Source organism: Vicugna pacos, chromosome 29 (assembly GCF_048564905.1).
Source record: "Vicugna pacos chromosome 29, VicPac4, whole genome shotgun sequence".
In the NCBI taxonomy this organism is placed as follows: domain Eukaryota; kingdom Metazoa; phylum Chordata; class Mammalia; order Artiodactyla; family Camelidae; genus Vicugna; species Vicugna pacos.
The window spans coordinates 945493-1017581 of record NC_133015.1 but is presented as its reverse complement, the minus strand read 5'-3'; the positions used below and the strand labels follow the sequence as shown (position 1 = coordinate 1017581).

Below are 72089 nucleotides of genomic sequence, written 5' to 3'. Positions count from 1 at the left end.
ACAAATGAAATAAACTTTTCAAAGCCTCAGCTGTTACATCTATGAATTGAGAATAATGTATTCATCTCATGGGGTTATTCTGAGATTAAATGTGAAAGAGGATTGCAAATAATAAGTGCCCAGCGTGTGGAAATTTTTAAATAGCAAATTTATTGTAGGTTAGAAATGGACAGGGTTATGTGTTATTAACTGAATTAACAAACTAAGTAAAATATCTTTACAATTATAAATTCTGAGAGAGGAGATAGGAAATTCTCAGAGGAAGAAGGTGGCATCTTTCAAATCCCCAAGTGCTTCTTGAATCTATTTTTAATGTTTGCACAAATTGGGATGAGAAACAGTCTTCTGAAAACCTTTGTTGAAAGACGAACATTGAAGAAGGATCCTGCTATCTGGTAAGTTTTTACATGGGAGGTAATGTGCAGCCAAGATCAAGATCAAGACTTGAGGTTAGTCCTGAATTATATCTTCAGGTCTGCTCCTCATTGTCCTGAAGTACAAGGCTTCTCCTTGTCCCAATTTTCCTATCTTCCAATCACATAGAACTCTTTAAAAAAACATCAAATTAGATAAGTTATATAAATTTCTTTGCAGAATGACTAGCATATATGAGGCAGTCTATATTATGTTTTGATCATTATAGTAATAATTGCTAACCTTCATACCACTTTATAATTTATCAAATAACAACATCTCTCAAGATGAAAGTAGACTCTTTAGTCCTTGGTTATCACAGAATTTAATATTTCAGACACCACCAAAATGGAAACTGAGAGGAGCTACTGGTACATTTTATTTCAAAGCAAGTTTTAAAGGAGATTTTTCTAAATCAATGAACTTGAAATAAATCCCAAACAAAATAAAACAGCAAACCCATGATGAAATAAGACACAGGCAAGAATAACTAAATTTTTATGAGTGTTTTAGCTTATCTCTCTAAAATGGTCATTATTCCAATATCCAGAGGAAAAACACTTTTTAAAAAAGTAAAATCATGACTCTCATAAGATGAATATATGACAAAGTGTTTTTAATCTTATTGACTAATGAAGGAATTTTTAAGATATTTTAATCAGTAGAAAGGAAAATCCAGTGTATCACTCTTAACATCGCTCACTCAGGGATGTGTAATGAATTTACAAATAAATGCAAAGTTGGCTTTATGTGTAATGGTCAGGGAAATCAGTCATACTTCCACCAGACAACATGTCATTTCTATGGGCAAGAATTATTTGCATTATTGTCAGTTTTCTATAACTTCAAGAGTTGTAAAACAGCTTAAAGTCAATAAAAGGCATAAATCCCATAGAATTACGACACCAAATGAATGATATAGATAACACACATATTTTTAATGTTATATTTCTGTCTTTCACAATATTTTCTCCAGACACAAGTTACATTTATTTAGCAGCTATATGTCAAAAGAAGTACAGAAGCCTCATGAATGAAATAAATGCGCATAAAGAAAATACTTTCACATTTACATTTTTAAAAGGAAAAAAATTCTGAATCCATTGGAGTTTGAACAAGCAACAGCACACTTAATATGGGAAATTAAAAAGACTTTAATATGTTTACTTGTCAAGGTGGGTAGAGTTGAGGGAAACTAACTCATCCCAGGGTTAGTAACAGTAGGAAGCTGTTACCACAATAGAGCCTCACAGAGCAGGGAGAGAGATAACAGGAACCCAAAAGGTCCATCCAAGGAGAGACGCCTCAGTGAAAGGCACTCAGCCATTGACAGACTACAGTAGGGAACCGACAATATGCACCAGGACATTCCTTCTTTTCTTCCCAGCTGCCCAGGAATATTCAGCTGTTGCTACCTCTTGGCCAGAAGGCAAGGGAACTGGTTAAAGCTGACCAGGAAAGACAGATGCTCAAGGCAGAGTGAGAGATCTCAATGGGTGACAGAAGTATAATTTTTAAACTTCCAATGGTTTGTTCAGTTTTTGTTTTTGTTTTTGTTTTTTGAAGTAAGAGAGTAAATGTTATTTTGGGAGTTATCTTGAAAAAAGAAAGCATGGGGGAAATGAGTTTGCCAGTATATTTATTCACTTAGTTTTATTGAATGGCAATGTGAGTCAGACACTGAACCAAGTGCTGGTGAAGACAGATACAGACCTGTATATCTTAGGTTTACTTAGGTGGCTTTTAAATGAAATGGGGTGATTTAGACTTAATCTGTATATCAACAGTATGCAGAACCAGAACCAATAGTTGTACAACTTATTTTTTAATAATTAAGAATGAGGTTTCAGCCATTCTCAGTGGCTGAAAAGCAATCAGGTTTATTATATTGTGAGTTCCCTGTGCCTAGATGTCTTCCAGCAAATGCCTAGAGGCCAACTGTCAGAAGGCATTGAAGGATTTGGGCATCCTTGTAAAAGGCTAAATTAAACAGCCTCAAAATTTCACTCAATTTTATCATGTTTCTTCTCATGCACATTATGGAAAAAAGTACTTTATATTATCAAAAAGCTTTGGATTATCTGAAAACCCAAAACTTTAATTTCTCATTACTTTGCTACTGAAAATATTTTCTTTATATGTTAATGCCCCAATCCTAAATTCATCATCAGAATTGAAGTTAAAGATGGAATGAATGTGACTTAATTCATTCTAATGGGGCTTACACAGAATCCTCAGATGCAGAGAATTCTTTTTTTTTTTTTTGGTGTTACTTATCACCCACATTGTCACTGTCATGGGTAACCTGCTCATTGTGGTTACTATTATCTGCAGCCAAACTTTGAACTCCCCCATGTTTTTCTTCCTGACCTTCTTGTCTTTGATAGCTGCATGCTACTCCTCTTCCATAATCCCTAAAATGTTAGCTGACTTGCTCTCCAATTCAAAAATGGTCTCCTTCAGTGGCTGCATGACACAGCTCTGTACTGAACATTTATTGGGAGCTTCAGAGATTGTCCTCCTTGTGGTCATGACCTATGACCACTACGTGGCCATCTGTAGACCTCTGCACCATGTGACCATCATGAATCACCACACATGCTGCCTCCTGGTGGGAGTGTGTTGGGCAGTGGGTTTTCTCCACTCTATTGGACAGATCCTAGTCACTTTCTGGCTCCCGTTCTTTGGCCCCAACATCATGAATCACTTCATGTGTGACATTTTCCCCCAATACAACTTGCCTGCACTGACACTTTCCTTGCTGGTCTCTTGGTTGGTGTCAGTGGTGGGATAATCCCTGTGCTCAGTTTTGTAATGTTATTGGAATGGCATGTGGTCATCCTGTGCTCCTTGAGGACTCACATCTCTGCTGGGAGGAAACAAAGCCATGTCTACCTGCAGCTCCCACATCACAGTTGTCGTCTTGTTCTTTGCACCTTGTATTTTTATCTATGTGACCAGTAGCTACTTTTCCCATGGATAAATCCATAGCAGAGTTCTATACTCTCATTACTCCCATGTTAAACCCTGTCATCTACACAGTAAGGAATTCAGGGGTAAAAAATGCCGTTAGAATGTTATTAAACAGGAATGTATTTTAGATAATGAATGATCCAATATTAAGATTTTACTTCCAAGATGATCTTTACTTTTCATATTTTTTATTATAAAATGTTTTCCATACCTCTTACCTGATGCTGACAGCATCTCTGAAAGGTAGAAATTATTAGGATTATTCCTATTTTACATATGAAGAAAAATGAAGTTCAAAAATGTTAAATAATCTGTCCAGAATCAGAGACAGAGCTAGCATTCAGATCTTCTTTTATCTAAATCCAAATCTGATACTCTTCAATCATTTCAAAAGATATCAGAAAAAAAATTTCATCAGAACCTACCTTGCATTGTAGTGATTGAAAATTGTTCCTTTCAAATTAGAGAGTTGTGTAATGTGCTTTTGTATGTAAGCAGTTGGTATTCAGAAAGCTATATGGCCCGTTGGTGTCTAGGATAGCATGAAATATATTATAGAAAGAAATACTTGCCAGTACTTTATTGGCACACACTTGACATACCTAATATTTAAAATTGTATTGGATTTCCTGTTCTGTTGAGTAAAAGTTTTCAGTTATCATAGAAATACATTGCACAGTATTAAAACTGATGTGAAAATTGTAAAGTGCTCTCAAAAGGTCATAACAGCTTTCTGAAATTAAAATTTAATGTTATTATGTTACCGAAAAAAAGGAGGATAAGAAAGGTTAAATAACTAGATCATACAACATGAAAGTCAGCTCTGAGCCCAAATAATCTTACCCACACCCTGTGATCTTTTCATTACACAGAATTCCCTGGGGCTGGTATTTGACTATGGTTAGGTATAAAATTTTTTTTTTCTTATTATATGCCATAGGAAGTGACCATATATTATATTAGAAATTATTAGTAGTGATTAAATGCAGGTGTTTTTCAAAGTAAAATATATTTGTAAATATATAAATTTTATTGTAAAACACAGAAAAATATATTCATAACACAATTTCACTATTAGAATGTTGGCCTTACATTTAGTTCCTTGAATCTGGAATTGTCTTTGAAAACTGCTTTAGGAGAATATTTACAATAGGCATGAAAAAAAAAAACAAAGAATAATTAATCCTTAGTTGACAGAAGAAACTATTTCTCAGTTTAGCAACTTACCTGTTATTAGACCCTGTTGTGAACTAATTTTGGTTCTTTTCAAAAATGAAGTCCACTACCAAAATACATATGTGTACATATGTTGTAATAGTATTTAGTTTCCTCTTTTGATGGAAGATTCAGCCTTCTATTTCATAGATACCATACGTTTTATTGAAGAAATCAATGGACTCTATGATGTAACAATATTTAGCAAGCATATTAAGGTTATTTTCATGATAGAGAGTAAGAACACTAGCTTCAGAATCAGGAGATATGAGTTTTATTTCACATTATGCCATCATTTTTTCCCATAACCTTAAACAGCTTCCCCTATTTCTGTAAGTAGTTTAGTTAGGTAAGTTGGAAGATGTTTCCAAATTCTGTGATTTGCCCGAGTCAGTATGTTTATTGCTATAAACATTGTCATATTTGCTTCTACTTCAATTGGAGGTAAAATTAGAAGAGCTATGAGACCACAGTCCACCTCCTAAAACTTTTCTATTTTTGGTAAACAACTTCTGAGATGTTCTTCTGCAATAAAATTGTCTCTGGATTGGACTAAGACGACATGAACTCTGCTCTTGAGTGCTTTGTTATTTTGAGAACATGTTCCTTTACTTACTGAAATGCATGACACTGCCATCAGAACATTTTGACAGGTACCTTGTTTTTGTGAAATTAGTCCCTGAACCCCTTATGGTTAAACCATTTCTCATCTAATTTCTGATCAACTGTGATAAGATCCATACAAAATTTCCTATGCTTTCTTTCTGATTTACTCTTCAAGTTTGAGAATCTGTGTTGCTGTCTCTTCAGGGTTTACAACACTCTGACCTTGGATTTGTATTCTGGATACAACTTTCCTGGTAGAGCTCCAGGAACCCCTCTTTTGAAAAGTTGTTTTTGTGGACAGTCTTCACTGATTCACACCTAACTCTGCTCTCTTTCTATGTCATGCTTCTCTAGGGCTTGGGGAGCTAGACTAGACAGGGGATGGGGTTCTAAAGTAATCTCTCTGCCAAATACTGTAGCTATTTAAGTAAAGTCTGGATGGCTACTTAGTGGGCCATTGTGAATGGATGCCAAGCTTTTGTGAGGTTGGAATGATGACTTTTTCTGTACATGCTAATTCTCTGACCTGACTCTGATTTTCATTCCAGAGTTGAAAGACAAACTCAAGTTGAAAGACATTTTCATGATGACACTTCAGTAAAATCCATATTCCCCATAGTTCTTTAGATAGTTTCAAGTCCTCATTCATACAATCTTTGGCACCTAGCTTCACAAATACTATTTTGACAGTATAATATTAAAGTGTCTAGTCAAATCAGGTTTACTTATGTGGTTTCAGTTTTCTTAAACTCTTTCCCTTCACGACACATGCTGCTCAGAGTGACCACATTCTTTGCAGCTGATACAGAGTAATGTACATATTTTTTCTTATTTTTAATGCAAGCATATTTGAATGTGATGATTTAGTGTGGTTCTATATAGGAATGTTCATGGGTTGAATTGCACTGAATCTATTTTAAAAATAATTTCAAATTTAATTCTGTTTATTTTAGTAGATAATTGCAATAGGCCTTACAATTGGTGGCAGTATAAGAGTATCATGACACTTTAGTCATGAAACTGTAAATGCAACATAAGAATCCTGTCCCAGAATTTAGTGCCCTAGCTTCTTATTTCCCCATGGCAAATGGTGTTTGCATTTTCCTGTTGTAATATAAACTTGTTGAAAATTGTGCATATTGATGCTTTTTTTTCCTATTCCATAGGAATATTATGAGATTACATTTAAATAGTTCAAATAAACGCATTCTATCATCTCTGAATGCAATTGAAGAATGAAATTATTTTCATCATTATCATTATCATATCATCTCAATTCCAGAATGAGACAAGATCCAACTACTTTGAAAATTGCTGTAAACTTTACAAGGTGTAAAGTGCCAATATAATAAGATTCATAATTATCACTTAATGTACATCTGAAAACAATATCTAAAGTTATGATTAGCATTAATGATAGAGCAATTAATGTATAGAATACATTCATGAAATTTTAAATCAGATAGTTATCCACCAAAATTATTAATTCATACAATAGTCAATATTCAAATTCCATATTATACACATTTGTTATCAAATACTTAAACTCAGAAGTGGCAAAGTTATTTTTTTCTTTTATCTTAGTGTTTTGTCTTCACGTGGAGCTAATGAGAAGTTGAAAATTAAAGATGCATGCTATAAGAATTCTATTCTGAAGTTCTTGTGTTGCTAGCAAGATCTCCTAATGATGGTGAAATACTCCTGACGTCAGTCATCCTCAGCTAAGAAACTTCACCAAATTGGTCTACACACAGGAAATGTGGTAGCACTCTTAAGGCACAAGAGAAAGACTTCATCCAAAGGTAAATCAGCAAGGACACTGATTGTAGCTGAGCTAGTTGGCATTTTTCATCTTATCATTTTATTCTTTCTTGGTGAACTAAAAGCTGCCTGAGGCCTTGGCCATAAGACTATGTCAGAGAAGTTCATAGGTAAGATTTCTTTTTCCCCAGGAATTCATATAATCATAGATTCTCATTTAAATGAATCTAACAAATTATATAATCACCTGTCATCCTCACCAACCTGAGATTTCAATCCTCCAACATGCAAAATGTCAAGAAAGATCAACTCAACTGTAATATTACCAACTTAGAAGTAAAAATATTTGGGTTTCCTTCCTCAGTATTATATATTTAAATTAGTTATAGAAATAATATAGTTAGAATTAAATTAGTTATAACAGTTATATAATGCAAATTTACCTCAAACATTTTTCCTACTTAATAATTCAATGTAAGAATTTTCCTATGATATTGCACAATTTTTAAAAACACTTCTGTTACAAACTACAAATGAATCAAAGAGATGCACTGTATTTTAATTATCCATTTCTCCAATGTTGAACAGTCCATGTAGTTTCCAAATTTTCCATGACTCTTAAAAATTGTGTTGAATACATTTGTAAATAATTATTTTTTTGTTTTAAAAATATTTTTCTTTAGAGTTTGTTTCTAGAAAGAGGATTGTGGACCCAAAGGTAAAAGAAAAAAGCAATTTTTATTTTTTTAGTTATTTCTAGACCACTTCTATTAATTATGTCTAATTCTTACTATATGTATAGTATACGCTTTTCTGACCTGTTGGGTAAGTCAACTTGAGACTAAGGGAATGCAGTGAAGCTGCTGCCCTTTGTTTTCACATATGGATACATTTTTCATCTTGGGAAATCAAAAGATAAACTCTATCCATTTATCTTTGAAATGGAAAGACATATTTTTGGCAAAATACACCTTATTGTGCTTATGTTTTCTCTTTTCTTTGGGAAATTTACGTCCCCAAATTTCCTCATTTATTAGTAATGCAGTGTTCAGTAACTGGGAATGATGGATGATGGATGCTGTGGGAAGATGGGAGAAGGAGACATGAGAATGCCTGTAGCAGAAGCATAAAGGGATGGGCAGGTCATTCACATCATGGAGGGATGGGTTGCTGCTGTTTGGTAACAAAATTTCAGTCCTTAAGGACATTTAACAAGGACACATTTCATGATTGTGTAAACAAACATACATTAATATACATAGTAAGTCTCCAATAAATATTTGTTTAATGAGTGAACTTGAGGTAGGTGTTAATAGATTTTACATGTGTCTGGGTTATGTGTGTATATGTGTAGATATATAGTACAATATCTCCTTCCCTGTCTTATCTAGAAGACTTTTTTTGTTCTCCACATTATATTTTTATTTTTAGAACATTGGAAAAGGATTTTTTTCTTGATAGATCCTTGCATATTGAACACCCATGAAAGACTATTTTTATTCAAGTCTATGAAATCTGTAAATTTACTGAATATGACTATGTTAAATTATATGTGGAACAGATTTTGAAGAAAAAAACTATTGTTTAGAAAACACTATAATTATCTTGATAGTAAAATGACCCACCAATATATTCTTTTTTAGAGGGTATTAATATTTCATATTTACCCTATAAGTGTATTTGAAAATATTAAGCTGGAATACAGCTTACTTTCAAATATTTGTGTTTCTCATAAACTGCAGAGCAGTGATAAACAGAGTAGGAGGATAAGCACATTTGAGTTCCTTATGTTCATGATCTGGGGAAGCAAGTGTATTCTTATCCACGGAGAATGGAAATTCAACAAGAATTCACTCATTATCCAGTGGGTTTCAGGCACTGCAGACATTATGCCAGGCACTGATAGGTGCAGTGAAGAAACACATGAGTAGCTTATGTGTTCTGTTAGGTACCAAGGAGACTGATTTGCCAATATTTATATACATTTGCCTAAGATGCCTGCATATGGGAGATATTTATTGATGATGTCTTTCTCTCCACAGTTAGAGTGAGGCTTCAGATATAAATTCTCAAGGAAGAGGAAATACCTCTTACCTGTGTGCAGCAGCTCTCAGCTTACAATATACATCTGAGAATTACAATCTGTAAGCCCACAGACCCAGAGGAGGGATCAAAATCATGGGACACAGATGATTCAGCAGAGTCACATGGAGTTGGAACCAAAAAAATAATCAAGATCTCATGTAGACAGCCCAGGGTTTTCTCAGGAAATTACCCTTCTGATGTCCTATAGATGTTTTACAGGTGACAAGTACTAGGTGTCTGAACAGAAGGAAACATCATGGAGGAAGTAAGAGATAATTGAAATAAGCACTGAGCAGGAGTGTCAAGGACGTGCTCCACAGGTACAGTGACTGCTCTGTTTTTGCACCAAGATATTCAGACCCTGATCTTTTTATGATTAATGAGTAACAGTCCTTATTCTTGTAGGTAATTCAGGCCCCAGGAAGGTATTACTTCTTGAATGGACCTCCTCATGCCTCCCAACAATGTGACTGAGTTTTTTCTCTTGGGACTCACACAGCATCCACACCTGCAGAAAATACTCTTCATTGTCTTTTTGCTCATTTTCCTATTTACCCTGCTGGCCAGTTTGCTCATGGTCATTACCATCTCCCTCAGCCCCACACATTCAGCTCCCGTGTACTTCTTTCTCACTTGCTTGTCCTTCTTAGATGTCTCACCTTTGTCACCACCCCCAGAGGAAATAGATGTACATAAAGAAAATACTTTCACCAGAGGAAAACCATCTCCTGGGGTGGCTGCCTGACTCAGCTCTTTTTGGAACACTTCCTGGGAGCATCAGAGATCATCCTCTTTGTCATGGCCTGTGACCGCTATGTGGCCATCTGCAAGCCTCTGCACTACACGACCATCATGCAATGGGGGCTCTGCCAGCTCCTGGTGGTGGTGGCCTGGACTAGGGGGATTCTACATGCCACCCTGCAGATTCTTTTCATCAGCTTGTGCTTCTGTGGTCCTAATGTCATTGACCACTTCAGTGTGATTTATTCTCACTTTTAAAACTGTCCTGTAGTGACATTTACAGGTTTGGGACTGTGGTGGCTGCTAACATGGTGGCATGTGCTTACTGATTTTTTTCATGCTACTCATCTGCTATATAGTCATCTTGAGCTCCCTGAAATCCCGTGGTGCTGAAGGATGATGCAAAGCTCTGTCTACATGTGGCTCCCTCTTTATAGCAGCAGTGCACTCTTTTGCCTCATGTATATTCATCTACATATGTCCTGTGAACACCTACCCATGGACAAGTTGGTGACTCTGTTTTTTGCAATCCTCACTCCCATGTTTAATCCTATCATTTACACAGTGAGAAACACAGAGGTGAAAAATGCCATGAGGAGTCTGTTGAAGAGGAGAGTAACTTAGGTTGTTCATGATGCCAAAAATGTGATGATTTATACACATAGGGAAGTTTATACCTGTTGTAAATTGTGAAAAAAAGAATTCAGAAGTTTTGTGGATCACTGACAGGAAAACAAGGCCTAGAAGCTAACATTTGTTGGGTATTTATTATTGGCTAAGCATTTACCAGGCATTTTGATGACTTGTAATGTACTGTACCAAAGCTTTAATGAATGTTCATGGTCATATCTTCAGAATAGCCAATGGAGAAAACAACTAGAAACCCCCAGTTTGATGATTGTAGAGTATGTTTTTCTCCAGAGTCTTCCTGCTACTTCACCACATTTTTCATACATGTTACTTGGATGAAATTAGTTTTTCTATCGGACCTTCATCTCAGAACTCTTGTTTTTGCTTAGTCTTGGCAAAGCCATTAAGGGATAGAAATTCTCAGATGGGCACATGTGGAAGGGACAGTTGTTTGAAGAAATCACAGCTGATCATTTTTACCCTGCACTCTGTATTTACCAAAAGCAAAAAGAGAGACTCCACAAAAGGAGGAAAGAATAATTTAAAATCTATCTCTCCTTTCTACCTTTTCATGGCACAACAAATAAATGAGAAATTAGAAATTTATTATTAATTTGGTCTTAAATTCTTAAGCATCCTTATGGGTCATATATATATATATATATATATATATATATATATATATATATTTTAATATTAAAAAATGTTTATACCAAGACTTAAGGAGTCACTTGTAACAAAAAGTGTAAACTTACACATTTAAACAAAAAGTATATATTTAAGTTCTAAAACTATTACTCTATAGGTCTGATACTTATTTTTACATTAAATGAACACCTTACCAGGCAGAGTCACTTCAGTTGATTCATCCATATACTAAACTGGTGATTCCATTATTAGTGTCCCCATTTTACAAAGAAGCAAATTGAAGCCAAGAGAAATTTATTAATTACTTGTCTCACATCACACTCTCTTATCCCATAAAGTGTGTCAGGAACTATTACACTGTCATGCACCTTCCCTTCAAATGTTTCAGCCACAAACTTCCAATCCAGGTCTTTAAAACTCAGTCTTACTTTCAATGAATCACAGTTGTCTCTGGTATGTTTCTGTTTATAGATAAGAAAAATTATATGCAAACTTAACGATTCACTTTGACCTCCAAGAAGATGTCGTCTAATTTGTTGTAGCCTTGTCTCACCTGTAGTTATGCTTTTCAGCACTACAAGTTTTTCCTCTTTTTGAAATTTTGAGTTACATCACTTCACTTTTACGAAAGACCAACATTAATAAGGTAACAAAATTTTTTTAAAGCAAACATCCCCTTCTGATTTCTGTTTAATTTGAAATTTAATTTAGTGAAAATATTAGTCATTAGTTGAGGGGAATGAGCTAATTATTGTTGAATTCCAACCATGAGGCATACATTTTGATAGGTTCTTTAATACTTTCATTTTCTTAATATAGCAAAGGTACCATTAGTGAGGTTTTTACTCCACTTCATACAAGAGGAAAATAAGACTCAGTGAAGTTAAGCAACAATACCAAGTCTTTCAGACTATTTTCTGTACTCTTCCTGCTTCCCACTATTCCTTGATACTGAAGTGGAAGGAAAGGCTGCAGAGCACAGCCACTGAAGGAATGACACAGCAATTGAGGACAAGACAAACTGGTTAGAACAAAGATGGTGGAAAATTCAACTTCCAGCAGACTTGAGCCTCATGGCACAACCACAGGTGCCATGACAATTCCTAGGCTGACCATAAAAGTCCAAAAAGTGGGTTGGGGGCATTTTCTGGACATCCTTGCCCCTTCCCCAAAGTAGTTGGAATAATCCTCCTACTCATTAGCATATGAAATTACCAAGCCTATGAAACCTAACAAATCTGCACCTTGTGGTTGCTGTCCCGCTCGCCTTCTGAGTTGGCCTGCATTCTGTCTATGGAGTGTGTATCTACTTTTGCTTTAAACACCCCCCATCCCTCATCTTCTCTCCCTCTCACCTTTCTGAGGTGGCCTACGTTCTGCCTAGGGAGTGTGCATCTCCTAAGCCATTTTCCCTTCTGAGTGGAATGGACCCCACTCTCTGCTGAGGACGTATTTCTCTAAATAAACTTGCTTTACTTTACCATGCCTTGCTCTTGAATTCTTTCCCATGTGAGGCAAGAACCTATTCTCCCATAACAATATCATGATATAAAAAATACCAAAACATTGATCTGATCGTTGGCTACATTGTGGAGATTGTCATCATGTTCTTCCTATAGTTATTTATTTATTTTTGTAGGGGTTGGGTGAGGGGCATTTCTTCTCTTTAGCTGTGTGTGACTTCCATTTAACAGGCTGCTTATACTCTTTTGATTTCTCTCATGTCAGGGAAAAGCCATGTAATGATCTTATTTGTGCAGATAAACTACCCTTCATGGGCATCATGAAAAGTGGGATGTAACAGGCTCAAGAAATGAAATTCAAATGATTGAATTTCAAAGGAAGTGACCCTTGTGTGAAAGAGATATTTGGAGGAAAGGTGAGCCACTCAATCATTGAGGAGATTGATCCTCTATTTGGGATTGGGGGCAGCACCTTCAAGAGCTAAACAGGTGCTCCTTCCATTGGGCTTTCCCCCTTGTTGTCCCATTCTGTTAACAGTTATTACTGGGAAAATGGCTCCATGATCAATTCAGTTTAGGAAATTTTGACTTATTTAACCAAAAAATACTGTTCAGTGGGTTTGATGAAAAACATTTCATCAAGTTTTGGGTATAGATTTGTGCAGTTGAAGCACAGCAAGAATTTCAGTTTGGTCAAAATTTAAATAAGCACATTAAACTTATTTTTTAAAATAAGTTTGTTATTAAAAACATGCATTTGATGGGAGCACTATCTCTCCCAAGTAGGTAAAAATGGTTTGGGCGGCATGAACATTTTTTATTGTAGATATACTTATATACAAGGCACAGATACAAATAAATCTCAGAAATAAATAGTACTTTTGTCACATTACTATTTTAGAGGGTGAAGTGTCTAAGGGTCTAAATGTCTAATAAAGCACCTTAGTGGGGCAATAGTGAAAAACTGATTGAGGAATTCTGCCCTGAACCATGTCTAAATAATTAAGTTAGCATATGGGGTAACTTTAGGGTGTTAGTAAGGGTACTCTAAACACAGAGGTTGGCCAGTCACCTGTGAGGATCATATTCAGTGCAACTGGAAGAGTCTTCCTTCTCAAGAGACTTCCCAGAGTAATGACCCAGTTGTAATCTATGAAGTGTGCTATAAATGTTGGGTATTGATAATTTTTACTTTTAAAGGTAGAAATAGAATGAAGGCTATAACCCTAAATATTTCTAACTTGAAAACAAATCACTTAAGAATACTAATTCTTGTGCAGTGAGAAAAAAATTAATTCTTATTTTTTCTGGCTAAGAAACATTTTAAAATCCTTTATCACGGCAACTATCCTGCAGTTAGATGTGTCACAATTTTAATAATAGTCTTGAAAGATGCAGACAGCCAGATTGGGTGACAGAAAAATTCAGTTCTGGTAGCAGCAAGGTAGCCAAAACAAGTCCTGCTGACAGTTTTCCATTTGTTAATAGAGGGAGATGGATCATTGTGTGGCCATTCTTCTATTGAAAAAGAGAGTTTAGTTGTGGAAAAAATAAGCAAACTGTTAATACCGTGATCTGGCTTTGTGCTGGTGAAGCATCAGCTTGGCATGGCTCCAGGGAAGCTCTGCCCCTGAGAGAACTGGATCATTGCAGGGATGGATGGACATTCACTGGTAAGGTGATTAGCGCCTCAGTCAGGAGAGACCCAGCCTCAAAGAGATGCAGTTGAAATGATGCAAGTCTGCACATGTTGAAATCTTGTGTCATTTGAAAATTCTTCAAAAACATTAGGAATCCTGGTTCTGTCAAAATGATTTCCCTTGAAGTATTTGGGTGATTTGTTCCCAGTGTATGTCCTGATTTACTCACCTCCATGCTTGGATTTGCTAAGTTGAAACTCTAATGTGTCATAAGTCTCAGCTTTTTTATACATAAAAGTTTGTGTGAGTACATCCTCGATGAGTTGAGGCCCTTGGTTACCCTGACTTGATCCCAGAAAGTTCATTGGTACAATCTCTGCCTCATATTTATGGGGACCATCAGGCAGCTGATTTTAGAGGTCACAGAGACCACATCAGACTGAGTTGTAGAGGCGATTTTAAAAACTTTTTGAGTATTAAACATGATATTAATTTTAAAAGATTTTGAAATAATTGAATCACTTATATGCATGTACAATTATATTTAAAATGAGTCAGTTCACCTGCTTTGTCTGTATAAACAAATTTTGCCTCAGAATGGAGAGCTTTGAGCTATCAATAATCTTTAGCTTAATTTACTTTCATCTTATTTGGCATTATGGAAACTTAAGGGTCCACCTTTCAGACTCTTTCCAGATTATGAGATTAGTAAATAAAAGTGTTTGTTTCATAGATGGTGTCTTAGGAAAAGGAAGAACAGGAGCTGCTGGAAAGTAGAATATACTTTAAGACAGATCTTATGTTTCCCATTTTTAAAGCAATTTTCTCTGTGTGTGTATGTACTATATAAGTTATACATATGTATATAATATGTTATATATGTATATATATATTTATGTGTTTCTTTGGTACCAACTTCCTTAAACTTTATTCTTCTACTAATCAGTTTTGGAAAGACTTTATGTGGTATTTTTCTTTCTGTTTTGGTCAGTTTATATTTATTATAATTATTTAATGAAAATACATTGAAATAGATGTATGTATATATATACATATATATGCATGTATATATGAATATACATGTATGTCAGTGCCATGGGTGATGCATTAGGTTGTTCAGGAATTAAGCTTCTTCCTTTTGGAAGCATTCTAAGACAGAATTAAATTTTCTATCTATCGAAGTATATTAATGTTTTGTCCATGGGAAGTTCTGCTGCAGATAATTCCATGTCCACTTATCTTTCAAGAAAAGCACAGTGAGTTAGAAATACTTCCTGACAGGAATAAGTCTTGTAAAGCCTTGCACTAGAAACAATCTTGGTGATGCACATGCTTAGGGCACAGGGCTTTTGAGGAGCACAGGGCACTGCTGCATCTTAAAAATGACAACCCAGTGCCACTTCCTAAATACATTGCTCTCACCTTCCTGCTATCCAGGATTTTACTGAATAAGTCATTTAGCTCTATAAGCAACAATAAACAAATGGGACCTAAGTAAACTTACAAGCTTCTGCACAGCAAAGGAAACCATAACTAAAACAAAAAGACAACCTATGGAATGGGAGAAAATTTTTGCAAATGGACCTGACAAAGGCTTGATCTCCAGAATATATAAGCAGCTCATACAACTTAATAAGAAACAAACAAATGACCCAGTCCAAAAATGGGCAAAAGACCTAAACAAGTAATTCTCCAAGGAAGACATACAAATGATCAGTATACACATGAAAAAATGCTCAATATCACTAATTATCAGAGAAATGCAATTCAAAACTACAATGAGGTATCACCTCACATCAGACATAATGGCCATCATATAGAAGTCCACAAGTGACAAATGCTGGAGAGGCTGTGGAGAAAAGGAAACCCTCCCACATTGCTGGTAGGAATGCAGTTTGGTGCAGCCACTGTGGAAAACAGTATGGAGATTCCTCAAAAGACTAGGAATAGACTTACCATACGACCCAGGAATCCCACTCCTGGACATATATCCAGAAGGAGCCCTACTTCAGGATGACACCTGCACCCCAGTGTTCATAGCAGCACTATTTACAATAGCCAAGACATGGAAAGAGCCTAAAAGTCCATCAACAGATGACTGTATAAAGAAGTGGTGCATTTATACAATAGAAGACTATTCAGCCATAAAAATTACAACATAATTCCATTTGCAGCAATATGGATGTTCTTGGAGAATGTCATCCTAAGTGAACTAAGCCAGAAGGAGAAAGAAAAATACCATATGAGATTTCTTATATGTGAAGTCTAAAGAAAAAAAGAACATAAATGCAAAACAGAAACAGACTCATAGACATAGAATACAAACTTGTGGTTGCCGGGGGAAGGGGGTTGTAAGGGACAGACTGGGAGTTTGAAATTTGAAGATACTGACAGCTATATATTGAATAGATACACAAGATTGTACTGTATATACAGGGAAATGTATACAAGATATTGTGGTAGTGCACGGTGACAAAATATGCAACAATGAATATATATATGTTCATGTATGACTGAAAAATTGTGTTCTACACTGGAAACTGACACAACATTGTAAATCGACAATAACTCAATAAAAATAATAATTACAATAAAAAAGATTATCAGAAACCTGTATATCTCAAAAAAGCCCTTTCTATGGATCTTCCTGAAGTTGAAGCAATTCTTTAAAGCATCAGCTCCTCTTTCATGAATGACAAAAGACATAAAAAATCAAGGTTAATGATCTGATTACAATGTTTTTGACAAAGAAATAATCAAGATGCTATGACACAACATTTTAAGATAACAACTGGATTATGACCAATAATATTACACCAGGACATATTTAAGTTCAGAAACTTTACATAATTTCTAGACATTTTACATAATTATATAATCCATACAGTATAATCTATGAAGGTTTATCATTCATTGAAAATCCTTCCCATGTAATTTAGGATACCAAGCAATTCTAGTTAGAGGAATATTCCCCTCTGAGATGCCTCAGGGGCCCTCTGAAGCATCTCAAAGTCAGCTGGAAAATTTAATTAGAATGTGATAGAAAGTCTGTCAACAACATCCAAAAGTTTCAAAACACTCGGTCAAATAGGATCATAGGTCACTGTGAACATGTATTTCTTTAACCAAAGTGACAAAAGATTTCAAAGGCAAATATAGATTACTTAAAAGCAAGGAAGTTCACATGGTCTGTTATCCATAAGTAACGTTCTAAGCATCTTAATCTGTTAGCAGAGAGGAACCAAATCTAGTTCTACACCAGCCCACTTTTAATAACAAAATCCATCTTCCGAATTATATTCAATCTAATTTCAGAAAGACCATGCACAAAATTTCTTTTACAGGGCTCCTGTTTTACAAGCCTTCCATAAATTTCTATAGACATATTAGTCCATCCCATTTTTTCTATCCAGAAAAAAAACCAGTTTTTCTACTAGAGTAACTTTTTATGACAAAAATGAATATAATGTTATCATTACCCATTCATCTATCAATGGACATTTTGGTTCTTTCCATGTCTTAGTTACTGTAAATAATGCTGCAATAAACATGAGAGCACAGATATCTCTGCAGATTCCTGCTTTCATATTCTTGGATGTATACACAAATGTGAGATGGCTGAATCATATGGTAGTTTTATTTTTAATAGTTTTAGAAACCTTCATAATATTCACACCAAGATATAATAGAGTTCTATTTTCACTACATCCTCACCAAAATGTGTTGTCTGCTATATATCTCATAGCCATCTAACAAGTGTAAAGTGATTCCTCATTTTAGTTTTTAAACATTTTTTATTGATTTATAATCATTTTACAATGTTGTGTCAAATTCCAGTGTAGAGCACAATTTTTCAGTTATGCATGAACATGTACATACATATTTATTGTCACATTCTTTTCTCTGTGAGCTACCATAAGATCTTGTATATATTTCCCTGTGCTATACAGTATAATCTTGTTTATCTACTGTACAATTTTGAAATCCCATCTATCCCTTCCTACCCCCCGCCCCCTTGGCAACCACAAGTTTATATTCTATGTCTATGAGTCTATTTCTGTTTTGTATATATGCTTTTTGTTTGTTTGTATTAGATTCCACATATTAGCGATCTCATATGGTATTTTTCTTTCTCTTTCTGGCTTACTTCACTTAGAATGACATTCTCCAGGACCACACTTGCTGCTGCAAACGGCGTTATATTGTCAGTTTTTATGACTGAGTAGTATTCCATTGTATAAATATACCACATCTTCTTGTTCCAGTCTCTGTTGATACATATTTAGGCTGTTTCCATGTCTTGGCTATTGTAAATAGTGTTGCTATGAACATTGGGGTGCAGGTGTCATCCTGAAGTAGGGCTCCTTCTGGATATATGTCCAGGAGCGGGATTCCTGGGTCATATGGTAAGTCTATTCCTAGTCTTTTGAGGAATCTCCATACTGTTTTCCACAGTGGCAGCACCAATCTGCACTCCCACCAGCAGTGTGGGAGGGTTTCCTTTTCTCCACAGCCTTTCCAGCATTTGTCATTTGTAGATTTTTGAATGACAGCCATTCTGACTGGTATGAGGTGATACTTCATTGTAGTTTTGAATTGCATTTCTCTGATAATTAGTGATATTGAGCATTTTTTCATGTGCCTATTGATCATTTGTATGTCTTCCTTGGGGAATTGCTTGTTTAGGTCTTCTGCCCATTTTTGGATTCAGTTGCTTGTTTTTTTCTTATTAAGTCATGTGAGCTGCTTATATATTCTGGAGAGGAAGCATTTGTCGGTTTCATTTGCAAAAATTTCTCCCACTCCATAGGTTGTCTTTTTGTTTTAGTTATGGTTTCTTTTGCTGTGCAGAAGCTTGTAAGTTTACTTAGGTCCCATTTGTTTATTCTTGCTTTTATTTCTATTGCTTGAGTAGACAGTTCTAGGAGAACATTTTTGAGATGTATGTGAGATAATGTTTTGCCTATGTTTTCTTCTAGGAGGTTTATTGTATCTTGTCTTATGTTTAAGTCTTTGATCCATTTTGAGTTTATTTTTGTGTGTGGTGTAAGGGACAGACAAATTTTCTTTATTGCCATTGTGTTCTTTGTTGCTTGCACAATAGAAGGGACCCAAAATTCACATTATAGACTTTGTCAATTAGTTGAATTCTTGATCTTTTGGAGTGAGTATTTTTTTCTGATAAATTTTGATTAACACTTTCTACATTCTCTATATATAGATGCATAAAATTGTTACAAATATTTATTTTTCTTTGTTGTATACTACAAATATTTATTATGTCATTTATAATTCTGAATATTTTCATATGAACATATTATTTTAACATTCTTTTACTTTTTTATTTGTTCTATCATATCACTCTTGGAAAATTCTATATCCTCATAAAGATTTTGTAAATTTTAACCTTTTTAGAAAAACTAATTTTGAAAAAAATTTTTAACCCATCTATAATTTATTTTTTGTTTATGATGAGGAAATATCTAATTCCAAAAGGTAAAATAATGTGCCAACATAATTAATAATTTCTTTAACAATTTGAAAAATTTCTATTTAGACATCAAGTTTTACACTGTTGAGAGGTTTTAATTTGGGGGCACTTCCCATCCTTCTCCCTTCCTCCCTCAAAATTTTAGGGTCATTTTGGAAAGTTTGAAAACTTCCCATAAAATATGTTTAGGATATCACAACACTACCTGTTTATTTTGAAGAAAATTATGTTTTCAATATCTTGTGTTCTCATCCAGAAAAATACATATATTGTGAATAATTGATCGATGTCTCAGTAAACATTTGTAATCATCTCCATAGAGTATACATAAATCTTTGCCTTGTCATTTTCTTATTTAAAAAGAGGATCCTCTTATTTACATTTGATTCACATTTTCAAGGATGAAGTCAGAAAGGACTTAGTGTCTTTTCCCTATGTGACTTACAGCACAATCCTAAAGTCTTGGGCATGTAACTACTACCAAACAATCATAAGATTGTATCCAAAAATATACAATAGCAAAGACATGGAAAGAGACTAAATGTCCATCAACAGAGACTGGATAAAGAAGAAGTGGTATATTTATACAATGGAATACTACTCAGCCATAAAAACTGACAACATAATGCCATTTGCAGCAGCAAGTGTGGTCCTGGAGAATGTCATTCTAAGTGAAGTAAGCCAGAAAGAGAAAGAAAAATACCATATGAGATTGCTCATATGTGGAATCTAAAAAAAACCAAAAAGCATAAATACAAAACAGAAATAGACTCACAGACATAGAATATAAACTTGTGGTTGCCAAGGGGGCAGGGGGTGGGAAGGGATAGATGGGATTTCAAAACTGTAGAATAGATAAACAAGATTATACTGTATAGCACAGAGAAATATACACAAGATCTTATGGTAGCTCACAGGGAAAAAAATGTGACAATGAATATATATATGTTCATGTATAACTGAAAAATTGTGCTCTACACTGGAATTTGACACAACATTGTAAAATGATTATAAATCAATAAAAATGTTTAAAAATAGTTTTAAAAAAAAGAGAAAATTTGCCTGACTTCAGGGAAATTATAGACAAATGAACACAGACTAAGTAACAAAGATTTTTATCTCATCAAGTGAAATAACTACACAAATTTGAAAATTAACTAATACCTGACTTGGGCCATTTGGACACATAAAGAATACTCTAGACCATGTGGTTTAAGCAATAAACATTTATTTTTCACAGGTTCAGAGGCTCAGAAGTCCAAGATTAAGGTGCAAGCAGGTGGCATGTCCGGTACAGTCCTCTCCCAGTTGATAGGGAGCTACCGTTTTGCTGCGTCTTCTCATGGCAGAGGGTCAAGTGCACTCATGGGGTCTCTTCAAAAGAAAATGAACCCCAATCATGAGGACTACACCTTCATGACCTAATCATCTTCCAAATGGCCCACCTTCAAAAGCCACCATATTATAAAGGATTTAACTTCTGATTTTGAAGAAGAACACAATTCTCACTCTATAGCAACAATGAAAAGTGGAGGAATAAATTACATATAATCTGATAAACTCAAATACTTAGTATTTTTGGTGAATAATAATGTAGTTGAGAAGACTGTGAGATCATATAGGAATTTTCCACTTAACAGGAATAAAAGTCAGGACATGAGGTTTCTCATACATTGTGTTTTACTAGTGACAAGCACCCATTACCCCAAAGATTTTAACCCCCAAGAATACAGACCAAATAATGGAGGCAGAGCAGTAAATTTTTTTGACCACATGCTTCTGCCATTTAGAGGCAGATAATATTTTATTTTAACACTGATTCAGAGATAGAAATTTTTTTGTGAATAAATGCCTGTCAAATAAAACAATATATTCTGGTCTCTTCATTACCTATAATCAGTATTTCATTAAAAATAGAGATAAGATGGCATATATAGTCATCATCTTCCTTAACTATCTTACCCATAATATCTAGTGTCAAGTTCTGTAGTTCATATTTGAAACTGGTAGATTATGGTTTATGCAATATTTGCAGATGAAAGACAGAGCCTGTTTTTCTATAGAAGACTATGAAATATTAAAAGCAAAAAAGGAGTCAGGGATATTGCAAAAGAACAGAGAGGTATTACCAAATATTTTAAAGTATCTGGGAAGATTAATGATTGACCTTTATGAAAATATACTTCCAAACAATGCTGGTCCACTTGAGGAGATAATACGATTACCCAATTGGGAAAAGAAGTAAGATTTGGTTATTTTTCTACATAAACACCTTCTCCATTTAGATGTTTTTCATAAACTTAGCCACCTTATGATCAGTATTACAACTGAAACTTCGCTTTTCTTTAATGTGAACATGTTAAGCAATATACACAAAATAATATATGCAAAGTGTCTTACAGATACAAAAATAAGATACCAACTTCAATATTAATATGGGCTACCTTTGTGTGGAATGGAGTGAATAAACTGTTTATTTCATGTCTCTATTATTTTCTGAAACCTGTAATGAGTTCTATTAATTATGAGAAAGTCTACATTAATTGAGAGTAACAAGAGAAAACCTTCCACTAACTAAAATAAATCTGCAGTATTAACTATAGCTTAAATCATCATATGGAACATAAATCTATATTCTTAATGGAGCTACTTTACACCTCAAAACCATATGTTTTGCCTCAGGAAATTGTGAAAATCTTAAAAACACATTTCAAACTAGTAAATTATGAAAATCTTAGAAATATATTTTGCATTGGAAGTATTTGCATAATAAATACTTTTCCTCATGCCCAAATTATAAAACCTGAGGAGAAATTTACTACAGCTAAATAATCACACATGACTTCTACTGGAAAGAACAATTCTTCATTGAAAATAGGGGATATATATATCCCTTCAGCCTCAATTTCTTTTTCTGGTCTAGAAACTTTTCATGGCATTTTTCATCTCTCCATTTCTCAGAGTAAAGATTAGAAGGTTCAACATAGGGGTTATAATGGTAAAAATACACAGCAAAGAATTTATCATAAAATGAGGTCTCACATACATAAAAATACAAGGGACAAAGAACAGGACCACCACAGTAATGTGGGAGCCACAGGTGGATAAGGCTTTGTGCCTCCCTTCCTAAGATTCTTCAGGGAGTGCAGAATGACCCCATAGGAGATGAGTAACAGCATAAAAATGACCACACAGATTGCCCCGTCATTGGCACCCACAGCGTGGCCAATAGTGTAGGTGTCAGAGCAGGAAAGTTTTAACAAGGGGTACATGTCACAGATGAAGTGGTTAATGACCTTGGGGCCACAGAAGGGAAGGTTGTAAACAAAAACAGGATGAGCTACAGTATGTAAAAACCCACCAACCCAGGCCAACAGCAGCAGCAGTACACACATTCGCTGATTCATGATGATTGAATAATTCAAAGGTTTGCAGATGGCCACGTAATGGTCATAAGCCATGACCACCAGGAGACAAACCTCAGCACCACCCAATAAGTGCCCTATAAAAGGCTGAGTCATGCAAGCTTGGAAGGAAATGGTTTTGTTCTCACAGAGTAAATCCACAATCATATTTGGGGTGACTGTATTAGAATAAACAGCATCCATAAATGATAAGCAGCCAGGAAAGAAGTACATAGGGAAATCCAGGGTTGGGCTGACCACCACCACACATGACAATGAGGAGGTTGCCCACCATTGCCACCATGTAGATGAGCAAGAACACAAGAAATAATATTTTCTGACCCTGGGGGCTCTGAGTGAGCGCCAGGAGGACAAACCCAGTCACATTCCTCCTTTGTTCCATAGAGTTTTCTGGATGCTTTATTTTAGAGTACAGGACAAAATTATCTGTAAATGTAATTAATACTAGTGACTTTCTGAAGTCTTAAGATAATTTGTTTATTCTTTCAGCAAATAAGCAATATGGTTTATGTTCCAGTATTCTCAGATATCATCATACAAGGCTGATTAAATCCTCACCCCTATCCTCAAAAATCTTTCAGAGTAATGGAGATGCAAGTAATTAAGAGACATATGTGGGGAAATAGAACATTATTCAATAAATTAGTTGCCATAACTAGTTTTCCATATGGAAAGTAATAAAACTGTACATATATCTAATACCTTACACAAAAATAAAAATGGATTAATGTTGTAATAAAATAGCAAAGCAAGATTTCCTTTATTCTACTTCAAATTTATTAAGAACGTAACTTTCTTTATTCTAGGGGTGGGAAAAGTCTTCTTAAATAATAATTGAAATTTAAAATAGATGTATTTAACAAGTTCAAAAAATTTAAAGTATTTAGGGAAAGATACCACAATGTCAATAGACAAAAGTAGTTTGGAGAAAGATTTACATTGTAGAGGATTTACACAAGAGTTAACATCAAAATAGATGAAGATCTCAAACCAATTAACAAAAATATAAACAACATTTGAAATAAAAAATAAAAATATACAAATAAAAATAAAAGAAATTTAAAATATGATTAAAATTAGGAAAAAATACATTTCTATGGCCTTGAAACATGTACACTGAAGTTTATCTAAGAACACAAAAGTGAGAATTGAAGTATCAGCTTGCTTTCTATAGTATTACCTTAGGTTCGTGAAAACCACTCAATCAATGTCTACAGGTAGCTACATCATCTTTTAATTTTTAACAAACTAACAATATTTACAGAACATATTAATTGAGACTATCATCAGATTTACAAATATCTACCCATGAAAATATCCCCAATTATTTACATTTGAAATTAGTTTCTAAGAATTCTTTATGTTAGATAAAGATCATTCAGATCATTGTAATATAATAATATCCAAAAAGAGCATGACAGAATAAAATCAATCTTCACATATTTTAGTAATCACAAAGGATTCCTAACAAAAGAGAACTTCTAAAAGACTGAATTCTCACACTACCAATGTACTCTTGAATAATGTAAAGCTTAGTTCAGAATCTTGTGTATAAGTACCCTTCCTGGTTTACCTGCATAAGAAGACAACCATTTAATCCATGTTCTGATCTCTTCTGTCTTCTCCTTTGCTCTTCACACACTGATGTCATCTCTGAGAACACAGAGGACAAGATACATGCAGCATCATTGGACCTTGAACTGTTCCCATGTGACCAACTCTTATCACGTTTGCAGGAAATCTATTTCATTTCAGTCATTCAGAAAAATATTCCTTTTCAAAAAGTTGGAACTTTCAAAGTGCATATGAGTGGCCTGTTACTAAAGAACTCTGAATCTTGGTTGTGAATAGAGAACCAAAATATTCATTTTTTTTGCAGGATTTGTTTGTATAATGAGCAAATATTAATTCAACCTTTCGATTATAAAGAAAACAGAAAACTGTGAAAAAATTGTTTGCATACAGATTTTGCTCTTTGTCTTTTATACCAATGAAAGTGAAGTAGTTAGTCTTCAATATTTTGATTCTCAATCAGTTATACTCTCCTGCATTGTTGAGCTTTGAGTTTCCTGAAAGATAGAGAATAATTTCATATACATACTTTATTATATTTTGAGTCTATCATTTCAGTTCATGAACGTTTGTCCTGTGAGGTAAGGGCAAAGATCTGTAAACACTTTATCTGCATTTGAACTACTGTACATGTTATGGAGCCTTTCAGTTGGTGCATCTCCAAGTGTGATTCTTGTCTAATTAAATTCAATGGGACATTAAATATAATTTTTATGGTAGACTGCTTCCAAAGATGTCAATAGGATAATCACTGTGTAGAACAGGACTTATAGAACCATGTCCTCTTGGGGAAGATTACAGCAAAAAGCTTGAGGTCATGTCACCAAAGGGAAAATTCCAGGGTATGCAGAAATGAAATATGTAAAACTTTTCTTGTTTAAACCATGGTTTTCAAAGTAGGCATGTCTGTTTAAATTTAAGCTTTGCCTTTGAAGATGATATCTGAACTAATTTCCAAAATGTTATGAATGCTAATTTCAGAATAAGATATTTGAAGTCTGTTTCAAATGCAGATAAAGTTTGTCACATAATTTGTCACATATTTTCAGACAGGTAAGTTGATAGAATCTGTGTTAGTGTGGAATTAGGAAAAGAAAACATTTGTGGGAGTATTCCATTCATCTCAAATACCTCATGGAGCATTCACCACAGTAGACAATACACTATGTCATGACATAATTGCAATACATTTCAAAGGACATAAATTATAGAGCCCAAATGTGTATGGGTATATAAACATATGTTATGTATATATTTTACAATAATATAATTCAACTAGAAATTGACAACAAAATATAAAATTTCCAACTGATTACAAATTAAGCAACATAAACCTAAATTAACTGTGAACAATTTAAAAGGTATATTTTCAACACAAAGATAATGATACAAATGAATGTAAAAGACATATGAAAGGTATCTATGAAATATACATATATATAGAAGCTGTATGTAATATAGTACATATTTTTATATATAAATCAACTGGATGCAGTTAAAGGAATGCTTAGAGAGAAATTTATAGCTTAAATGTGAGTATTAGAAAACAGAAAATAAATGAAGTAAGAAATTAAAGGAAATGAACTAAGCTTCTGTTTCAAGAAGCTAGAAAAAAATAAATGCAGAGAACACTGTAGAAAGGAAATAGCAAATAGAAGACAAGTCATTGAAATAGAAATGAATTCAAAATAGAGAAAGTATCTAAAGCCAGGAATGAGTTCTTTGAGAGTTTGGTAAGATTCTAGCAAAACTGATTAAGAAAAAAAGAAGACAAAAAACAAATTATTAGGATAAACAATGAAGACAGGGTCATCACTACAGGTTCTACATAGTTTTAAAAGATGATAAAATGATATGATAAATGACTTAGGACTGTATACTTGCCAATTAAAGAAAATGGACCACTGCTATGAAAAATACAACTTTCTAAATGCACTAGGAAAAATAACTAAGTTGGAATAATTTAAGACCTAAATAAGTTAATTCTTTGGAATCCTACCATTCCAAAAAAAATTTTTCATTCCCATATAGCTTTAATCAGTGAATACTGTATAAACAACTAATTGACAAACAGTACCAATCTTACATAAATACTTTTACTGCTGGGAGGAATTAATATACTTCCTAACACATTTCATGAACCTAGCATAACCCTTATACTAGAATGAAAAAAAAGGATATCACAAAGAAAATAATCAGATTAATATCTTATATTTACAAAGACACAAAATTCTGAACATAATATTTAATTTGATTCTTTTGGATGTTTTCTTTTTGGATTTTTTAATTCTTGCTAATTTGTTTTTGAGCAGGTCTTGAGAAGTGCTCAGTCTAGGGCTAATTATTATCCCTTTACTTATGCAAAATCTTCCTAAGCATTCACCCTCATGAACTATAAGGTTTCCCAGCTGCACTATTCCTGATTCAGTGTGAGGAACCAGCACCCTTCTCTCTAATCTACCTGGGCAGATCATTCCCCAGCCTCAGGTAGCTTTTTCAAATGCATGCACTGATCAGTACTTTTATGAATAGCTGAGAGGGATTTCTCTAGTTCTCCAGCATTCCCTCTCTCAGTGTTTGCCTGTCTGTCTGTCTGTCTGTCTGTCTTTCTTTCCCACCATTGATGCAGGTCTATAGGTCTATGCTCTGTGATATTCCATTCTCACAATTTCAGATGCTTCATCTCCACAGAAACTCAACTTCATCTCCTCAACTGAAGCAATATACCAGGACCTTCTGAGGTACCCTTCTCTGTACCACAGCAAGAAAACTTAAAGGTAATAAACTGGAAAATCCTAGAGCCAACTTGCTTCCCATCTCTTGGTGATCAATGTCAATTTTTCTGACATGCAGTGTCTTGAAAATAATTATTTCATGTATTTCTGCTTTCTTTACTTCTTTTTTCAATAACCATCCAAAGATATTTTTAGCAGTTTTATTCATAATTTCTTAGAATTGGAACCAACCAACTAATGTGTATCATTGCATAGTTCACTAGCTTTGGAACCTAACCATAGACTTCTTTGTTGAAACTTGATAAAATAATGTTTACTTATGTTTCAAATGGCTACTCAATTCTTGGTATGTAAAAATTATGCATGTCCATTAAATTAAAGAAAAACTGTGAGCCACAAGGATATTAAGAAATTAAGTCCAAATTAAGAGTAATTTCAAAATTTCTGGCTTGTTTTTCTGCCAATAAAAGAATTAGAAATAGTTTGTGAATTATATTTCCTCCTGTTGTGGCATCTTTCTTTTTGCTTTTGGTAAATTAATAGTGCAGGAAAAAAAATCAGCCATGCTTCCATCATACAACTGTCCATTTTCTATCTAAGAATTTTTATGCCTTATTTGCTATGCAACAGGATAAGCAAACATAGAAGTTCTGATATCAAGGTCCTATGGAAAAACCAATTTTATCCAAGTAACATATATGAAGTATTTAGTAAAGTAGCAGTAAGAATCTGAAGAAAAATGTACTCTTCAATCACCAACTAAGGGTTTATAGTTGTTCTCTCCATTACCTATTCTGAAGTTATGATCACAAACACTGAAGACTTGGTAAAGTCTAAGTAACCATAATGCCTAATAAATGCCTAACCAATATTAAATTATCAACAAATGCTGGTTTATGAGTCTTTTTCTTCTGCTAATGATCTGCAAAATTTACAACATTATAATTTTTCCTATGTATATAAATCATCACATTCTTGGCATCATGAACAACTTAAGTTACTCTCCTCTTCAACAAACTCCTCATGGCATTTTTCACCTCTGTGTTTCTCACTGTGTAAATGATAGGATTTAACATGGGAGTGAGGATTATAAAGAACACACTCATCAACAGGTCCACAGAGTAAGTCTCCACAGGACATGTGTAGGTGAATATACAAGGGACAAAATAGAGCATCACTACTGTAAAGTGGGAGCCACATGTAGACAGAGCTTTGCGTCGTCCTTCAGCACCATGGGATTTCAGGGAGCTCAGGATGACTATGTAGGAGATGAGTAACATGAAAAAAATCAGTAAGCACATGCCCCCACTGTTAGCAGCCACCACAATGCCAAGCTTGTAAGTGTCACTGCAGGCCAGTTTTAACAGTGAGAAAAAGTCACACATAAAGTGGTCAATGACATTGGGACCACAGAAGGGCAAGTCAACAGTGAAAAGAATCTGCACAGTGGCATGTAGGATCCCCCCAATCCAGGCCACCACCACCAGGAGCTGGCAAAGCCGATGGCACATGATGGTCGTGTAGTGCAGAGGCTTGCAGATGGCCACATAGTGGTCATAGGCCATGACAACCAGGATGATGATCTCTGATCCTCCCAGGAAGTGTACCACAAAGAGCTGACTCATGCAGCCACCCCAGGAGATGGTTTTCCTCTGGTAAAGCAGGTCAATGATCACTTTTGGGGTGGTGGCAGATGTATATATGGCATCGATTAAGGACAAGTAAGTGAGAAAGAAGTACATAGGAGCTGAAAGTGCAGGGCTGAGGGAGATGGTAATCACAATGAACAGATTGGCCAGCAGAGTGAATAGGAAAATGAGCAAAAAGACAATGAAAAGTATTTTTTGCAAGTGTGGATTCTGTGTGAGTCCCAAGAGAAGAAATTCAGTTACATTGTTGGGAGGTGTGAGGAGGTCCATTCAGCAAGTTCCACCTTCCTGGGGCCTGAATTATCTACAAGAATAAGGAATGATACTCATTAATAATAAAAGGATTGTGGTCTGAGTATCTTGATACAAAACTAGAGCAGTCACTGTACCTGCTGAGCACGTCCTTGACACTCTTGCCTCAGTGCATGTTTTAGTTCTCTCTTACTTCCTCCATGATGTTTCCATCTCTTCAGACACCTAGTACCTGTCACCTGTAAAACATATATAGGGCAACATTTGATGGGTAATTTATTGAAAAAACCCTGGGCTGTCTATGTGAGATCTGGATTCCCTTTCTGGTTCCAACTCCATGTGTCTCTGGTGCATCAGTTCTGTGTCCTCTGATTTTGATCCCTCCTCTGTGTCTGTGAGGCTTCAAACTGTTATTGTCAGATGTATCTTGTAAGCTAAGAGGTGTTGCACACAGGAAAGAGATAGTTCCTCTTCCACGAGTATTCACATCTGAACCCTCAGCTCTAAGTGTGGAAAGAAAGACACCATGAATAGATATCTCCCATGAGCAGGCAGTTTAGGGAAATGTATATAAGTAGTGGGCAACAGGCTTTCCCTGGTACCTACCAGAACACATAAGCTATTTCAGGTGTGTTTCCTCACTGCACCTACCATACTGCCTGGCATGTCTGTGCTGCCTGAAACCTGTTAGGTGATCAGTAAGTGCTTGGTGAATTGCCATTCTCCATGGGTGAGAATACGCCTTCTTCCTCAGTCCATAAATCTACCAGGAATTCAAGTGTCCTCATCCTCCTGCTCTGTTTATCATTACTCTCTACTTTATCAGAAACACAAATAAACATTTGAAAGGAAGCTGCCTTCCAGGTTAATACTTTCTGGCACACTTTATCAGGTAATATGAAAATATTAATTTCCACTAATATGGGTCACTTTATTATCAAGATAATTGTAGTGTTTGCTAATTGATATTTTTTATTCTTCAAAATTCTGTTCCATATACAATGATAGAGACATTCAATAAGTTTACAGAACAGTAGACTTGGATTAAAGAAACTATTGCATAACTGTTCAGTACATGGAGGATCTGTCAAGTAAGGAAATCCTTATTTTCAAAGTTCTAAAAGTAAAAATTCATTATAAGAACAAAAAGAAATCAATTTCCAGATAAGATAGAGAGATAGTGTACTACACACATGAATATATATACACATAACACAAACACATGTAAAATCTATTACTATAAGTAACTATTACAAGTTCACTCATTCAACACATGTTTACTGAATTCTGACTATGTATACTAATATATTAACATGTGTGTAAACATAAAGTTACAAAAATTGTCCATGTGAAGTGTCTTTAGTAATCCCTTCCCTGAAATTTCATTACCAAAGCTCAGTAACTCATCCCTCCATGATGTGAATGAGCTTCCCACTCCTTTGTTTCTGCTACAGGCATTCTCATGCCTCCTTCTCCCGTCTTCTCAAAGCATCCATCATCTGTCATTCCTGGTTACAAGATACTGCATTACTAAAAGAATGAGGAAATTTGGGGATATAAATTTCCCAAGGAGAAGGGAAAATATAATAAAATGTATTCTAGTAAAAATATGTCTTTTCCTTTCAAAGATAAGTGGATAAAGAGCTTTATGAAGAAGTAAACATTACTCTTTCTTTTTCCTTTGGCTCCACAATACTCTTTCTAGGATTAAATTCTAAAGGAAAGTCTTTTCAAAAGAGGAAAACCATTATTTACAAATATGTTTAACTAAATGTGTAAGAGCTGTGGAAAATGTAGACATTAAATGGAATACTCAACATTGGACAAATGGATAAGTAAAATATAGTGCATCTCCTTGACTCATGTGTTTTTAACAGAGGTCTTTTAAAAAATTGTGCAGTATCATAAGAAAATTCTGATGTACTATAAGTTGGGAAAATTTTGGATACAAATTGGAACTATATAGTTATTCTAATTTAATTCTAACTAACTACACTATTCTTCTAACCAATTTAAACACATATCAATAAGAAAAAAAGACCCCAAATAATTTTTACTTCTGAATTGGTAGTATTGTAGTTGAGTCTATCTTTCTTAATGTTTTTCAGGCTGAATTTTCATTGAAATCTCAGATTGATGAGGATGAGCAGTGATTATATAATTTGTAAATCCATTTAACCCAAGCATCTGTAATTATATGATTTCTTGGGGAAAAATAATCTTACCTGTGAACTTGTCTGTCATAGCTCCATGGCTCAGGCCCCAGGAAGTTGATAGTTCACCAAGAAAGAAAGGAAGTTATAGGATGAAAAATACCAACTAGCTCAGCTACAAAATGTGGTTTGCTGATTCCTAAGTAGTACCATTGGGTAAGGCCTTTCTCTTGAACCTTTAAAGTGCTACCACATTTCCTGTTTTTAGGCCAATTATCTGAAGTTTGTTAGCTGTGGCTAACTGGACCTCAGGGGTATTTCACCATCATTAGCAGATCTTGCCAACAACTCAATTATTTCACATAACTTAACTGAAGTTCAGAGGAGAATTCTTACAGCATTCCTCTTTAATTGTGAACTCCTCATTATGTCTACATGAAGACAAAACATTATGACAACAGAAAAACAAAATGAGTTGACCATTGTTCATAGCAGCACTATTTACAATAGCCTAGACATGGAAACAGTCTAAATGTCCATCAACAGATGACTGGATAAAGAAGATGTGGTATATTTATACTATGGAACACTATTCAGCCATAAAAACTGACAACATAACACCATTTGCAGCAACATGGATGCTCCTGGAGAATGTCATTCTATGTGAAGTAAACCAGAAAGAGAAAAAAAAATACCATATGAGATCGCTCATATGTGGAATCTAACAAAACAAAACAAAGCAAACAAAGCATAAATACAAAACAGAAATAGACTCAAGACATAAAATACAAACTTGTGGTTGCCAAGGGGGAGGGGGGTGGGAAGGGACAGACAGAGAGTTCAAAATTTGTAAATACTGACAGGCATATGTAACATAGATAAACAAGATTATACTGTGCAGCACAGGGAAATAGATACAAGAGCTTGTGGTAGCTCACAGTGAAAAATGTGACAATGAATATATGTATGTTCATGTATAACTGAAAAATTGTGCTCTATGCTGGAATTTGACACAACATTATAAAATGACTATAACTCAATTAAAAAAATGTAAAAAAAAAAAGTACTGACTTTAGTGTCTGACGGCTCCAACATCTTCCTAACTTGAACAAGTTACCTACTTGCTCTGTGCCTCAGCTTCCCCTTCTATAAAGTGAGTTGAAATGTTCCTCACAGGATTCCACAGAGGCTCAAATGAGTGGAGGCATAGGATGCTTATAGCACAGGACTGGTATCTACCAAGCACCTCACTGATACTGTGATTAAGACTTTACCAGTCTGTGTGTTATCAAGTCCCAGCCCCTAAAGTTTCCCCTTCCCTTGATCTTTCTCTCTGTTCCACCCTGAGCTCCATTTCGATGCCACGTCTTCCTTTCCCTGCCAGTTATGAAGCCTGAAATTATGTGTTCCGCATGGTGTAACTGATTATCCCAGAGAGGGAGCTGGACTTCGGGGATCAGAAAGATCCGCCAGGATTAGATGCTCTGAATTAAGCGGCTGATAGGCAGAGGGAAAGGTTCAGGGGAGAAATACCCTTGCTAAAACATCAGATCAAGGGAATGAAATGCCAGATCTGACAAATTCACTAGTAAAGTTTTGGGGTCAGTTCAAATTGAAGGGAAGCATATGGAGCCACGTCGCAGGTCAGGATCCCAGACGGGGGAGCTGGGTGGACCCAGCAGGCTTCCTCTAATCCCATGGCCATGCTGTAGCTGGATCACACCTGGAGAGTCTCGGGGGAGCAGACGCATGGCTTGCTGCCTGGTTCCAACCAACCTGGTCAACTGTACCCTGGAGACTTGTTCAGCGACTGGTAACTGGTCAGATAATGGCTTCGAAAGTTGACCATTTACATTGCATGAAAGTACAGTTCACACTGTCTCCCATGACACACGGGCTGTGCCAGGAAGGCCTTGCTCATCTCCTGACATGCTGCTTCTTCACCGACTGCACTTGGGGACAGCTCTGTTTGGAGCCCGCCAGCCTCATCGCCGCCTCCAAGCCATGACGCATGCGTCCCTCAGCTGCAACTCACCTCTCCCTCTTCACCACATCCGGGGCCTCTGTTAAAACCTCTAAAGTTAAGTGAAACCCCTCACCTGCCTCTGCCAAATCATTCTATTTCAACACCTTCCTTTCTTCCATTAAGCAAATTACACCCCTATTTGTAAATATAAATTTTTTTCATTTGTCTCCACATTTTTTTTTCTGTTACCACGCTGGAATTAGAAACTCTATAATCACAAGTGTAAGATCCAACTTATTCACCATTGTATCCCCAGGGTCTAGCGGGACACCCTGAACTCATTTTTTAGTGAAAGAATAAATGAATAAATAATTTTTTTTTTAAATCAGGAACCTGGAAATACAGGCACTATGTCAGCTGGGAAGTTGCAAAGGCACCATTTTGCTCTCACATCTTAACTGCTTTGCTTCTGCTTCTTGCTGGCTTGATCGCCATGCACAAGGTCAGTTAGCTGAGGTTATTGCTTTGTTTAAGGGAACACATCCAAGCGAGGCAGAATGCAAAGGGTATTTCTCTTAAGAAAAAAAAAAAAGCCCAAGAATAAAATAAATATTTTTGAGGAAATGGCAGCAAATGATCTAGATTTTCAACTTGAATTCCCTAGTTCCCCAAAGATCTTTCCCTCTTTGCTAATGGATTAACTCTAAAGGCCCGCCATAATGTGATAGCAGCAAACTTGTTGGTGGTAAATAACCAACCTTCTTTTCAAAAGACATCAGGGGAAGGAAATTATGCTTTGAGATGGAGCCGGCAGTCACACTTGCCAGGCTGAGTTACAAGGGCCGTCAGGCCTCCTGCTTCAGGGCAAGAGTTGGTCACCAGCTGGGCTCAGAAGAAATTGCTCCAAGCCCCCTGCCCTGACATTGTACAATTAGGTACATTTCAGTAAGGATTTTTGCCTTTTTTTCATACCATTCCACACTGGCGACTCTCAGAGGCAAGATCCTGGGCTGGATGGACCATTCGTCTGGCTCCACTGGGGCAGCTCCTGTGCTTTGATGGTCTTAAACAACCTCGCTGAGAGATAAATGGGATTCTAAGAGGATTTTGAGATAAATTCCCACAGCTATGAAGAGAAAAACATTTGACTCCGGTTTTGATATAAGCAACAGACCCAAATATTTAAAGTCGTTTGCTTCATTTATTTTCTCAACTGTCTCGGCACACACCGAAGGAGGCAGTTTGTTCTGCCTGGAGTAATGTCTCCACTTGGTCCTCAGGGATTCCTCACTTGGGCTTCTGCAAGCAGATTCGTCTGTACAAGTGGTCGTAGGTGAATTTTCTTCTTTGGGATGCTTGTTCCATCTGTGACTCTACTCCTGCCTCCAAATTGTACTATGTATTTAAGTTCACATATTTCTCTCAGCACATGATTTTCAGTATGTGCTATTTAATAATGTGAAAACTAGCTTGGAAAACCAGCTCTTTACTAAGTGATTTTTGTTTGGCAGCTAAGGTCTAAGTGACACTAGAATTTTCAGACAAATCATACAAAGGTCGTTGGTTCTGATTAACCCTGTTTTGAGATCCTAGGTTAGTTAATTCAATCCCCAAATGGATTGGGTACATACTGTGTGCTGGTGCTAACAGTGTCTGCTCTCCCAGAGATGAGAGCAGAAGACTGTCATGCACTCCTACGTCTATACGTCATTTCAAGAGAAATGAAAACATACATCTAGACAAAAATCTGTAAACAGATGTCCATAGCAGCATTATGAGAAATAGCCTCTCTCCCAGCCAGAATAGAAACAATGGATAAACAAAATGTGGTATATCCATACAATGGAGTATTATTTGGCAAAGAAAAGGAATTAAGTATGGTTGACCCTTGAACCATCCCAGTTTGAACTGCTTGGGCCCGCTTATATGCAAATTTTTTTAATAGTAGATACTACAGTAATGCACAATTTGCAGTTAGTTGACTCTGTATATGTGGAACCAAAGACGCAGAGAAATTGCATACGTGGAGTGTCCGCTATAAGTTATATGCAGATATTTTACCGTTCTGGGAGTTGGCAACCCCAAATCCCATGTTTTTCAAGAGTCAACTGCACTGATATATATTAAAAGCTGATGAATTTTGAAAAGATTGTGCTAAGTGAAAGAAGTCAAACGCAAAGTCATATGTATGATCTATTTATATGAGATGTCAAGAGTGGTCAAATCTACAAATCTGTGGTAGGGACAGAAAGTAGGTTTGTGTTTGCCAGGGGCTGTGAGAACAAGCAATGGGGAATGACGGCTAAGGGGCGTGGAGTTTCTTTTGGCGCAAGGGAAATGTCCTGAAATCAGATAATGTGATACTTGCACAACTTTGTGAAAATACTAACAACCACTGAATTGTAGACTTTAAAAGGGTGAATTTTATGGTATGTGAATTATATCTCAATAAAACTGTTATAAACAGTAAGATGCTCAGTAAGCAAGGAAATAGGTAACAGAAACATTAGGTATTGGGATGAGCTCCATTTAACCAGATGGAAAATGACCTGGAAGGAGTTGGCTGTTTTAGATTAGAGGTCAGGAAGGGCCTCTCTGAGATGGCATGGCCTGGAAAGCTAAGCCGGGGAAGGAGTCCTGTTATGTGAAGCTTCTTGGGGAGCAGAATTACAGAAAGCAGAAACGTGATTAGTGTATTTGAAGCCTGGCGAAAGGGCCAGGGTGTAGGGGAGCAGAGTGAGCAGCGGGGAGAGGATGATTCAAAATCAATTCAGAGATGTAGGCAGAGTTCTGGTGGACCCTGTATAACATGGCACGGAGTGTCTTATTTTAAGGGAAACCACTGGTGGGTTTTAAGCAGTGGTGGGATATAATCTCACTTACATTTTTAAAAGGCAGCCATTTCTGCTGTGTAGAAAAGGCTTAGAAGAGTGGAGATTATACTGCATAGCACAGGGAAATAGATACAAGATCTTGCAGTAGCTCACAGAGAAAAAAATGTGACAATGAATATATGTATGTTCATGTATAACTGAAAAATTGTGCTCTACACTGGAATTTGACACAACATTGTAAAATGATTATAACTCAATATAAAAAAGTTAAAAAAAACTTTATTAAATGATTTACCAAAGGTAAAAAAAAAAAAAAAGAGCAGAGACCGGCTAGGATTCACGGCAATATTCCACGTCAGAGATGGGGTGGCTTAGACCAAGTTGGCGGCTGAGAAGGCAGGTGGGCAGATTTAGAAATGTTCAGAGGTGTAGCTGACAGGACTGAAATAGATTCATGATTCACAGAGCTTTTATTGGCTGTAACAGAAAGCTAGACATACATTTACAAAGACAAGTTCAAGATTTTCGAGAGGCACTATTTACTCATGGCTCCAAACGAGAAATTACCCAAAGGTTCACTAACAGTAGCATAGATAAATACATTGTGGGGTATTTGTGCAGCAGAATCTCATATCAGAAATAAGAAGGAGCAACTGCCAAGGGAAAGAAACAAGACACTGACTTTCATTCAGTATTATCCTGTGTACACAAAACTGGAAAACTGGTTTAAACAATCTATAGGGTTTGAAGTCTGAATAGTGGTTACTTTTGCTGGGGTGGTGATGGGTAGAGGGTACAGAGGAGAGCTTCTGAAGGTATTGGTAGTGTCCTATATATGTGTGTGTATATATATATATATATAATTTTAATTTGAGTTCCAGTTACATAGGCTGTTCCAGTTTTGAAAATTCATTGAGCTGGACATTTGGTTTTCCACTTTTGTCTAGGTATATTTTAGAGCAATCTAAAAAGTTAAATAATGAGTCCAAATTGGCATTTCAGTATTTATTAGAGATTTTGGCATTTCTGATTCTAGACTCAAAAAGTTAAACTGGAGTTAAACTGATTTAAGTCTATAGCATGTGGAAAATATAGGAGAGTCCTTGCTGACTGTAGTCTTGGTATGATAAGATGACATGACCAACAATAAGAAGTGTACGTAGCCTTGGCTCCATTAATAATGGAATGCTCTGCCTTGTGGGCGTTGTCCCTACATTCCTCAGCCATCACGATCATCTTCCTTGGTGTATATATTTCTAGGCTTAGAGACCTTCTCCTGGATATTTTGCAGAAGACTTTTGGTTTGAAAATAGAGCTAATTGTTTAATATTTTTGTTTATTAATCTATTCATTTGTTTACTTCCTTCTTCTCTTTCATGCAATAAATGATTAATAATCAGTGAATATCTAGAATATGTACATACTGTATTGGTGCTTTGGAGACAAAGATAATTAAGACATTGTCCCAGCAAGGATGAGACAGATAAATGGGTAAGTATAATACGCAGTGGTTGGAGAGTGGCAAAGTCTGGTGTGCATGCTAATTTGCGATCACAGAGGAATGGTATCCAATGATTAAGGGTCTTTCTCTCCTCTGTGGTCCCAGTATTTTTTGTTTGACCTGTTCCTGGATTGGCAGATCTGGTCAACTATTATCTCTCCCATTTCACAGAGGAGAAACTTGGATGAAAAGAAGGAATGTGTCCAAAGTCACTAAGCACGGGCAGTAGTTATTCTCAAGGCTTTTGTCTTGCAGTCCTCACGCTTCCCTGGAGACCAGGAGACCTTCCCAATAACCCTGAGCACATCTTATCTCCTTGGAAACAAATACACAAAAACACCCTATTGATTATTTTATCAGTTTCTAGCAGATAAGAATTGGTGCTGACAGAAATTCAAAGTATTCGCTCTTTGTGAGGCAATTTATTGTGCTTGTGACAAGGCAGTGCTTCAGGAACCTGGAGCTTCGGTGGGTTATATTGTAAACCCTTGAAGTCGACACAGTATCCTGCTCTTTATTGAAGACAGATCAGGCTGGGAAACATTATAACCTGCTGCACTCACTCTAAGCATGGTTTGGGATTCCAATTCCACTTACCTGTACCGGGAGACAAAACAGGAAAGAAATTGTAAGTAAGGCTGAAAATAGGTCTGGGTTTTGAGTCTGTTTGGGCCTGGGGGAGACTATGTCTTAGAATGTCCCTATTTTCTTATCAGAGCCTTCATGACCTTCTAATTTTTATCTTCAAGTAGAATATTTCTCAGACTTTTTCTTAGTTGAAAAACTCTCTGAAAAAAGTTAGAGTATAAAAGACTCACCGAGTAGGAGTCTGGAGTCGGGGATCAGAGTCTGTCTCCCAGGGCCTCCTCTCCCCCCAGAAGACAAGCAGGTGGTACAAACAGGGTTCAGAGTCACCGCTAGGTTTCGTGTGGCTCCGTTTGAAAGAGCAGAAAACTAACAAGATGGCTACTGAGTTGTTCAGACCTGTGTTTTTAACCATAACTAATCTTATGACCAACGGGCTCCCCTCCCTATGCACTCTTCTTAGCATAAAATCCTTTTATCCTAGAGGACTTGAAAGAAGGTCATGGATGGAACCTCAAGAAGGTGGGCAGACCCTCCTAAATTCCTCTGTAACAACAGCAAGTTCTTATCAAGATGAAAAGAATGTAACACCCTGTAAAACGCGCTGATTGTTATCACCTTTTCCGTTCCATTCAGTTTTTCTGTGAAACCTCAATACCCCAACCCCAAGATGGGCTCACAGTCTCTAAGGCTCTACCTGCCATGACCCCTTTGCCTGGCAAAGCAATAAAGCTGTTCTTTCCTCTCTTCCCAAAACTCTGCCTCCAGCTCTCAATTCGGCTATTAGGGTACAGAGGTCAGTTTTTCGGCAACACATTCCCAAACCACGGTAAACCTAGGACTTCAACAACAAGTTTACATTGGCTCCTCTCTATTTATTCTAAATATTTTATTTGTTCAGTGTTCCAGACTCTCAAAGCCCAGTTCGTATACTTTATTGACTAGCTACCTTTCAAATAAACATCTTAATTAAATGCTTTGTATATAGTATCTCATTTAAACCATTTCTGGTCTCAGTTGCTGGGGCGGGGGATGCCTCAAGCCAGTCTGGATGTAGGGCAAGCTTGCTGCTCTCAACGCAGCTGCCTTCTATATCCCCCTCTCAGGCAGAGAGGGAGCTCAGGGCATCATTCCACAGCCCTGCCTGCCCCCTGCCCCCAACCCTGCCATTGACGTTATCATGTCTCTGAGTACGTCTTGTTGAGATAGGAGGGATGTGGGCAGGGCACATCCATTCAAGGAATGACACAGAAATTAACACCAGGATGGTGGAAGATTCAACCCTCAGTAGACCCTGAGGCTCAAGATGGCGGGAGATTTGACTTCTAGTAGACCTTGAGCGTCACTGTATTCTCATTATAATATTAACATGGTAAATGACACTCCCACAGGTGCCATGACAGTCTTGAGGCTGACCGTGAAAGGTCAGAGTGGGTGATGGCCCAGCTCCTGGGAATCCCAGCCCCTTCCCTGGGGTAGTTGGAATGGACCTCCCACTTGGCATGTGAAGCTACCGAGCACATAAAAACTGGCAACACCATGCCTCGCGGCCTCCTCTCTCACTCCCTCCTCTTAGGAATTGGCCCTCACTCTGTCTATGGAGTGTGTACCTACTTTTACTTAACCTGAGCACCCAACCCCCACACCTCATGGGCTTTCTCTTGCCTTTCAATGTATCTCTCTAAATAAACCTACCTTGACTCAACTGTGGCTCACTCTTGAATTCTTTCCTGTGCTAAGCCAAGGACCCACACTTGGCAGGGCACGTCCCAGGGGCTCCACAGAGACCTGGGACACAGCCCTCCTCACCCCCCACATTTGTTTTTCCTGTATCATTGTCATGGCACAGCAGGTTATGCCGGAAGATCTCCCTCACCTCCCAAATCTCCCAAATGTCAGGCAGGGCAGGACCTGCCCAACCTCAGCGTTGTTCTCCCAGAAGCATGCAGCTGACCTGTTTCCGGGGAGAATCCTAGGTAGGGGATTGCTGAGCACAGACTACCCTCTGACTCTTCCTCTGCCCTTCTTTCATCATCCCTGTCCTCCAAGACATAGGCTTCTCTGGTCCCCTGTCCTTCCTCCCTCCCCGTACACAGGGCTTTAGCTCCAGACTCCCGGGCCTGCTCGGTTACATAAAAGGCAAAACATTAGGGATTCCCATCAGGAGACCTTTCTGTGAGCCATTCCACTGTGGCTGCTGTAGCCTTTCCCATCCTTCACCTCATGTGCTCCACAGGCACCTCACTGCCTTGGTGCCTCAAGAACCTGGTCTGGGATTCCCAAAGTTTAGTACAAATCAACAACTTTAGGATTTATTATAGGTGCTGACATCAGGGCATCTCCATAAAGTTTATGTAACTCAGTAGGACTGGGTTAGAGCCCAGGAATCTGCATCTTGAAGGAGGATTCTCCTCATTTCCTCCCCCCACCTCCCCAACCCCATGGTTCTCACGTACGATTGTAGAGTCCTACTTTGAGAAACACTCTTAGGTCCTGGAGAACCACAGTCATTGCCTCTGTAAGAAGCTCCCCCTGTTTGGAGGGAAAGATACTGAATACTGTTATTGACATAAAAATACAGATAAACACTTTATTTCACTGAAGGAGAAAGTGCCAACGCTGTGAACGTGAGTTGACACAGCACTCTTTCAAATTTAGTGCTTGGATCAGGGAATCAAGAAAATTGGATAAAATTAATCAATAAATTTTGGGTCTCCTTTCTTCACTCTGGTGCTCTGAAGGTGAATTTCATATTCTGGAGCAATCTCAGCCACTTTATAGGGGCTCTGTACAATAGTATTTACCTTCTGTGGTTGGCTTCCTTGTTCAGAGTCTTTGCTGTGCCCGGCAGGGGTAATGTCAGCTTCACTGTTCACATCAGAGCACAGGACAGGCTGAAATGCTGCTTACCTGGGGGAGGCTCCTGATCAGAGCCTAAACCTTCTCCTTTGACCCACCCTTCAGAGTAGGACACAAACTGAGGCCAACACCTCACCTGGCAACCTAGTTAAATTTGTTGACTTGAAAAGTGTATTGGATGATACAAGCCAACCCTACGAATAAAAATTGATCATCATTATTAAAAAAATGACGTCTTAATTTTATTGGCATTGCTTTGTCAAAATAATCACTTTGGAGTGGAAATGTAAAAGCTGAGTGTGTTGGGGGTCCAATTCCTTCATTGTCACATTCAGAGAAGTTACCAGAAGAAAGTCTCCTCTGTAGCTCTTGGTTCAAGCAATTCACTCTGCTAATAACATAGGAGGATTGAATTGCAGCCTTCGATTGGAATTTACCCTGTGCTCACACTGTATGTTCTATTGCCAGAAGTTGGAAAGGCTAAAATTACCATAAACTTAATGGGGCCCATTTAATCCATTTCATTCCTTGCAGATAGAATGTCTTGAAATCATCTCCGAGATCTACAGGAGATTCCACTGCAAAGCAGAGTCTTCCAGGTGAGGAACCAGCAGTTTAAGTCCTGGTACAGGACTCATCATAGCATATCATTCTGTCCCTTTGCCAAATTGCCTGCACTTCAGTAAACATCAGGGTAGTATTGAAAGTACATTTGATGAGAATTAGATCCAGAAGTAGTCCACTCTTTGCCATTTAGGAATTATAACTTTGAGAAAAAGACTTCCACACTTTAATGCTTATTTAGAGTAGCAATATTTAAAAGCATTAGCTTTGATTCCGTAGAACCAGATTCAAGCCACTTAATTTCTCCCACTTAACTGCCTGTGTGATCTTGAGAAAATAGCTCAGATTCTTAAAGCCACAGTTTCTTCATCCATAAAATGGGGAGAATAATGGTAGCTACCTCGTAGTACTGTAAAAATGATTAGCTTAGCTAACATGTATCGTGCTCAGAAGAATTCCTGACATAAAGTAACTTCCAGCAAAAGTTAGTGAGTAGTGGCTATTTCAGAGATTTTACCTTCCTCTGTAGACCTGGAATAATAAAACTCCCTTGCTTAATATCCTTTTATGGCTCCTATAAGTAAGCAATTATATAAGTAAACGGGTTTTGGAAACTGTACAGAGCTGTATCATTGCAACGTATTTATTTATTTTTTTAAGGATGAGTATGAGGCTGCTTGGCAGAAGGGGCTTTGTTGCAGATGCTGCGAGCGTCCCAAAGAGAGAGCATGATGTATTAACTTTTCAGTTACACCAGGGCCCAAGACAGGAATATGAAACCCAGAAAACAATGGGCAAGAAAACATCTGACATGAGAAAGGTATATAGGTTAATGCCTACACGCCACTATTGCTGAAGGAATTCACAGTGGTCCAAGGCGTGATCAGAACGATGCTCCTGGGGTGGAGAAGAGGAATGAGGGGAGGGCTCAAGATAAGCAGGGGCCGCGGTAAATGACGTATGTTTTCTATGGAGATCGCTGCTATGGATGTTATTGGCTTATCCTGAAGTCCCACTAGCAAAATTGTGGCATCATTATAGTCTGGTTTCCCTTCTTCCTAATTTTCAGTTATGATGCTTAATCCCCTCCTTTCAAAATCTTTCTCTTTTTGCTTGTCTGACCTCCCTGAATCCTCTTAATTTGAGGTTTAGGAGAAGTTAATGCCTTAGCAGGGGAATTAGTTCGGTGTTTCTAGGAGTGTTTGCAATTTAAAAGCTTCTCTCAGGGTTAAAAAAAAAAAATCCAAGGACTGAATTGATTATGGTAACATTTTCGAGACAATGACAACCATCCCTGAGAGCTTTCCTGATGCTCTTCAAATCATAAGTACCCAGTGAAGTATGTGTTGTTGGTGCCAAGGCCCAGCTTGCCTTAGAGGAGGTGGAAAGTAAGAATAGGAAGCTTTAACACCAAGTAGGACTTTGTTTGGAAGCCTTTTGTTATTACTGAACAATAAATAAGGTCAAAGCTACTTAGTTTAAAAAAAAAACTTATGTAAATTCTGGTAAGCCTTTGACCATGTGACTCGTGGCATTCTCCCTCATTCAGAATTAATTTTCTCCCATACCTATATTTGATTTCAATTAAAATAAAAAAGACAGCTTGCTTAATCTTTCCCATGAATGGATACGGTGTATACCTGAGTGAACGGGACAATTTTCCTTATAAATTATGTATAAAAATCCTCAACTGCCACCTCTCTCTTAGAGATGTGAAGAAAATTCAATTTCTCTTAGCTTATTTTTTTTTATGGTTCTTGGGATATTCATTTCAGATTTTCCACTCATTTGTATAAATGTCTTATTTACTCAAGCTCTTCATAGAAGAAGGTAATACTGTGCACTGCTGATTTTATTTCTCTGGACAGGTTACAATAACTCCTCTGGAGCCAACACACTAATTGATTTTAAAGTTTCTGTGAGTGTTAGGAAGTCTTCTTCCCATACACTTAGGAGGGGAGGTGCAGCATCGCAGGAAGACTCTGGTCCTAACTGAGCAATTAGAGATTCTACTCTGTCCTCCTCCAACCCTTCCTTACCTGGGATGTCTGTGGACCTTAGCTATCTTCATCTACAACACGATGACACCTTAACTGTCCTAAAGCAGCATGAGGAGGGCACTGGAGTTAAGATCTCAATGTCTCTTTTAGTCTTGTAGTATAGGATTTGTTCTAGAAAATTCCTCATATGCTCCAGCCCTCTTCTGGATGTTTGCCATGATTCTGCCCATAGATTCCCTCGACAGACATTGCTTTAGTCAGAACCCTCAGCTGCAAAACTCAGAGATGAGAAGGGTAGCAAACTGATATCCTCTGCCTTGGTAGCTAAATGTCCTTCAACCATGGTGCAAGGTCATGGTGCAATGGAAAATTTGTTGCACGCTCTCTGTGTAGTCTTAGGTCTGTATTACGGTCATAGTGCATGGTTCAAGGTCATGGTGCAAGGTGCATGGATGATTCTGGAGGAGGGAATCCAAGATGGTACGAATGACTCTGTGATGACTATGAGGAGCCATAAGTCAGTATTTACTGAGCTATCTTCATCTTAGTTTGTGGCCATAGTTGACTTTGCTTTTATTGTCTTCATTGAAATATCTTGTTATTTTACATTTTCTTCCATTACCAAGCTCCTTTAAAAAACAAAAATAAAAACCTAGTTTTTAGAATTAGAGCCTCTTCCTGACTTTCTTTGCAATTTCTTTTCATTTTTTTTTTAAATTCATGAAGTGGATTTCTGTACGCTGATGAGTACGAATCATCAGGAGCAAAAGAAATTAATTTAGAGTCTGCGGGGCTCACCTTTCTCCACAGCCAGCACGCTGCAAGGGAGAGAGCTGGCTACTGTGCAGATGCCCCAAATCCTCTGGGGCACGGTCCCCACATGGGGACATGAGGGAGTGAAACAGGGAGGGAGCCATTCTCTCTAGTTCTCTGAGCTCTGATGTTCCCTCATTCTTTTTCCTTCATATGCTCACAGTGTGGGAAAATACATGCCATCCAGGTGAAGAACTAAACATTCACAAGCTTGAGAAAAAGGAAGGTCAAAAACAAAAAAGCCAGCTTCTGAAATAATAGCATGATTTGAAAATGGGAGCCCAGCCTTCCTGTGTTGGAAGTTCTGCAGCTTCTGTCTCGGGAGCTGACTTACACATAGTAAGTATTTTTCAATGATTTGTCCATTTTAAGTTTATTGCCGGAAAACGTCAATGAGAAATGACATCACATATGACAAAAAATGAATCCAGGAGACACATCATGGGTATTTGAGGCTTTTGGCAAGACACCCCTCCCCCTTGCATTTGGGCTGCTGGGAGAAGGCTCCAGCTTTAATGTCCTCAGGCCATTTCCTCAAGTTTCAGCTTCTGTAGCATCTCTGACGAATGCGTCTTGACTGGGGCAGGAGGCTCAGAAGCGTAAGGGCGCTAACATTTCTTTGCCGCCTTTTCAGTCATAGCTCGGTGGTCTCGCCCTTTCCTATTTCATGGATTCGCCTTCTCCATTTGTTCTTAGTTGATTAGGAAATTGCTGAACACAGAACTTTTCCCTGTCCATAAATATCATCCAAGTTACGCAGCATGGGGAAAGAGCTGCTATTTGTTTGGTTCACAGACTTTGGGACTTTTTGCAAATTAAAGGATTTGAAAGGATCTAATATGGCCATATCACCAAATAAATCTTTAGGGTCACGTTCTCCCCTTGGGGTTTGCATTTAAGTTAGTGTAATAGGAGGTGTACTCGGGCATCCAAGGACAGAAATCAGTCCTCCGTGGGTAACCAGATGCCACTGCGTGGGGGCGGGGGTGAGACTCATTTCTGAGTGTGCAGCCTTGCTTTGTATTTCAGGATTTCAAATTGTCATGCTCTGTGGTGCAACATGGTTCCACTTCCTAGAGGACTTTACAAAAAGGAATTGCAGTTTTTATTGGCACCCTGTCACGTGTCTCCTTACTGAAAGATAGCAGGCTTTTGAGATGTATCTGGATTTCGAGGTGAGATTTGGAATGGATGAAATTGAGTAAGCCTAATGAAAAATTTGTTGCATGCCCTCTGTGTAGATTCAGGTCTGTATTAGGTTTTTTGAAGATGGGAAAAGTCTCGGTCTGAAAGAAAGTTAAAAATTTAGTTAGAAACAAAATCATATGTGTGGGAAACCACAAAGGAGGCAGAAATATTCACAGAAGTGCTTATCTCTGTGGTCACAGATGGGAGGGATCACAGAAACCAAGAAGCACCGCAATGAGGCTAGGAAAGTGGCCCCTAAGGAATTACTCATATTTTACACATTTCCAGCTGATTGATAGCACATATATTATAGGAAAATAACATTATCTAAAACTCTGCAAGCTGTTTCTAATTGCAGCCTTGCAACTAGAACCATTTGAAGTTCTTCAGAAGTTTTATCTCCTCTACAAAGCCTTTGTCTTGAAATATTCAAATAACTCTGCTTTGTCCCCTCCCTAAGAGTATCTTATTATTTGTGTTTATACATTTAGGCTTTTGTTTCAAGAAGATAATCTGTGCAAAGCATCTCAGAAGAGTGTTTGACTCATATCAAATTTTTGTAGTCTCTGCTGTCATAATTTACTAATTTCTTCTTGGTAAATTACAGATTGCGGTATTATTTTTGTCTATGTTAATCAATATCGATTTATTTTGTTTCTACTAAAGGATCAGTACTTTTAAAAAATTTTTATTTTATTGAGTTATAGTCAGTTTACAATGTTGTGCAGAGCACAAATTCCAGTGCAGAGCACAATTTTTCAGTTAAAACATGAACATCCATATATTCATTATCACAGTTTTTTCTTTGTGAGCTACCACAAGATCTTATATATATTTCCCTAGGCTACACAGTATAATCTTGTTTATCTACTCTATGCATACCTGTCAGTATCTACAAATTTTGAACTCCCAGTCTGTCCCTTCCCACCCCGCTCCCTCCTGGCAACCACAAGTTTGTATTCTATGTCTATGAGTCTGTTTCTGTTTTGTATTTATGGGGTTTTTTGTTTGTTTTTTTAGATTTCACATATGAGTGATCTCATATGGTATTTTTCTTTCTCTTTCTGGCTTACTTCACTCAGAATGACATTCTCCAGGAGCACCCATGTTGCTGCAAAAATGGCATCATGTTGTCATTTTATGGCTGAATAGTATTCCATTGTATAAATATACCACATCTTCTTTATCCAGTCACTGTTGATGGACATTTAGGCTGTTTCCTTGTCTTGGCTATTGTAAATAGTGCTGCTATGAATATTGGGGTGCAAGTGTCTCTTTGAAGTAGGGTTCCTTCTGGATCTATGCCCAGGAGTGGTATTGCTGGATCAGTACTTTTATAGTCATAAGGAAGTACACAGAAAGGGCAAAAAGTATACCCCCTGCCATCAGGGAGTAAAAAAATGTAAGATTAAATACTTAGCTATATGAGTAAATAGAGTGCAAAGAGTTCTTGGAGGCAGAAGACAGTAAAAACCATGATTGGAGAATTAAAGAATGAAGATTTTGCTGATCTTTTTAGTGTTGGTAGAATTCAGAGAGGTGGAAAGGATATGGCATGTGACTCTAGGTTTTAGAAGAGCAGCTGGTCTGTTCAACAGTAATCATTAAACATCCAGAAGGCACATCGATGGGCATCATGAAAAGAAAGAAAGAAAGAAACAAACAAAAACCCAGGGAGAGCATAAAGGAGCAAACATTTACTATTTCATTTTAATTCTTACAATTAGGAAGTTGGGAGGAATTATTCCTATTTTGCAGAAAAAAAAGCAACTGTGGCTCAGAAAGAATAATGGCTGGTTGGTTTCAAGAGTGAATCCTTACACCTATGAAACACTGCTGATTTTGTCCCTGCCCTGTGCTATCTCCAAAGACATTTTGCCACACCCTGTGGACAAGAAAAATAAAACATGGGCTTGGACTCAGACAACCCTGCATTTATTCAACTTCGGGATAAAAGATAAAGATGTGGAAAATTACCCGGCACCAGGCAACCCATTGTGGTTGGACTAGAAGGTTGGATAGATTCAAGGGCTCAGGGTCATGAGAAGGGGTAGGAACTGGGTTGGGCAGAGGGGAGATGGAGCTTTAAGGATGGCCTAGGACCAGACTAGAGGTTGACAGTCTGGAATGGTGTCCAACGCAGGCATGTATGAACTTTAGCAACCCAAGGGGCCTGTACAAGATAACCAGCCTTGTCTGCTACTCCTGGTCTTCCAGTTACAGGTCTCAAAACCCAAACAAATAAGCTTATGTAATGCAGGAGAAGGCAGTGCCCTTAGGGAAAAATCCATGTGGCCAGAAAACAGATTCTTGAGAGCCTGTTTATCTGCCCTAATCAGGTCTGGGAGAGGGAGGGGATTGCTGTAATGGAAGTAAGTAGAAAAGGCAGTTTTATGCCCTAAGTATTTATATCATCTATTAAAGATGTTGCAATAGTCCCTTTTCAGTGATTTGCTGGGCAGTTAAATTCAGACTTCAGCACAGTTTAACACACTGAAGTGGTGGTTTTACATAATTTATGTCATCAGGATTCTTTTAGAACTGCAGTCTGACCTTCACAGGGTGAGGGAGAGGCTGCCGTCTGAGACCCACCCTGGCTTAGCCAGACCCTTACAGGAAGACCGCCAGTCCTGGTTTCTTCATGTTGAAGTGTCAGCCCCAAGCCTGGAACTGTGTTGAAAAGGCAGACTTGTCTTGGAGCGTTGACCTCAGGTATGTGTGAATCTGTTAGCAACCATCACTAGGCAGCCTTCTACGTGTATATGTGTTGTCTCTACAGCTAGGCAACAGACTTCCCGCAGGTGGCCAGCACATTGATGTCAGACCCACTGGGTTCATTTTTGTGCTCATTGGACCTTTAGCAAAGGTTTTCTTGGTTCTTCTTGTAAGGAGATGAGGTGTGGGAGGCAGTGGGAAGAGCAAATGTTACACTGTGTATACTCAGATCTTCCTTTATAATTAATCTATTTTCTACTCACTATACCACATCTTCCTTCCTTCCCCAAATGCACATACCATTCTCATCTACCTGCATATAATTTCCTTAGTCCATTTGAGGTGCTATAAAAGAATGCCATAAACTGAGAAGCTTATGAACAATAAATTTATTTCTCACAATTCTGGAGGCTGAGGAATCTAATCAGGGTCCCAGTAGATTGGAGAACAAAGGGACATGGGTATGCCTCTCTCCTGATGGTAAGTTATTTTTCTCGACCTACTTTTGAAGGTTTGAAAACCGTGCCTTCCAATCTAGGGGTGGCGTGCTTTGGGACTCTCCATGAATCTATTCAATCCATATTCATTGCACACCTGTTAACTGAAGACTGTATTAGTGACATTTTACACACCTGGCACATATGAAAACAGACAGACTATTAGTTTGTTAGTTTTGCTTGGCTTCTCTTACTCATTGGTATCTTTTCCGGATTGACTTTCTTCAGGTTTCAATAAAATGCTTAGATTGTGCTTTGTTTTGTTATGGAGAATTTACATAGGATGAGTGATTTGTGGTTTTCTGCTAGAACATGATTCTCAATCAAACTTTAGGAATTCCTTTCTGATTCGTGATCAGCAGTTGAGTTCTTACGTCTCCCAGACCCCACTTCTGCCCTGAAGAAGTGCTGTGGGGATTAACAGAAATGTCTGAAATGTAAAAAGCCTTCAGGCAGCCTATTTCAGTGTATATTCACCAACTCCTGTCCCTGGTACCCAGGGTTGCACAATTCTCACTCTCTTTTTTTCCAGAGCACATGACATTGTGGTCCCTTCTACTGAGGCGCTAGGCTCTCCTTGCCCCACAAAAACCACTTGAATCCAACATAGAGGCTGCATTTTATTTCTCCCCATTTTCATATGTCTTTCCCACAAGCGTCCTACAAAAATCTGCCCTTTCTTCCTACCTTCCTTTTCACCGCCTCTTTTTGTTCCAAAGTCACTGTTATTTCCTTTCTGAAATTATTCTCCAGACAATTCTCACACCCTAGAAGCACATTTTTTGACGTTCCGAACATGCTTATGACTTGACTACATGTGCCCTAAGATTTAGAAGGAACTTCCATCTGATACTTTAAACTACTTTATGTTACTCTATATCCATTTCAGTTTTCTGTTCTGTTTTCATTCATTAGTAAATATTAACTGAGCATCTCGTGCTTTGCTAGACATTTATAGAGGAAGTAAAGGTACATAAAACACTGTTCCAATTTTAAGTAGCTTACAATATAGTAAAGAAAATAAGAGAAATGTATAGATGATATATAAGGCCGATGTGAGTGGTACCATAAATGAGACAGACTCACAGTTCTTTGGAGCAAAAGAGAAAACCCTACCTTGCACACGAGAATAAGAGCTTGTTAAGAACTGATCCATCCAACTGCACTCCCCTAAAAATCACGCCTACATCTCCCCTCATTTCCTATTATCTGGAACCTCATCATGGAAGTAATAGGGATGTTAAGCCAAACTGTAGGTCTAATGAGACTAGAGACGAAATTATTCTTTGGAGGGAAATAAATAAACTAAAATAGACCCGTCTCCTATAAGAGAGAGCCCCAGCAGGTAGCGTACTAATGAAAACAATGATTTCCAAGGGGTTGCGTGTTTCAAAACTGGTGGCCGAGCGCTAGTTTCTCAGGAAAACAATACGGTTAGATGATGTCAGCCTTGCCTTCACCCCCTAAAACGGAGGGAAATGGTGAGGACAATTACCCCCTTCCCCGCGCCCCTCCCCCAAAGGGAGAACTTGGTCAGTAGGTGTGTGGCGCAAGATTGATCAGCACAAGGCGTGGGGAATGAACCACCAACGTCTCATTAGCATCTATGGGAACTGCACAGCTAATTCCCTCCCCATTGTGTGCAGTATTTCCTTCATAATGTTTCTCCTGGCACTCTCCAACTTCTAGCAGAAGGCAATGATTTAGGGGCACGGGGATGAAAACTCTGTCGGGGGGTCCCTTTCCAGATCCTTCTCGCCCTTGTCCGTGGACTGGGAGGATGACCTCTGGATGGATGCCCTCCTGGGCTTGGCGGTAGCCACGTCTACCTCTTCCCCTCCCTCCCACCCCGCCCCACCCCACCGCATCTCAGCACACAGACAGACATGGCAGGAATGTATGGAGAGGGTGCCCTGCTGCTTCCTTCAGAAATCAAAGAATTACAGACTCAAGATATGAGCAGTCTGGACGGACTGGCTTGGCTGGAGTATATGAAAAGGCAATGGCTAGCGTCCTTTCTGTCTCTCCCTCCATTTCTCACATGCCATCCCACTGTGGTCAGAATCTCTCAAGGCTACAGCCTCCCCAGACAGCATCAAGCTATACTACCTGTTTCATTGCAAAGAAGTTTAAGGCACCTGTGGAGTCATATTATTCCAACTTTTAAAAAAATTTTTTTAAATTTACTACTTTCCCAGTGAGTGGGAAATTTTTACATCTTTTTAACTCCATTTACTTCCTCCTGCCTGAAAGTGTCTTGTCTGCATGAGGCTTTGGGCCACACCATGTAACTGATGCTAGCACGGTGGTCTGTGGGGGGCATCTGGCTTGGTGTGCCTGGCACTTTGGGCCACCCTGGATCACTGCATCGGTTTGACCTGCTGGGGGGATCGGAGCCCAAGTAGCCAACGCCAGTCACACAGACAGCCCACATCTACAGGACTAACTCCCATGAAATTCTGGACATATTGAGTAAAGAAGCCAGAAAAAAAGGAATACATACAGCATAATTCCACTTATATGAATTTCAAAACTGTAGTGTTTAGTGACAGCATTCATGTAGTATTCACGCTTAGGGTAAAAACTACAAATAAATTAAAACAGTGATCATATTTAAATCAGGATGGTGCTCACTGGAGGTGCAGAGCAGTGACTAGGATAGACTGGAGGGGCTTTCTTGACCCAGGCAGCCCTTACATATTCATTTGATAATAAATCATTGATAATTGATGAACTTATGTACTTATTTGTATGTTTATTTCACAATAAAAGTTAAAATGCATACAGTGAAGCAGACAGACCTTTTCCCTTTTTAGCTATTTTCTGAGAACAATTTTATGAAATGCTTATTATCGCCAGGTTAATTTTTCAAATCAGGTTCAAACCATCTTTCTCCACATTTCTGTGTTAGTCTTACATGGGATGATGGTGGTAGAGATAACGTAACATGTTAAAAAGGATAATAAAAATAAGATTTTATAAGTTATAAACAACTTTGATTCGCTTTTGGAAAAGTGGTAACGTATTAAGTTTTGAGTCTTGCCTGGCAGGGTATGTGCTGGGAATATTCGATACCCACCCCGCCTTGACTGAAGGCATCCTGCCTCTGTGATGATATGCGACTTACTCTGATCTCTCTTAAGATTAGTACAGGGAAATTGGCTGGTGAGAACTCCACCAGCAGCATTTATTCTGAAATTGCAATATGAGTGACTGTGTCAACACACTGAAAACTTGGACCAGAAAAGACTCTTATTAAAAACTCAGGCTTCCAAACCTTACTTGAGGGTTCCTTAATGAAAAGTGTGGCTTTTCACCTGCCGGACCCTTGCTGGACCCTCCAGGGGTTGGGAGGGGGTGGGGTTCCCTGACAGAACAAGCCATTGGCAATGCTGCCTTATTCAGTAGGCAACAGAATTATAACAATCATGTTTATACCCTGGCCTCATGAACTGTCTTTGCTGGGAACCATCACAGAAGAGATCCACCCTCTCATTGCTCCTCCTCTGGGCCCTCTGAGCAAAGTGGCTGGCTCACCTCGTATTTACATATAGGCATCAGAAAGTCGCCCAGTGGCCTGTGTAAGTTTTGACCTTCATTTACTGGCTATGTCTCACAATCTCTTCAGATAACTAGTAGGTCATCTCTGAACCATCCTTGAATACAAAAGTGCTGTTAAAGCCCTTAAAAAAAATAAAAGGTTAAAATACAGCCACCTGAGGTTTTGAGAATAAAGGTATCGAACAAATTAGTTACTTACAGATGAATGAGAAACCCATTTTTTTTTTTTTTTGGCTAAACCACTTCCCAAGTAGCCTAGGGCCATCGCTCCCCCTATCAGACCCTTGTGGTGACAATAATCAGGTTTCTGACTTCAAGTTGAAGGTCTTTCAGGGGTAGAGGCACTTAAGTTCATTCAACCCAATTTGATTTCATCAGGACACCACTGAAGGTGAGGTTTTATGCCCACAACCTGTAGGTAGCAATAGACAAGGATCAGAAAATGAGTTCAATTGATACAAATTCCACTTTTCATTGTCTTTCTCTTCTGAACGGAGCTTAGAAAAACCTAGTGGCAGTCCCTGAGGTGATCTAAGACTCAAATGCATCCTTGCTCTCTGTTCAAAGACCCTTCTGCCGCTCCCAGCTCAGATGTGGCGTCCACCTCCTTTGCCAGCATGGGGACATGTGCTGCTTCACAAGCCACTGAAAGGATCAAAGTGACCCTGGGCTCACAGATTTCTATCATTCATGCACACATTTAATAAAGGCTGGGATTGGATAGTTCTTGACTATTCTAGGTTAACTACGGCATTCAGGTACATTTAGATTGGAAGGAATCAAATGCTGGTGTTAACCCTTACATAGACCAATTTCTACTACTCTAAACTCAGACAGTGTGTGTTTTTCTGTGACGTAGATTAAGGATTATTGTTCATTCCTCACCATCTCATGCTTTTGCACCTATATTTTGCACACTGATTTCTTTACTGAAAGTGTGTGTAGGTGTGTGTAGATGTTTAACATTTAAAAACTAGGCATCGTGTCCATGGCATACTAGAATCAAAGATTTAGAGCAAAATATCTTGAATCTCGAAGAGGAAACTTGAATTTTAAATAAATGCTTATCTTGGGATTATTATAGTGAAGACCACTTTAGCAATATTAGCTTCTATCTTACTACAAAACGAACACATACTCATAGAGTTACGTTTCGTTATCTGGTGGAGAGGCTGGCCTCCCACTGAGCCTCCTCGTATCTTTGTAAGAACATACGGACAAAAAGCATCTCTTCGGGTGACACAGAGCATCCCAGAGCCAAAGCGTGGTTTCAGAAAGGGGAGAACTAGTCGTTTCTCGGCCAGCTTGTTAAAACCAAGAAAGCGGCCCGCTTACTAATTTCTAATCCTTCCTGCACCCAGAAGCTACGTCTATATGCAACCCTTAGGTGCCAAACTCTTTGGGCAGAATTTCTTCTCCAAATGTCTATTTTGCAACTTCCTGTGTCTTCTGAGTGAGCAAATCTGGGGCAGGACGCGGCCGCCTTCAGCAGCTCTTGTAGAGGGATCAGAGCAGCCTGTCTGGGAGGCTCTGTAATTGGAGGGTTATGGTAATGCAATTGTTACCCACCTGCAAGGCAGCTCTCAGCACTCCAAGCGTGCAAGAGGAGAGAAAGCCAGACTGATGGACAGGCAGTCCCCGCCCAACCTTGCCTGTGTTGGGATGGCCCAAGGTCGGCCCATCGGGTGACCCCACAGCTCCAAACTGGTGTCGATTGCCATCCATGCTACTGCAAGGGGCTGCCAGCCTGGGGGCTTTGTTGTGGTCCTGGAAAGTCAGGCTCAAGTTCTTTCCCCAAATAACAGCGCTAAAAATGGTCCACTCAGGACCTGCTGAGGAGGTAGCACATCTGTGAGATGACATGGGGTGTGACTCCGCGGGGAGCTACTCAGGCCTAAGGAGAGAGTGAAAAACGGAACCTCCCAGGCACTGAGAGGCCTCCTGTCCGGGTCTTCATCTGGGGTTTCACACGTGATCGAGTCCTTGTTTTCCTAAATGCGTTTCTGTCTCAGCTCTCTTTTACTTAGCTGGCTGATCCCAAACCTTCATTGTCACCTTATGTTATGACAATGAACCCAGTTTAAAACCCCACTTTGTCTCCTCGCTCCCCCCTTCGCACGGCACGGACTTGAACTGCGGCTCTGAGGGACTTCCCGTGGGGTGGAGAACATGACCTCCACTCCCAGTCCCAGCCCAGCTCCGAGCCTGTCTCCCTCCGGGTGGGGAGCCAGGCACACAGACTGGGGAGGCTGATACATCCCCCTTAAGGGGGTCCCACAGTCAGAGGCGTGGAGACAGCAGACTCCATTACCCTCTTCAGGAACAAGACTTACGCCCACGTGGTGTCTCTGGTTTCCAGTGAGAAGGGTCCAGTTTCATGCAGATCCTTCTTATCACTAAATAATCCTATCAAAGAACACTGGCTTGTTCTCCCTTCAGTCTGATGGTGGTCTGTGCCCCCAGCATGACCCCTGCTGGACTGTCGCTTTCCCTGACTCACCCGTGTCTTTTATTAAGGTCTGTCCTGGTTTAGCATTGGTCACAGACACCACTGAAGAATACTTCTGAACGCTCCACAGGCAAATGGAAATTGGAACAGTGCCCTCCACCTCCATGTCTTTCTGCTCATCTTCCAAGTTCTCCAGAACAAAAGAAGGCACAGGTCTCAATGTTCACATCCTCCCTCAAGCACCAGGGCCAACATACGAAGCTCTCTCAGGAACTTATTCCCCAAGCTCCCCCTTCAGCAATGCCAGAGTGGGCCCAAAGATGCAGGCCTCCCTTCTTGAAGGCACCCCATTCACTATGGGTGGTTCTCTCTAGACTCCCCTTACTTGACTTTTTTTTTTTGAGAGAAATCACCCCTCCGGGGTTTACATATATCACATCAGAATAAACGTGCCCAGTAGCTTCAGAAAGTGTTTCCAAAGGGCAGTCCATAGTCCATGGCTCTACCTTCATCAGGATTCCCTGATGGCCTTCAAACAAGTAGGAGCCTGGACAAGCCTCCAGATTCATCAAATCAGAATCTCTGTAAAGTGCCCAGGAATCTCCATTCTTAACACGGAAGCTCTGCACCATAGAGAGATGAGTATCAGATGTACCATTGGGGTACGAGTGCGCCCTCATCCTTGAGAACATGGAGCATTGATTCTCATCCCTCGCTTTGCATCAGAATCACCCACGGGACGTCAGGGAAGATATTAAAGAAAAGTGGAGCTATCTTCCTGTTCTTCAAACCGCACGTGCCATTGTTCTCATGACTTGTTCTTTTCTGAATTTCAGTGATTTTTTCACTGTGGCTTATCTCTCCTAGACTTTAATTTCTTGGAATGCAGGAATAATAATTTTTGTTATTTATCTAACCATAATTTATGAAACTTCGTAAGAAACTAAGTGCCGTCTGTGCAGGTGTATGTGTGTGTACGTCTTTTTCTGTCTCTCTGTGTAATTATAGCCTAAGAATGAAAATGTGATTTTCCTCTTTCACATCAAGTTCTTGATTTTGGGGGCTTCCTTGACCCAGGTAGCATTTATCAATTCTTTGTACTACAAGGCAACAACTCCTTCTATTTCTGTTCTGTTGGCAAAGGCTAATGACTGAATTATTATTGCTCCCTATGGGGATGTTTGGAAAATATGATATGGTATTTCTGACATTCAGTGAGGGAGGTAGAGGAATTTTAAATAGCTGGAAATGGGCAGGACAACCTTGCAAAATAAAATGTTGTCCTGTTTTCAGTACTACTTTTGAATAAAACAAAGCAAATTCTTTTGTAAGACCTAGAATCACCAAAATTTTAACTGTAAATTCTAAATGTTTTTAAGGTGCCTAGAAATTTTGACTTCTTATTGTTTTCCTGGAGAACTGAACCTTGTTTTCTTAATCTGAAACTCTTTTCCTGGGAGTATTTAGTCATTTATATTTAATGTAATTACCTGAATATTGAGGTTTAAATCTACACTTATTCTTTGCTTTCTAATTTCTTGCCTGTTACATGTTTCTTTCTTACTTCCTTTTTTAGCCTTTCTTAAAAATTGCTAAGGATCTATGTATTGCCTTATTAAATTCTAATATAAATTAGCATTTTTTTCATTCTCAAGACAATGAAAGGGCTTAAGAATAGTTTTACTCTATTTATACTCCTCTCACTTTTCTGCTATTGTCATATGATTTAAAATTTCCCCATGCAGTAATATGTTATATATTATGTACTATGCATTCTATATTATGTATAGAATCTATATTTATCCATATAGTTACCCTGTTTGATGCTTTTAATTTTTTCTAAGAGGAATCATTTTTCTTCAGCTTTGAGTATTTCATTTATGCTGAGTATATCAGTGACAAACTTTATCAGTTATTGATTCTCTGAAAATGTATTTACTTGGTGTTTATTTTTAAGACTTTACATTTTTCCTCACTGGATATAGAATTCTAGATTGTCAGCTATGCTTTTTCACCACCTTGAAGATACACTTCATTGTCTTCTGGCTTCTTTAATTAATTAATTAATTAATTAGAGAGGTCAGCTATTGCTCCTTTGAAATTAATAGGTCTTTTTTGTCTATATACTTTTAAAAATTTTCTCTTTCTGTTGTTTGGTTTAAACAGTGTAATATATATATATATATTTTTTCAGTTGTTGTTTTGTCTAGATGTCATTATCCTTCTTGAATTTTATAGTAATTCCTGAACTTTGATATTTTATTTCAGTTTTGGGAAAATTCTCAGCTATTATCTCCAAATATTGTTTCCTATCTGCTTTAATTCTCTCTTCTTTGTGGGATTCCAGCTGTAAGCATGTAAACCTACCACTGTACCCCATGTGTCAATCACGCTCTATTCTGCATTTCTCATCTTTTTATTTTTCTTTCCTGTAATCAGAATATTTTCTTTTGAGTTACTATTCAGCTCTCTAAATCTCTATTCAGCTAAGTCTAATCCTTTTTAAAACAAACTCTTTGAGGTATTGACTCCACTTCTTTTTGTATTTTTATTTTTAGCATTTCAACTTAATTCTGTTTCACAGTTTTAGTTCTTTGCTAACATTATCAATTTTGTATTTTAACGCCTGGAATACAGCAATCATAACTTAAGGTCCTTTTTCGTGATTCTATTATTTTGATCCCTCATATGTCTGCTCCTATTTTCTATCCTTTTTCTCTTGGTTTGTGTTCATGTCATATCTTCTACATGCCTGTTTTGTTGTTGTTGAGTGACAAAAATTACATATGAAAGAAGGTAGATTGATGTGCTGCTCTTGTTTCTGTTCTGTTGTTTGAGGCAGTTGTAGTGGTGGTGGTGACAGGCAGCTATAATATCTCAGATCAACTGATAACAATCAAAGATTGAACTGACTGGAAGCTGACTTTCAGTTCCTAAGAAGGTTGAGCTATTTCTGTTTCACTCATATTTCTAGGCAGTCACCCTTTGGTATCCCAATTTCAAGCCTGGGTTTTTTTAACAGCACTTCTCATCTTAGAGTTATCACTCTGATTTTCGCCCATTAAGTTACGTGGGTTTACTCAAAGTTCTGCTTGGTTTCTTAGTTTCTCAACCTCTTCTTTCTTATTTGTCAATTAATCTAAGGAGCAAAGTGGCCCCAAGATGCTGGAGTCATTCCATAAGCTGTCTGAGATCTTGGCTTCACAGTTTGACACTGAAATGGTAGCTCTTCAGTGCTTTCCAATTGATATTTTTATTCTTTCTAGTTATTTTCAAGAGTAAATTCATTCTGAAACAAATTGAGGCTGCCATTGCAAGAAGATTAAACATACAATATTTTTAATGATTTTTAATATTCACTAAATTTTCCAGAATCATAATTCAAAGATTTAGACAAACTGCACAATCTGAGGGAGTAAACCCCATGAGACTACCCTCCTGCCCTCACTTCAGATAGCAGCCACAATCTGAGGAGTTCCCAGGACCACCTTCATTTCAGACTGACTGGATGCAGATTTGGGGGTTTCCATAGGCTCCCTCAGGTCTGATAATTTCATAGAAAAACTCACAGAACTCAGTAAAGTGGGGGTACTTACAGTTTTATTGTAGCAAAAAAGGATAGAAATTAGAACCAGCCAAAGGAAGAGTCTGGGAGGGTTGCAAATGCAAAGCTTCTATGTCCTCAGGGAGGTGTTACCCTCCTGGCATCAGTGTGAGACAGTACACACAGAGTATTGCTAACCTGGGACGTTGACTGTCCAGAGTTTTTGTTAGGGTGTAATTATGTAGGCATGACTCCTTGACTAATTGCCTGTATCACTGAACTCAATCTCCAGCCACTCTCCCTTACCCAGAGGTCTAGCTGATATCCTGTGGTTCAATCTTCTAATCACATGGTTGTTCTTTCTGGCATGAAATGTCCCCACAGGAGTCACCTCAGCATAAACCACCAGGTGTGAACCAAGGGGCCCCTATGAATAACAAAACACTCCAAATCACAGGAAACTCCAAGAGTTTAGAGGTAGACCTGGAGACAAAGACCAGACCTTTCTTTGGGCTGAGATCAAATTCTTTATTACACAGGGAAATGTTGTGGAAATTGAGGAAATGTTTCAGTATGTTTTCTTCAAAAAAGTTACCATCTTGCTGACTTAAATCATGCTTGAGGCATTTGTTTACCAATACAATATAGCTGTTCCAGTTCATGTGTGTGACTGTTAAAGTCATAATGATTCCTTGTGGTGGTACAATCACCTGGATTCTCCCCTTGTGTTGTCTAGTGAAGTCACATTAAAGCACTAACACGTTGAAACATTATTTTATCATAAGGTATTTTTCTTTTATTTCTTTTTTTATAATACAAATAGGGCATTACATCATTCTTTCTTTCCCTCTCTCCTTTCTTTCTTCCTTCCTTCCTCATTTCTTTCTCCCTTCCTTCCTCCCTTCCTTCCTTCTTCCCTCCCTCCCTCCTTCCCTCCCTCCCTTTCTCTCTTTTCCTTCCCTTTCTTTCTTTCTTTCTTTCTTTCTTTCTTTCTTTCTTTCTTTCTTTCTTTCTTTCTTTCCTTCCTTCTTTCTTTCTTTCTCTCCTTCCTTCCTTCCTTTTTTTTTAAATCACATGAATAAGCAGGGTATGAAATTTATCTCAGGATAACAAATCATGCATTACCAAATATTTATAATAAAGTTAATGCCTTAGACCTGCTAGGTCTGTGAAGCACCAGTTCAGGCCATTTCAGATAGAGACATGTGGGGACTGGATCCCTAGGGAGATGTTAAAATATAGAGGATAATGCTTATTATCAGAGATCAACTTTCTTAAGATTGAAAAAGGGAATTTGGATTTGTTGGTTCTGCTCAGGTTAGAGGCTTGCTTGGGGTGGCATCTGCAGGGCTGAGCAAGGCACTGGTTGGGAAATGCTTGGACCTGATGAATGACCATGGTGGCCAGGCACAAGCTCTGCAGGCTTGGAAACAGTAGAAGGGTTGCCTGCAGTCTGCCTTGCACTAAGGGTTACAGCTGGTGACAAGAGTCACTAGCCTTCAGTATTTAAAAGGGCTTGGGTTGATGACCAGAAAGTTTCCCTCCTTTCCTGGACTTTTTAACCCTCTTGGTCCTGCCAGAACCTCAGAGGGTAAAATCAGTGCATAGAACATAGATGCTAATAGATTTTTGCCAAGCTTGACAAATGGAAGCTTGAAGCCAGATTGACTTGTGTTGGAAAAATATGTAAGTATATTAAAATGCCATGACATTATTTGTGCCTTTTATCTCTCTAACTTGGGATGCATACAGGAAGTGTGTAAAATATACAGGAATTGTTTATGATAGCCAAGACATGGAAGCAACCCAAATGCCCATCAACAGATGACTGGATAAAGAAGATGTGGTACATATATATACTGGAACACTATGCAGCCATACAAAATAATAAAATAATGCCATTTGCAGCAATATGGATGGAACTGAAGGTTGTCATTCTAAGTGAATTGGGCCGAAAAGAGAAAGAAAAATACCATATGACATCATTTATATGAGGTAGCTAAAAAATAATAAAAACAATAATAGGGACTATGTATATATATATATATACACACAGGAACTGATCCCTTCTCTCAATGGAACTTAGTGTCCAATGGGAACCAGGTTTGTATCATAAACACCTATCCCCAACTCCCCCCCCACACACACATCCCACACATTTGTAATTAAACCAACATGGTACAAAAGGAAGGTATTCAATGTAAGCTGAGTACAAAAAAAAAAAAAATTAAAAAGACAAAAAGCAAACCTGTTTGCAAATTGGAATTTGGTGTTATATTAAATTTCAATTTGAAATTTTATAACATCTGTGTCATGGGTAGGAAGTGTAAACAGACCTGTTTTTATCCATTTTTTTCCTATTCCAATATACTTAGTACGGAAGATGCTGACTGAAGGAATGAATGAGAAAATTAAGGAGTCTTCAGACTTCCCATGTTCACTTGAAATAGAGGAATTCTCCTTGGGTTGTGTCTCTGTATATGACTTAAAAAAAAAACAGAAAGGTAATGACACAGAATCTATCATTACAATAATCAAGGAAAATTAGAAATATTTATAATTGGGGTGAATGAACAAGAAGAGGGGGGAAGGGAATATAGGCAAAGTGGACAAAAAACAACCCTGATGCCAGGAGAAAAAACAAATCAAAAGAGAAAACTCGTACCTTGATGAGGGTTTCTAGATGTCACACTTAGGCAAGCGATGCTGCATAAAATATTAAGCAGCTCTAATGCTGACTGAGAAAATTTATGGAGTCTGAAGTACCTTAAATCATATCGACTGCTTGTCTCTGTTTTTCAGTCTTTAACCAAGCTTCTCTGAGGGTTTAAGTTGTGCCTCTTTGTTTTTTCCTTCAGATCTTGTGCAAAGGCTGAAACTTCCAAGAAATGAGGAACAGCATGGGGGAGAGTATTAGGCAGAGAAGAAGGGTTGTGCTCAAACTGCTGTTGGTTGGAGCTATTTTGGAATTTGAGCTTGTTTTCATATGAAAAGAAAGCGACTTTGTTTCTTCATTCCCTTTTATTTGATTCTTCCATTTATTCTTCCAACAATTATTTACGCAGGAACTCCTAAGTTGCAAATAACGTTCTGGAAGCCATGAGGGATGGGAAGTTATGTGAAACGCATTCTTCAGCCTTCATAATCTTTCGTTGTATTTGGGAAAGATAAAATGTGCATATAAACAACTAATATAGTAAGTTATGAGATAGATGCTTGTTTAATTAAGTTAAAGAGTTATCAGTGGGAGGGGAAGAAGGAGAGAATTGTCTTTTATTCATGACACCATTGATTCATTCATCCACTAATTTCAGGAAAAAAAATTGACTGAGTAACTATTATGTACGAGCCTTTGTTTAGGTAATTTCCAGGAATTTTCCTTCAAATGGAGATTATAAACTGATAATAAATAGTATAATTTTAGACAGTGACAAGGTTCTGAAGGAATGCGACCAGGCAGGAAATTCGAGGATGGTTCTGAGGAATTATTTTACTTAAGGAAAGGCTTCTCTGAGAAGATAACATGGGAGTTGAAACCCTAAGCCTAGTGAAATAGCCAGAGTTCACATTCTTCAGGAAAAACATTCCAACACATGGGGAAAGCACCCATCATGAGGCTTCTCAGGCAGGAATGAACTTGGTAGGTCAAGGAGTAAGCAAGGACAGTGGTGGGAGGTCAGGCTCGTCAGCCTGGACAGGAGGCAAAACTCGATCACATCGCGGCTGGTGGACCAGAAGAGGGAATTTGGACTTGATTCTAAACATAATGGGAAGTTGGTGAAGGAATTTTAAGAGAAATAATGCAGGATTGGATTAGTATTTTTAAGGAAAGTGGTTTGGAGGGTACAAAGGGGAGAAGCAGAGAGACCAATTAGTAGTTCAGTGAGAGACGCATGTTGTTTGGACAGAAGCAGCTGTTGTGAGGTGTGAAGACTGCCTGTGTACTCCGGAGCAAGACAGGGTCTGCAGCATTTGGTGGAGGTTTATAGGCCAGGGGATAGAGAGGAGGGAGGAGGCAGCACGGCTCCGGCTTCCGGCTTGAACAACTTGGTGGCTGGAGGTAGTGTCTAATGAGTTAGGAAAAACTGAAGGAGTTTATTTGCACAGATGATAAGTGTTGAGATGTCTGTGAGATATTCAGTAAGAGCTGCTAGGTAGGGGAGCATGATACATGTGCTTGGAGTTTACCAAAAAGGTGTGATTTGAGACTTCATAAAACAAACAAACCTTCCATAGCCTAAACATATTGGTGGCATTTGAAATCAGGACAGTGAAGCACTCTTTGAGGAAAAAAGAAGTGCAGAGATGGAAAGAGAAGAGAGCCCAAAGAATATGCATGGAGGAGACGGAGCATGCAAAGTCACAGTGAGATAGGAGAAAAACCAGGAAGGTGGCTTCACTGAAACTAAGAGAAAAGAGTGTCTGAAGACAGATGACGTGATGAGCCTTATTCATCATTATTAGATAGATCAAAATAATGATGTTTCAAGGCAAACTTTGGGGGAGCATCTTTCCAAACATTCCAGGTAGAAAGAGAGGGTACGGGAGTGTGCCAGCCACAGAAGAGAGCCCAATGAAGTAATATAGCAGCATCTGCCCATCTGGGCTCAGGACCCACAACTCAATGATTACTTATTAAGCTCCCTTCCATTGTAAACACTCAGAAATCCTTGCCACCTTGTCTCCATCCCAGAGACAACCTGTATGGAGTTGCTCAATGGGCTCCCTTGCTTGTGGCTTCCGGTTTGGTCCAGCCAATGGGGACCTCTAGTAGGAGGTGAGACAGCGGGTTTGGGATATTCAGTTAGCCAGCCTCACCTGTGGTATCACCTGGGTTCTGATTTCATTTCTCTAGCAGACGTCACAGATACTTTCATGGGAGCCCTCTCTTACAACACTCTTTCAAGTTCTGTGAACTGCTCCTTCCCCCATCACTTCTGGCCTAAGGATGCACTGGGGTCATTGTTAACTGTAGTGTGCTACTGGTTTCCCTCCACTCTATCTTCACCCTTGAAAATAATTCTTTTATGAAAATCTTCCTCAGTTTACTCTGATTTAAATTGCCATTTATTTCTTATCTGACACCAAACAATACAGAAGTTATGATCCAGCTGGAGCAATTCCATACTAATCAAGCTTGTGCCACAGATTCTAGGTGACATGGGAGCTCAGAGAAGGGGATGGCAGGCGAGAGTGACAAGGACTGGGAAGTCCAGAAAAGAAGGCTCTTGCAGGAGATGAGCTGAAATTGGACCCTGGGTGATGGTTGATGAGGAAGGGGTACTAAACGATATGGAAAAAAAGAATCAGAGTTTTAGACAGAGAGAGAAATGTGAGCAAGATCACTAGGTGGATGAAAGAACTCTGCTTTAAGAAGTGAAATTTCAGATCCACGCAAAGTGAAGTATCTAACCTGGTCTGAACTTTGCCTCGCCAGAATATACAGACTGTGTCTGAGTGTGGATAATAAAAAGTATGTTTTGTCTTTTTTCTGGTCTTGGCACAGAACTCCTAAAATCTGTGGAATTTTCTGAACGATAGAAGTGCCTTCTTTGTTTTTCATAATGACCCCCTTTCACCACACCTGCATTTCCATCATGGTGACTCAGGGTGGGGGGCCTCTAGATGGCTTCAGGGTGGGGGCTGGTCACCAAAAAGACCGAGCACTTGATTAGAGGGTAGGGAATTTAAGCTCTACCCCCTGACCCTAGGAAGGGGAGCAGGGCTGGAGATTGGGTTATAACAACTCTTGAACAGTTTCTGGGCTGGTGAACCCATGGTGTGCTGGGAGGGTGGCATGCCTGGAGAGGGCATGGAAGCTCTGTGTTCCTCATCTTGTCTTTTATCCTGTGTATCTCTTGCATTTGGTTGTTCCAGAGCTGTTCCTCTACTGTCCTTTATAATTCTAAGTAAGGCACATTCCTGAATTCCCTGAGTGGTTGAAGAATTATGAGGAGGAGAAGGGTGTTATGAGAATCCTTGAATTTGTAGTCAGCTGATCTGAAGGGTGGGTCACCTGGGCACCCCACTTGTGGCTGGTGTCTGAAGTGGGGCAGTCTTGTGGGGCTGGGCCTTCTAACGTGTGCGATCGGATGCCAACTCCATGTAGATGGTGTCAGAACTGAACTGAATTGTTGGACACGGAGCTGGTGTTTGTTAGAGAATTGGTTGTTGGGAAAGAGAAAAAAAAAAACCTACACCAAGACAAACCAACCACATTGTCTTTCATTTTTGTAGCAAATTACATCTGGATTCAAAACAGTCACACTGACCATTTGTGCAGAATTTTCCCAGGCATCTCCCCAGAGGCTTTCAGAGGCAAATCCATCTTCAGAGTTGGCAGCATGAGCCAGTCTACAATGCTCCAGTCAGACCAGCTAAGTCTGGGCCTCCCTCGGACACCCCACAATGCAGAGACATACTTGCCTTATGGACCGGTCACTCCACAGCTCACGGACCCACAGGAGGTTAACAAGGCACCTAATGGGGATGCACGTGGCAAGTGTTTCCTTTCTCTTCCCTTCTCTCTTTCTTTGTAAACTGGGAGGACTTCAGCTAATGCTCCATAAAACCCGGTTTAATATCCAGTTATTACAAAGCTTCAGATTTTTGACAGATTAAGTGCTATTAAATCACCTTCCTGTGAAGGCACTGAAAGGTCACAAGATGAATTAGTTCAGGCCATCTTCTCTCCGTCTTCAGCAGCTAGCTCCTTCCAGGCCTGCCTTTCCCTACCAAGACAAAGACAGAAGAATACAAGAAAAAGGAACTGGGAATTATGACCCTCTAAATGTCTTCAGGATGGGAGCCCGTGAAGAATGGTGCTGCCTTGTCATGGGAGACAGATGGGTTTTTGTCAGCTTGGAGGGCAATTTTTGACTTTATTTTTCCCCCCTCCGGTTGACTGTGATCCATAATGTTGCATTTTGCCCTTTAGGAAGAATTTTCCGGTTAACAGACTCAATAGCCACATCCCGTCCCAGCACTTGGGAAAGATGGGAGAAAGGACTTCAGCTGTATTCAGTATTTCTAACAACACAGCTATACTGTTTTTTAGAATTTCTTTCCTTTCTGTGGTTGTTGCTAGGAGAACTAAACCTCACATTTGTATAGCAGATTGCTACTCTCATAAAACTCTCAGTGTCAAAGGTTTTGATGTAAAAAAATAGCTAGGCTTCCTATACATTAAGGATTACTGGTAAGAAGGAAATGTACGGAATACTGTTACTGAAGCGTGGCAGGACCGATCAAGGGTCCTAACAGCCCACGTAGCTGCTGTAATGCGAAAACGGTAGGAGTGTTTATTTTTCTGCCTTTTTGCTTGCCTGAATAACCCATTTGCAGGAAAACCTCAGACAGGAAAAAAATAAAAGCAAGTCTGAGAAAACAGGCACATTATTTCCTACAATGGCAAATTTGGAAGTTTTTTTTTTTTTTTCCTCCAGGCAGGGAAAAATGACACACAATTCTAGGTTGTGTCTTTGTCCTTAACTAACCTGGTCCCATCTCCGAGTCAGTAGGTGTCCTGTGTGGCTCTGGGCAGGGCTCTGCTTAACTGAATGGGTCGTGGGGGCCCTAAACATCCACTGATCATATATATACTGTTTCATATTGATCTGCTCCCTCCAGCTAATTTTTCATCTAGATCTTACCTGGCAAATCACATACCCACACTTTTGAACACACTCAAACACACACACACACAAATTCTCAAACCCATTCGAACATAAACTTGTTCTTTCTGTCTCCTTGTTCTCTTTTTAATCTTAAAGTTTCCGAAGCTGTGGTTTACTCACTTGGAGGAGTTGCAACAGAAGACCCATTTGGAATGGGGTGGGGGCCCCCTAATCCTCATATGGCCTTGGGTGCTGGCGTTCAGTAAGTGCAAACCTACATCAGAGAAAAAGTAGAAGGTTCTGGATGACAGGTTTGTTTTGAAGCAAAAAAGGAAAGGAAATGGACGTTATTTGCGCCCCTCATCCCGTTTGAGGCTGGTCCTAGGTGTTCTTGGTTAATGAGGCTCAGAGGAACCTCGTAATTATCCACAGTCAGACAGTCCCAGTGGCGACCCAGGTTCTGAAACCAAGTTTCTCTGAGTCAGAAGGCCACAGTCTTTGTACAGCAGAACCTCTTTCTCTTTATACATTGTTCACTTTATTGAATTAGGATTTTTTTTAACTTTCTTGCACTGTACGGGTCAGAGATGGTGCTCATTAAATCCGCACAATCGCACAGGCGCCCCATGAGACGGACGGCAGAATGCAGTGTGGCTGCAGGTGGTGGCTGTCCCCACTTTATAGACGGAGGAGCTGTCATCCTGAGGGTCGCAGTGGGGAGGTGGTGGCTCTGGGCTCCAAGTCCACATCTTCCCTTTCTCCAGGTGGGGCATCTTTAGTTACAACTGGCTGAATTAGCGGTTTGGGCTTTTCTTAATTTATATTTCCTTTGCTCGAAGTATCCTTGGGGTAGCTCTGTTTCTCTAACATTACAACAGGGGAAAATAAAATGCCCTGTTTATTTACACTATTTCTTCTTTATTTTTTCCTATTCTTATCAATGAAATAAAAGGTGAGAGTATGAGGATTTCTCCTGAAAGAAAGCCCCAGTGAACAACTGTCCCTGATGGTTAGCGATGGCCATAAACAGTATCACTTTTCTTCAAACCGTTGGTTTAGATCGTTCATTAAGAGAAGTTTGAGAGGTATAATTGTAATTAACTCCTTCACTTACTTTGAACAAAAATGACTCAATGAAAAAAAAGTCATACTTACCCTGATAGTTCTAGCCAAGCTTTCAGATATTCAAGAGCCACTAAAGAAAATAAGAGAGAAGATAAAGGGAAAATACAGAGTGCTGTGGAAGCCTGTGTCCAGTTGAGGCTTTACTGTCAATTGCCAGAGATTTTTAAGCCCCTGCTTTGACCTTGGCTATCATCTGACAAGGAGGATCTCCAGAACAAGCATCGTCCTCAAGGCTCACCCCTGTAGCTGGAGCCAAGGGGGCACCTGCCCTTGAACGTCCTCTGCCCGGTGTGGACGCTGCGTTGGGACTTCTGACGTGTGTGCATCACCATGTTCCTTTCTTGCCATCCCACCAAGGCCCTTCCTCAGGATCAAAAAGAGATGAGGGGTCTAATCTGTGCATAAATGACACTAACACTCAGCAGAAAGGTGGCCTGCTCTACCCACCGCACGTAAGACTTTCTGCTTCCATTTCTGTTCCTTCTACTGGAAACGCCCGCATCCCAGGTCTCCCCTTGCTAACTCTTGGTAGCGCTCGGAATCGACTCAGATGGCTTCCTCCAGCAGCCTCGCCTGTGTGTTCTAGATATTGCCTGTTTTCCACCTTCTCAGTCTGAGTACCTTGTTTCTGCACAGGTCAGTCTTCCAACTCCATCCCTGATATCTGGTCCCTGCTTGTTGAACAGGTGAACAGATCATTTATTTGTAGGCAGCATTTTCGGGAGGGGAGGCTGTAATCCATTTGACTCCTAGCTGGTTAGCTTTGTAACCCTTGAGAATTTACATTATTCTCCAGGTGAAGAACAAGTCCTTGGCTGAGAAAACACTTTTACACATTCCTACATGCGCAAACTCACTTACATTTTCTTCATGTCGGCTTTCCCTGAAATATTAGCCTGAATTCAAATGCTTTTACAAATCTTACTCAGTCTACTTTCCTCCAAACTCTTACATCCTCATATCTGGATCACTCAGTGGCATATCCGTAAGATATTGTATTTATAATTATTCTTTTCTTTAAAAAATGTTTTGTCTTCTTATCTGTGCTCTGAACAACTGTGGGGTGGTTCATGCTAAGCCATAAACCTGGGACAGTTTCTTGATGATAACAGGCAACTGATGAGTGCTCGTTCTTTCTGTTCAACTTGACTTTTGTCCTTGACATCGACCTGATGATCCTTCTGTTACATTGAGGGTTCATCTCTGCATCTCCCACAGTACACGGTTTGATGCCCCATCCACAGTAGATCCTCGAAAAATACTTGCAAATAAACTTAATCTCCATGACTTTTTGTTTTGAGCATCAAAAAGCAATGTGCCTGGGCAAATGGTTTGCCACGGCAAAAGCAAACTGTAAATGTCAGGGATCAATGCTGTGATTCCGTGAACCCAGTTCCAGGCTGGAATATGATTTGATGGTGGTGGCTTAAATCCCGCCAGTCAATACACAGCAAATCCTTCTCAGATTTACTTCCCTTTAAAAGGCACAATATTATACTGGTTTATAATCTTAAGTTTCCTGGTTAAAAAAGTACACTTCTAGCTGAGTCTGTGTCACGCTCTGGGGCTTTCCACATCTAAATATGTGACAGGATTGCTTTATACGCCCTTATGCTGATGTTACCGATATGTGACTTGGCTTCTGCCCAGTGGGCCCTTGGGCTTTTCATCATCCGGTGCATATATTGGCTGCAGAACGCCCGGGCAGCAAGAATAGTGGGGTTGCTCAGGCATTGAATGCAGTCAGAATGTTATTTAGAAAAGCTGGCTTGGCAGCCAAGCCTCGCACACATCTTTTATTACACTGTATCTCTGTGACATATTATTTCTACTTCACAAGGTCACCTGACCCTGAATGGGACCTGTGGTCCATTGATAACACGCCTGGATGATGGCTGTGCTGTGAGTTAGGACTGGACACAGAGAATGATGACTTTCCCAAAGCCCCAGCCCGCCCTGGCTGAGTTCTCACATTTCTCTTGTGCCTCTTAGCACTCCTGCTTCCCCCTGTTGTTGGTGTGGGAGGGGGTTAGAATCAGCAGACCGATGGTCCAGCCCAGAGCTCCTTTCCACGATCACAGAAGTGGGGGTTGGGTGGGAATAATAAGCAGTAGGTGAAACTCCACAGTTCTTACATGTGGATTTTAGTCCTAAGATGAGAATCCATGTGGCAGCCTCTGGGGCAAGATTTGTTCCACTGGATCTGTTTCTTTCTCTTCATATGTTTGGTTCTGACTGCTGATCAGCTCTCTGGCACGAGCTCGGATTTCTGCCATGAAACATGTAGGAATTCTTGGTGTTTGACCCTCTTCTATGCAGAGAATGACTTGCTCTTTGACCAAGTCACTCAACTGCGATTTGTTCAGCATCCACTGAGTACCAGGCATCATTCTAGCTGCTAAGGAGGTAGCTTCAAACAAGACAGAGGTGGCCCTTTCCCTCGTGGAGTTCATGTTCTAGAGGGGACACATGACATAATCAAACAAACAAGCAAATAAACAATCACGTGGCAGGGATGATAAATACTATGGTGGAAACATAAAGAGGTGAATTGATCTCACCGAGATCGAGGGTGGTTGGGGACAATCTCTCTGAGGAAGTGACATTAGACTGAGATCTCAGTGGCAAGGCACCAGCAGTGCAAAGGTCCCGGAAAGGAGCAGCTCAGAAAAGGCCAACGGCACAGTTGAGCCTGCTCTGGCCAGGCTGAGGTCAGTGACGGCGGAAGGCTGAGACCCAGGCATCAGCCGAGCAAAGCAGAGGGCAGCGCCGGGTCCCACGCACACTTGTGGGTCAGATGAGGGGCAAGGCCTTATTTTACACGCAGGAGAGTCTTGCTGAGGGATTTAAAGCAGAGCGATGCCATGTTCTGATTTACATTCTTAGAAAATCACTCATGTTTTTGTTTTTCTTAATAGTTTTTCGCACATGTATACACTTCTAAACAATACCGTTCATTTTTTTTAACTCATGAGTGAAATTGCATTTTATGAATTTCTTTTAGTGTCTTGACACAGTTGTTCAACTTTTTTTGTGTGTGAGGAGGAAAAGGAGAATTTTTTTGTATTTCAGGGTCATGGTTACCTTACCGTGGAAAAAGTCACACAGGAGCTTTTGAGGTGCTAGAAAAGGCTTAATTCTTAATTCGTGAAGTGGTTATGTTGGTGTTTGTTTAGTATATAAGTGTAAATGGTACAGCTAGCTGTATAAATACTTCTCTTTTTTGTATTTTATCTCTTTTATTGAAGTACAGTCAGTTTATAATGCCAGTTTCTAGTGCACAGCATGATATTTCAGTCATCCATATACATACATAGATCTGTTTTCATAATCATTTTCATTATAGGTTGCTGCAAGATGTTGAATATAGTTCCCTGTGCTGTATAGGAGAAGCTTGGCGTTTATCTTGTAGTTCTGATAGCAAGAAATAGTCTACAAAGTTCAGTGTATATATATATATATACATTCATACATAGATGTCGCTTTTGTTTCATTTGTGGAGGAGAGCGAGCATCAGCCAGCTTGGCAGTGCTCCTCCAAATATTTCTTTTTTTTCTCTCCTTTTTTTTTTTTTAATTGAAGTACAGTCAATTACAACGTGTCAGTCTCTGGTACACAGCACAATGTCCCAGTCATGCATATACAAACATATATTCTGAATATTTCTGAATGTATATTTCAAATAAAACTTTGAAAAAGAACTATTGTTCAGCACCACATTTAGTGAGTTTTTCCATCCGACTCCCAATATGAAGTTAGAAGCTATTTCCCAGGAGAGATTAGTTACCCTTCCTCTCACAGTGGGCTCACCAGAGAAGCAAAGAGGAAAGGCAGAGAAAGGAGGAAGGTTTCTTACTGTGTGGCAGATGCCTGGGAAGGTCGGTCTGGTGTAGGAGACAGAGCCGTGGTACCCAGTGACGAGCATCTGGGAAGGCAGCAGAACTTTGACTCGGCCTCATGTTGCTCACTAGCTGGCCTCGTGTCTTCAGCAAGTCGTGGATACGCTCTGAACTTCGTTTTAGCATCTACGAATGGAGAGATGATCTATCACACTGCTTCACACGTAGCAGCTCATGTATACATGTTTGCTAGCTGCATACCCTGATTGTGGTAGACCCCAGCACCGGACTCCTCCCAGCATCTCCAGCCTCCAGATTCTTTTCCTCTGCGGCCGAGGCTGGCATACCTGACTCATAGGACATTCTGTTTCTATAAAAGCTTTGCAGTTGTCACAGTGGGACCTGACAGGCAACCAACTACTCATGGGTAGAAGCCCGAGCCCCCTGGCTCATGCTTGGCACGTGATCTTTAAGGCAGGACTTCTCTTTTCAAGAATACAGATTCTATAAAGTGAGTTTTACTGAAATCAGGGCCAAGAGCATTGATATACTCTTATTCTGATATATAGATTCAGCGCGATTTAGAGTCAGATGTAACTGAGTTCAAATTCTGGCTCTGGTTGGTAGCTGAGCAAGATGGGTCAAGTTCGCCTCCCTGAGTTTATACTTTATATATTTCCTCAGCTGTGCGATGGTGGCACCAGTACCCACCTTGTGGTTTTGTGACAATCAAGTGCAGCTCCGTGAGCCCTCAGCACACATTTCTCCCTGATCTACAACCTACGTCTCCTGAAATTAAACACAATCAAAGGCTACAAGCTAAACGGTCCAAATACCTCCACTTTCAGATTATTGTCATCAGTAGCATCATGGTGATAAACCAAAATGTCATTTGCTCGTTGGGGTTGGAGGCACAGAGAGGGTCAGCACGTGAAAATAATCCGGTATACCCTTCCTTTCAGAAAGAAATGTGTCGCTTC

The 72089-nt window shown here is 38.8% G+C and overlaps 1 protein-coding gene and 2 pseudogenes across 1 annotated transcript; 1 reads left to right on the top strand and 2 right to left on the bottom strand.

Moving 5' to 3' along the window:
• The first annotated feature begins 9493 nt into the window (after positions 1–9493).
• LOC140690239 (olfactory receptor 4C3D-like) lies at positions 9494–10419 on the top strand (annotated as a pseudogene).
• Positions 10420–22568: 12149 nt separating this feature from the next.
• Positions 22569–23474, bottom strand: LOC102543366 (olfactory receptor 4A47-like; annotated as a pseudogene).
• Positions 23475–28391: 4917 nt separating this feature from the next.
• Positions 28392–29318, bottom strand: LOC140690193 (olfactory receptor 4C3D-like). The gene has a single exon (XM_072951680.1). It carries the CDS (start codon positions 29316–29318, stop codon positions 28392–28394), a length of 927 nt encoding a protein of 308 aa, XP_072807781.1.
• Positions 29319–72089: the final 42771 nt, after the last annotated feature.

Excerpts from the sequence above, each read along its gene's own strand:
- LOC140690193 (XM_072951680.1), bottom strand. The coding sequence starts at position 29,318 with ATGGACCTCCTCACACCTCCCAACAATGTAACTGAATTTCTTCTCTTG.